The 55,784-nt window shown below is 52.5% G+C and overlaps 5 protein-coding genes across 5 annotated transcripts; 3 read left to right on the top strand and 2 right to left on the bottom strand.

Moving 5' to 3' along the window:
• The first annotated feature begins 9,867 nt into the window (after positions 1-9,867).
• On the top strand, positions 9,868-11,386 carry LOC104033887 (microtubule-associated protein 1 light chain 3 gamma). The gene is made up of 4 exons (XM_009486684.1): positions 9,868-9,919; positions 10,004-10,059; positions 10,231-10,337; positions 11,197-11,386. Exons 1-4 carry the CDS (start codon positions 9,868-9,870, stop codon positions 11,384-11,386), a joined length of 405 nt encoding a protein of 134 aa, XP_009484959.1.
• An 18,942-nt stretch (positions 11,387-30,328) lies between these two features.
• Positions 30,329-43,850, bottom strand: PIN1 (peptidylprolyl cis/trans isomerase, NIMA-interacting 1). The gene is made up of 4 exons (XM_075725206.1): positions 43,778-43,850; positions 41,855-42,055; positions 35,088-35,198; positions 30,329-31,758 (listed from the first exon to the last, which is right to left on the bottom strand). Exons 1-4 carry the CDS (start codon positions 43,833-43,835, stop codon positions 31,649-31,651), a joined length of 480 nt encoding a protein of 159 aa, XP_075581321.1. The 5' UTR covers positions 43,836-43,850; the 3' UTR covers positions 30,329-31,648.
• A 337-nt stretch (positions 43,851-44,187) lies between these two features.
• Positions 44,188-45,112, bottom strand: UBL5 (ubiquitin like 5). The gene is made up of 5 exons (XM_075725200.1): positions 45,055-45,112; positions 44,830-44,890; positions 44,661-44,744; positions 44,507-44,544; positions 44,188-44,401 (listed from the first exon to the last, which is right to left on the bottom strand). Exons 2-5 carry the CDS (start codon positions 44,883-44,885, stop codon positions 44,358-44,360), a joined length of 222 nt encoding a protein of 73 aa, XP_075581315.1. The 5' UTR covers positions 44,886-44,890; positions 45,055-45,112; the 3' UTR covers positions 44,188-44,357.
• Positions 45,113-45,173: 61 nt separating this feature from the next.
• On the top strand, positions 45,174-47,604 carry FBXL12 (F-box and leucine rich repeat protein 12). The gene is made up of 3 exons (XM_075725199.1): positions 45,174-45,274; positions 45,357-45,429; positions 46,104-47,604. The coding sequence occupies exons 1-3, from the start codon at positions 45,174-45,176 to the stop codon at positions 46,875-46,877; spliced, it is 948 nt and encodes a 315-aa protein (XP_075581314.1). The 3' UTR covers positions 46,878-47,604.
• A 2,364-nt stretch (positions 47,605-49,968) lies between these two features.
• LOC104038680 (hepatic lectin-like) lies at positions 49,969-53,171 on the top strand. Its single transcript, XM_009493129.2, has 6 exons — positions 49,969-50,048; positions 50,980-51,087; positions 51,505-51,579; positions 51,995-52,146; positions 52,575-52,687; positions 52,974-53,171. The coding sequence occupies exons 1-6, from the start codon at positions 50,006-50,008 to the stop codon at positions 53,107-53,109; spliced, it is 627 nt and encodes a 208-aa protein (XP_009491404.1). The 5' UTR covers positions 49,969-50,005; the 3' UTR covers positions 53,110-53,171.
• The last annotated feature ends 2,613 nt before the right edge of the window (positions 53,172-55,784 follow it).

The raw sequence follows: 55,784 nt of genomic DNA, 5'->3' as shown, positions 1-55,784 counted from the left end.
TTTTCCCCAGTTTTTTTTTTAAATTATTATTATCAGTCACTTGATGGCTTGGTTTCCCCCCTTTTCCTGCATCCCCTCTGCCAGTGGATGCCAGGAGCTGGCTGTAATCTGCAGCCCTCTCCTCCAGATGTGCGCCGGCAGCCAGCGACGTTGTTTATGGGCATGTTTAATGCATGCGGGTGCGGCGCTGGGGAAATTACAGCAGAGCTGGGCGAGGTAAGGAGGAAGGGAAGGGAAATTACAGTGCAGCTGCAGCAAGCAGTGGGGGAACAGCCCCTGTAAGGGAGGGAGCAGACCCTGCATGGGTGGCTCGTCCCAAAATGAGCACTCAAGGAAGCCGGGGCAGAGAGGTCTTGGCCCTGGGGGAGAGAAGGAACCTGCTGCCCAGAGGTGAGGAAGGCTGGAGGGGACGTGGGGGGAATGTGGAGGGGAGGGAGGAGCTGAGGTGGGGATGGAGGAGAGGAGGGGATGGAGGAGATGTGGAGGAGATGGAGGATCTGTGGAGGGGATGGAGGAGAGGAGGGGATGGAGGAGAGGAGGGGATGGAGGAGATGTGGAGGAGATGGAGGATCTGTGGAGGGGATGGAGGAGAGGAGGGGATGGAGGAGCTGTGGAGGAGATGGAGGAGATGTGGAGAGGATGGGGGAGAGGAGGGGATGGAGGAGATGTGGAGGGGATGGAGGAGATGTGGAGGGGATGAAGGAGATGTGGAGGGGGTGGAGGAGAGGAGGGGATGGAGGAGATGTGGAGGGGGTGGAGGAGAGGAGGGGATGGAGGAGATGTGGAGGGGGTGGAGGAGATGTGGAGGGGATGGTGGAGATGTGGAGGGGGTGGAGGAGATGGAAGGGGTGGAGGAGATGGAAGGGATGGAGGAGATGGAAGGGGTGGAGGAGATGGAGGAGAGGGAAGGGATGGAGGAGCTGTGGAGGAGAGGGAAGAGATGGAGGAGCTGTGGAGGAGATGGAAGGGGTGGAGGAGCTGTGGAGGAGAGGGAAGGGATGGAGGAGCTGTGGAGGAGCTGGAAGGGGTGGAGGAGCTGGAAGGGATGGAGGAGCTGGAAGGGATGGAGGAGCTGTGGAGGAGATGGAAGGGGTGGAGGAGATGGAAGGGATGGAGGAGATGGGGTGGAAGGGGACAAAGGGGTGGAGGGGACACAGAGCTGGAGGAGGCAGAGGGACCAGTGCTGCCTGGGGCTCAGCAGGCAGCCTCGCTGCTTGGGCAAACCTCCTGTGGACATGGTCAGGTGTAATAAAACTTAAAATGGTCATGTAAAACCAAGTTGCAGAGCCATGCTTCCCAGGGCTATGGGTCAGCCCGGATCCTGCGAGATGCTTGCAGGGGTCATGTGTGTCCCCCCACCGCCCAAACCTGGGCAGAGAGTGGTGTGGGGATGCTGGCGGGATGGAGACAAGGATGGGGACAGGGACAGGGTGCTTTATCCCACAGAGGCCACATCAACCCTTCTGATTCACCATTGCAGCCCCTGGACATTTGCAGGCTTTGGGCAGGGGAAAGTGGGGGGGACTGGGCCAGTCCTGGCACGCCATCCCCGCCCCGAGGATGGCATCACGGTGCCAGCGCCTGCGTTGAGAGCATAAAATCGAGGCTGGCAGCACCTTGTCACGTTTATTCTCCTCGAGAAAGAGAGGAGTGGGGAACAAGAGGATAATCCCCGCTAATCCCATCAGCTGCTTGTGTGCAAGAGGAGTGGGTTTGGAGGGCTGCAGTGATGCCGGATCTCGGCATCCCCCATGCACCGCGGTGCCTGTTTTGGGATGCTGGGAAACTCAGCTCACCCCGACCATGCTGATGGGCTCGTTGGGGGCCATCAAGAGGTCCCAGGTGGGGAGAAGACCCTTGTGTCCCCTTTCTGCAGAGCATCATCCAGGCACGCGGGGAAGCACCTCGGCCCCGGTGCCATCTGGGTGATAAAGGCGCGTCGGGGTGCTGCTGGGTTTGGGTGCTGGGCTCCCACCCTGCACAGCCAGTGTCCGCTGAAGCACATCCCTGCTTTTCCAGCTTCATTCCCACATCATGGCCTGGCTGTGAGCACAGGAAAGCGATTAATCCCACGCTGCGAGCCCCGACCGAAGCAGCTCTGCCCCAAACCCCTGCGAGCAGGATGTGAAGGGTGGCTCGGCCAAGCCCCCGCTGGCCACTTTTCACACCGTGGCTTGAGGCTTGCTCATGCAGGGAGTTTAATTTGCTGTCGGAAGCACGCATGGGCCAGCAGCCAAGAGCAGGCACGGCTCCGGCACCTGGCTTGGCGCTGCGAGGATGGGTTATTGAGCAAAATCGGGTGAGGAGGAAGAGGATGGAGGACTTTGAGGGGTGTGCAATGTGCAGCCACACGCCTGCCAGCTCCGGGCAGAGGCTGGCACCCCCCTTGCAGCAGTTATTTAGCAATTAGTGCCGGAGCAAGGCTCCCCAGCTCGGCAGAGCCTGTATCCAAGCGACCTGTGGGCTGATATATTAATCCGGGCTCAGCCCGCAGCACGGCTGCTGCTTGCCTGCAAGGAGCACTTATTCCTCACCCTATGGCTTCCAGCTAAGCGAGGGGTGGGGGTTTCTGGGGGGGTTGGTGGGGTTTTTTTTTTCCCCCCTGACAGTAGGCGACCATGGCAGGAGGCACGCAGGGCCTGGCTGCTGCAGTGCAAAGCGAGCAGGGAACAGCAAGGGGCTTGAGTGGGAGTGCATGCCTGCCTCCTCACTCCATCCCATCCCATCCCAATCCCCTCCTATCCAGTCTCATCCTCATCCCCATCCCATCCCAATCCTCTCCTATACAGTCCCAATCCCATCCCAATCCCTTCCTATCCAGTCCCAACCCCATCCCATCCCAATCCCCTCCTATCCAGTCCCATCCCATCCCATCCCATCCCAATCCCCTCCTATCCAGTCCCAATCCCATCCCATCCCAATCCCCTCCTACCCAGTCCCATCCCCATCCCATCCCAATCCCTTCCTATCCAGTCCCAACCCCATCCCATCCCAATCCTGTCCTATACAGTCCCATCCCATCCCATCCCATCCCATCCCATCCCAATCCCCTCCCCTCCCATCCCAATCCCCTCCCATCCCATCCCCTCCCATCCCAATCTCTTCCCCTCCCATCCCATCCCATCTCAATCCCCTCCTATCCAGTCCCAACCCATCCCCATCCCATCCCAATCCCCTCCCCTCCCATCCCAATCCCTTCCCCTCCCATCCCATCCCAATCCCCTCCTATCCAGTCCCAACCCATCCCATCCCATCCCATCCCATCCCATCCCAACCCATCCCATCCCATCCTACACAAGTGTCCCAGCTGCTGCTTGTCACCCGTGCAGCGAGCCCTGGGCACGGAGCTGCGGCAGGGGCACAGGACTGGGCACCACGGAGCGGGTCTGGACCCCGGCCTCCTCGGCAGCTCCGCGCAGGAGGGCCCCGTGCCACGGTTAGCCGTTCCCGGGGCCGGAGACGCTGCCTCGCTCACCGCAGGGGCAGCCCCACGGCTGACGCGGAGCCGCAGCGGTGGCCATTCGCAGCCAAGCCCCCGCCTTGAACCCTGCCCCACAGCATCTCTCCAAGACTTTGCCCACTCCTCCCCTTCCACTGGTGCTGGTGAGCATCCCCCCCTTCAAACCCAGGCTGGATTTAGCTCCCAAAATGCCACCGCGGCACCAGTGGGCTCGGTAACGAAGATTGATGAGGTTGAGGTAAAGCTTTGGGAAAAGGCTCGCCCGGAGGGGAGCAGCGGGACAAGGACGATGCCACGCAGGGACCTTGGTCACCTTCCCTGCATCCCTCAGCCTCGGGTGTCCTTAGGGGGGGCCCCTGCGTGGGGACAGGGATGCGACCAGAGCCCCGTCCCTGCCGAGGCGATGCAGCGAGCGCTGCAGTGCAGCCGCTCTTTGAGGCACATTCAGTCGGTGCCTACAGCTGGGGGAAAAAAAAAAAATATCCACCAACCCAACGTGCTTTCCCTTTGCGCTGCTATTTATTAGGCTACAAAGGAAAGAGGGGGTGGGAAAAAAATAACCCAGGGCGCTTAATAACCTTACACATGTAGAAAGTCTTCTGGAAAACAAGCCTGCATCCCTGCCCAAAATCACTCATCCTGCAGGCTGGGTTTTTCCAGCTTATTGTAATTCTCACGAAGGCTCAGCCCTACCAGGAGCCGAATTGGTTATTCAGCTCCGATCCCGGCTGGGGACGGAGCCGGACGATGGGGCGGAGGCGGGGGGGTGGTGAAAAACGCAGCGCCCGAGCTGGGGGTGGTGGTGGCTGCGGCTCCTTGGGCTGGTTTTAAAAAAAGGTTTGCAAAATCTTTCGCATTATGCCCAACGCCCAGGGTGCTCAGGTCCCCGGGAAGGCTACGCCGGATGCCGTGTCGCGTCCCCAGCGGCGTGGGCTTGGCGGGACCCCGGCGAGACGCCCGCCCGAGCGTGGGTAGCTGTCGGCTGGCTCGCCCAGCACCAGCCCTCCCGTTAATAACGCTCTTCGTCATTAAGCGTCAGCAAATCCACCCCCGCGCCTGCCCAAGCCGGGGCTCCGGCACTAATCATGTTTACTGCAGAGCCGTGCTGCGTTTGCAGCCGCTGCGCCCGTCACGGCCCGCCGGGGACGTTCCCCCAAACGAAAAAGCCGCGGGAGCTCGATGATTGAGGCGGATTTATGGGAGGGGAGCGGTTAGCAGCGGCAGCCTAGAGCCGTCACCGCCGAAATGGGCCGTGGCCATGACAAAGCCGGGCTTCCAGCCCTCGGCCCCTGCCCCCCGGGACCCTCAGCCGCTCCCCTATAGGGTTATCGTAGCTATAACGTATAGCGATCTTCCCTATAATAGCTACATGGTAGCTATAACGTATAGTGATCTTCCCTATAATAGCTACATGGTAGCTATAACGTATAGAGATCTCCCTATAATATCTACATAGTAGCTATAAGGTATAGAGATCTCCCTATAATATCTACATAGTAGCTATAAGGTATAGAGATCTTCCCTATAATATCTACATAGTAGCTATAACGTATAGAGATCTCCCTATAATATCTACATAGTAGCTATAACATACAGAAATCTTCTCTATAATATCTACATAGTAGCTATAACATATAGAGATCTTCGCTATAATATCTACATAGTAGCTATAAGGTATAGAGATCTTCCCTATAATATCTACATAGTAGCTATAAGGTATAGAGATCTTCACTATAGTATCTACATAGTAGCTATAACATATAGAGATCTCCCTATAATATCTACATAGTAGCTATAAGGTATAGAGATCTCCCTATAATATCTACATAGTAGCTATAACGTATAGAGATCTTCCCTATAGTATCTACATAGTAGCTATAACATACAGAAATCTTCTCTATAATATCTACATAGTAGCTATAAGGTATAGAGATCTCCCTATAATATCTACATAGTAGCTATAATGTATAGAGATCTTCCCTATAGTATCTACATAGTAGCTATAACATATAGAGATCTCCCTATAATATCTACATAGTAGCTATAACCTACAGAGATCTTCTCTATAATACCTACATAGTAGCTATAACATGTAGAAATCAGCTATAATATCTACATATTAGCTATAACACATGGAAATCTTTGCTGTAACATATACATACTAGCTGTAACATACAGAAATCTTAGCTATAACATATATATATTAGCTATAACATAGGGCAATCTTTGCTATAACATATACATATTAGCTATAACATATGGAAATCATCTATAATATCTACCTATTAGCTATAACATACAGAAATCTTAGCTCTAACATACAGAAATCTTAGCTATAGTATATAGTAAACTTCTCTATAATATGTACATATTAGTAGTAACATATAGAAATCTTAGCTATAATATATACATATTAGCTATAACATATATATATTAGCTATAATATATACATATTAGCTAGGACATAGACATATTAGCTATAACATATAGAACTCTTAGCTAGAACATAGACATATTAGCTAGAACATATAGAAATCTATAATATATACATATTAGCTAGGACATAGACATATTAGCTAGAACATATGGAAATCTCTATAATATATACATATTAGCTAGAACATATGGAAATCTTAGCTAGAACATATAGAAATCTATAATATATACATATTAGCTAGGACATAGACATATTAGCTAGAACATATGGAAATCTTTGTATAACCTACAGAACTCAGCTATAACATACACATATTAGCTAGAACATATGGAAATCTTCGCTAGAACATATATATTAGCTAGAACAGACAGAAATCTTTGCTAGAACAGACAGAACTCAGCTAGGACATACACATATTAGCTGTAACCTACGGAATTCTTCACTAGGACATAGACATATTAGCTAGAACAGACAGAAATCTTCGCTAGAACAGACAGAACTCAGCTATAACGTACACATATTAGCTAGAACATATGGAAATCTTCGCTAGAACCTCCAGAACTCAGCTAGGACATACACATATTAGCTAGAAGATATGGAAATCTCAGCTAGAACATATATATTAGCTAGAACAGACAGAAATCTTTGCTATAACCTACAGAACTCAGCTATAACCTACACATATTAGCTAGAACGTATGGAAATCTTCGCTAGAACATATATATTAGCTAGAACATATGGAAATCTTCGCTAGAACCTCCAGAACTCAGCTAGGACACACACGTGCCAGCTCTAACATACAGAACTCTTCGCTGGAGCACAGAGCGACCCGTACCAGAGCGCTACGTGGCGTAGCTTGCAGCCGTACGCACCCAGCGAAGCGCGGAAACCCCCGGGCGGGCTGGGGGGCGCGGGGGGGCGCGGCCGAGCGTCCCCTCCCTCCCGCTGCGCCGCGAAGCTGCGGGCGAGCCCCGAGAGCCCGGGGGGGCACGAGACCCCCAAAACCCCGGCCGTGGGCTGGGGCCCTGGGTCCCGCTTTAATATTTAACGTGAGGTTAAAGAGAAACCTAAGGGGATTTTTTTTTTTTTTTCCCCATTTTATTTTATTCCAGCGTATCACAAAATGAGCTATGAATAAAACTTAACTCGGGCAGAAGAGGATTTATTTATGAGTTTCAGCTGAAATTTGCTCCGCGAGGGCCCGGAGCAGGCAGGCAGGAATACAGATGAGATTCCGCTTCCCGCAGGCCAAGCCAGCAGCTGGGGAAGCTGGAGGTATAAATTTTACCTCCCGTATCCCAGCTCTATGCCTACAGGTTTCTTTTTTTTTTTTAATTTAAAATTTTTTCTTATTTGGATTATTCCGGCGATATTTGCTCTCCAAGGAAATTAATCTCGGGGGCTCCTTACAGATGCTCGCGCTCCATGCGAGGCTCCTGGCTGAGATTTGGCAAATACAAACCCCGCTTCAGCAGAGGAGACGCTGCCGGGGACAAAGCATGGATGTAAAAAAAAAAAAAAAAACCTTGTCCCCACCCCTCCCCAAATCAGGAAAACCAATTTCCCTTCATCTTTAATTAATTAGCTCATGCTAATGAAAGCATCACATTTCCATGATGACCTGGGATTCCCAGCCCCAGTACCGCCGCAATAGTTAGAAATTAAACCAATAAATAATAGATGCTCACCGTTAATGAACTAATTTAAAATGGAGATTTTAATTTTTTTTTTTTTTTTTTAAATTCACAACTTTTTCTGCTCGCAGCAAAGCCATTAGCACTTGCCTGGGAGCAGAATTAAGTCAGTGAACAGTAATCGATTCCTTTTATTACCAAATTGAGAGGCGCTTTAATATTTATCAGTTTATTGTTAAGAAATCACCTGGGAGGAAAATGCCCCTCCTCCCCCATGAAACTCCACTTCAAATCCCACGCAAACTTTCCAGAATTAAATTTATGAGGGGTATAAATTTATAATGGCTTAACTCGCTACACAGATGGAATATATATTGCTAATGTAATTTTCCAAACCAGTGATGAGCGTGTCTAAGGGATTTTTTTTTTTTTTTTCATGGCAAAGTAATACAGACTAATATATCGTGCGACAGCGAAAAAGTAATACAGACTAATATATCGCGCGACGGCAAAATATATTAAATATGTATATGAAACATCTGAAAAAAATAAAAAAGAAGGTGATGATTGGCCGGTGCTCTATTACACCCAGGGGCAGGGGCTGAGATGCTCAAGATGGGGACAAAGCCAGCCAGGATTTCGCCCCGCTCCGAGGATAACGCCGGTGGCCAAAGACCGGGATGCGCCCGGGATGCACGGCGAGGTGCTTCTCCTCCTAAGCCACCTCCTTCCTCCAGCAGCTGCAGCCCAAAAGGACCCCTTATGCCAAAAAGCTTATTTCAACGAGGCTAATTTAAGTCTTTGGCATGTCTAAATGATCTGGGCTGCTTTTGCCTCCTCCCTTTTCAGAGGTGGCGGAGGGGGTGGGAGCCCGTGGAGCACGCATGAGTGGCTCTGGTAGACAAATGAAGCGGGGAGGGGGGGAAAAATATATATATATAAAAAGACAAATGGGGTCTAATTGGCGTAATGGGGTCTAATTTGTTTTCCAAAGCCGCCTCTCTCCTGACCCGGGGAATTGGCATCGTGTGAAAAATACCTGCAGCATGCGAATGAGCCGGCTTCTCGGCAGCTTTATGGATCCCACCTGACACAAGCCCCTCGTTAAATCAAAACAGAGATAGCGCAAGAATTAAACTGTCAGGATAACGCATGCCGATATTTGCCGGGTAGCGGCAGCGCCGGCAGACGGATCCCGTTCCGGGTGGGATTGATGTGCCAGGGCAGGGTGTTATCCCTCACCGCCCGCCCTCCCGGGGCAGAGAGGGACAGGGCTGGGATGGGGCAGGGGTCAAAGACCCCCAGGCTCCCTTCTCCAGCAGTAACTCCATCAGCAGGCGCTTGCTGAGCCGGGAGTTACTGCTGGCTGCGATAACCGCCTCGGACCATCAATTATTATCTAATCCGCAGCGCCGGTTCATCGCTGGAATCGTTCGCCCAGCTTCTGCGCGGGGCCAAGGCCCTTCAGATGAACCAGGGGATAGAAAAGGCTTAAAAAGCAATAACTCCCAGAGCGCTGGCCCAGCCAGCTCACGGAGAAAATAAAAAAAATAAAATAAAGCCTTTGCAGCCTGCCGGGGCACACAGAGGGGACGGCTGGGCTGGCACCAGTCCCACCGTGCTCGCGCCAAGTCCTATCCCAGGGAAGATGAATCCGCTTCATTAAGCACGTCATTAGCCTGGTGGGAAAATTAAGGACCTGTAATCATCGGTCCCTTCTGACGGGACCAGGCTTCAGCATCCCCTCCCTCTGGTGCCAGGCACCCAACGGCACCCACAGGCCTGAGGTTGGGTGCTAGGGCATGGCCAGCTGTTCCCCAAAACATTGGTAAGGAGCAAACCCCAGCTCTGCTCTGCCTCGCTCCGCTCCTGTCTATCTATCCATCCATCCATAGAATCATCGAATCATTGAGGTTGGCAAAGACCTTGAAGATCACCCAGTCCAACCATTAACCTGACACTATGAAGTCCACCACCAAACCAGTTAAGGGCAGAGCCATAATTTCATGTTTCCTGGCTTGGTGGCTGGATTATTTTTTATTGAAAGGAAAAACTAGGAATCATGAAGGTTGGAAAGGATCTCCAAGATCATCAGTCCAACCGCCAACCCACCACCACAATGCCCACTAAACCATGTCCCATCCATCCATCCATCCATCCATCCATCCATCCATCCATCCCAGCAAAGCCCAGCTCAGCATCCCAGCTCCTCCCATCCCCAGCTCAGGTGGGGCAGGATGTGCCTATATTAGGAGCTCTGCCGGCAGCAGCTGCCTGTGGCAGGGCTTGGGGAACAGATCCTGCCTGCACCTCAGGCTGCCTCCTCCTTCCAGAAGATGCAACCAGGTGACAGCAGCTCTCGCCCGTTCAAGCAAAGGAAAAGCCTCGGTAGATGACTGGGGACAAGGGGAGCAGCAGAGCAGGGACACCAGGATGGCCTTCACTTATCGCTCCTTCTTTCCCCTTCCACAGCTACCAGGATGCACGAAGTGACAGAGATCCGGATAAAATATCCCAACAAGATCCCGGTAAGGGCTGCGCCCCGCTCTCTTCGTGGCCAGCTGAAAGGCAAGCTGTGAGAGTCTTTGCTAAAGACTTTATGGCTTGACTCTGAAGACCGCAGCTCTGCTTCTCTGGGTATCCCGAAGCCTCCCATCCCAGTCTCTGCCTCCCCTTCCAGAATCTTCTCCCTGCTGCAGGTGGTTGTGGAGCGCTACCAGAAGGAGAAGACCTTGCCTCCCTTGAACAGGACCAAGTTTCTGGTGTCCCAGGACCTGCCCCTGTCCCAGTTTGCCATCACCCTGCGGTAAGCGGTTCATGATGCAGAGGGGCCAAGGCTTGCCTGGGGCAAGGCAGGGGCTCCTCAGCCCTGGACCAGTGCAGAAGCCCAGTCCAGATGCAGCTGGTCCTGTGAAGCAGCTTGGAAGCCACTTTGGCTGCTTTAGATGCTGGCTACACTGGGCAAGCGGTTAGACTTAGCCTAATGCAATTAGATTTTGCAATTAGACTTTGCAATTAGCCAAGAGCCTTTCCTTGCCAGTGCATGGGGGTGCCTTCTAGCAGCATTCCTCCACCCTTGCTGGGCTAAAAGGTGGCAATTAGCTCTTTTCATGGAGACCTGCAGCACAAGTGAATCGCTAATTGGGGGTAGGTGATGAGCAGCCCTGCAAACGAGCAGCACTGTTGCAGCTGACTCGAAACCTTTGTGCTCTGGGCTCTGCTTGAAATCCCTCCCAAGGACCAACATCTCCTGGTAGCACATAGAATCTTGGAATCATTGAGGTTGGAAAAGACCTTGAAGATCATCCAGTCCAACCATTAACCTGACACTGCCAAGTCCACCACCAAACCAATTAAGGGGACAGTCATAATTTCATGTTTCACAGTTTGGGACAGATGGAGGTGAGGGCCTCTAGCCGGGGGTTGGCCCTTACAGATGTTTTGGGGAGCAGCTGACCACACGCGAGCACCCACCCTTGTGCCTGTGGGTGCTGGTGGGAGCCTGGCACCGGAGGGAGGTGATGCTGAAGCCCGGTCCCTTTGGGAGGGACCCCAAGCACCGTGTCCCCATGGACGTGTCCTCCCTAGGGAGCCTCCCCGGCTGTCACGCTGCCTGGTGCTGGGCAATACTCACCCGCACGCTGTCTTCGCCTTCCTCGCGGCAGGACGCGGCTCTGCCTGGCCTCCTCCCAGACCTTCTACCTGCTGGTGAACAACAAAGGGCTGCCGAACATGGCCGTCACCATGCAGGAGCTGTACCGTGACAACAAGGATGAGGATGGCTTTCTCTACCTGACCTACGCCTCCCAGGAGATGTTTGGCAGCTTTTCCTCCAGCGAGCCAGCGGCCGCTTGACCACAAAACCACCTGCCACCACCGTGTCCTCGTGGCTGCTCGTCTCAGGACTCCGATGCTGGTGAGGTTGGGGATGTACCTCTCCAAATGGGGCTTAAAATCTGTGGGGAGCCCCGAACGGTGGCTGGACCAAACCTCACCTTCTCTCTGGCTGCAGTTTGACAGGCTCAGCTTTGTAATGGTCTTAAAAACTCGGCTCAATGCCTCCTTAATCTTGTGGCTTTAGTCACAAATTACTCTCTGAGCACAGCAGAAGATGGTGCTGGTTTACTCTGATCCACAGGAAGGCTGTTCTTCTGACAGGGGCTTCTAAAGGGCTTTACAGCCTGTCATCCCTGCCCAGAAAACTTAGGCTCCTTCCAAACGCTTCTCCTAATAGGATCCGGTATGGGGAGTTTCATGCTTTGTGCAGGTTTCTGTTAAGCTGTGTGTCCATTCTAGCTGTTGCTAGAGTGTCCGCGCTCTTGAAACATGGAATAAAGAAAATTTAGCTGCTGCCTCCGGTCAGCTAAAAGCAGCTCATCCCTTGGATGTGAAGGCAGCCTTAACCTTGGGGTTTTGTCCCTGGCTTTGCTGGGCTTGCCAGCAGCTGAGCTGGGGGGCCGGGGGAGCAAGAGCACCGAGAGAAGAAAGGACTTTGCTCCCCCCATGGCAAAAGCAGCCTTGGAGAGACCCTCCTGCAGAAAAGCAGCTCCCCCTCTCACTCCCTTTTGTTGAATGGGGGGGTGAACCCCACCACCACCTCCCACCAGCACCCCAAGGACGGGGTACGGAGCTAAAAGCCGCAGCAAAGATTAGCCGAGCTCAAATTGTAGCGTTGTGCTCTGAGTCAGACATAAACGCTTCCTGCACTGATACTGCAGAATGCCTCTTAAATATTTAAGGCTTGCCTTGCCGTAAAATGTATTGTCACACTGGGTGAGTATTTCATGCACGTTTCCTGTTAAAATGTTAATAAATAAGCTCTAAAATTAGCTGCCACAACAGCACGAGCTGGGTCCCTGATGCGCTGGGGTGGGGGGAGTTGAGACAAGTCCCCCTCCTGCACAGGGAAAGAGCTTGGGAGCTGGGGTCTGGACTGTACCCCCTGGCTGGATGCAGCCCCCAAATTGGGCAGCAGCAGGTTTCCTCCTGAGGCTTCGGGCTGGCTCAAGGCTGAGCTGGGGCATTTCTGAGGGATTTTCCCGGGGGATGACAGCTCCGTGCCAGTCGGGTGCTGGCAATAAGGGGTGAGCCCTCGTGACGGAGGAGCCTGGTTTGGCATCTCAGGGCGCAGCTGATGCTCCACTCCTGGTGACCGACGTGGCTCCTGGGCTGCTGGCAGGGGAAAAACGGGCAGAGCTGCTCCTGCCCGGGCCAGGCAGGAGCACAGGGAGCAGCTGGGAGCGCTCACAGCTGCCTGCTACAAACCCTTGCACCAGAGCTGCAACCCTTAAAGCAAAGAGCAGAGCAGGGATGGAGCAGAGTGTAAAGGATCCCCAGACCTGATTTCCCTGAGGAAAGGAGCTCAAAAAAAAAAAAATATTTATGGCATTGCTGAGCTCTGGGCCCTGGCAGCTTGGTGCTGCCAGGGATGTCTCTGCCGCCTGCCCCATCCCCTTCACCAGGGCTCCATCACCCCCAGCCTTTTTCCCGTCTGTTATCCCAACCACAGTGTTTATCTCTGCAACTGCTGGAGCTTCCCAGGCAGATGTTCGGAGGCAGCACTCGCTCCCTGCACAGACACCTTCCTGCTTGGGTAATTTTTTTTTTTTTTTTTTCCCCACAAACATGTATTTAACTTGTCAGCCTGCAGCTGATCTGCTTATACCTAAACCCGTCTCTCTCCCTGTTGAATAGGGAAGGGGCTGGCATGCCTCATGGTGTTTGCACACACACACACACACACACACACACATGCAGCCTCCACGCTCGTTATTACCTCTAGGCATCCTGTAATTAAAACTGGGAGCTCTTCAGGGCAAGGACTCTCTGATTTATCTGTGTGTATTATTTATTAGGGTCCCCTGCAGTCCATAGGGCTGGTTTTGAGCAGCCTGGACGTTCAGTCCCCTTCCACGCTGAATTATCTTTATGCACGTGTGTGTGTGCATACATTATTTTTCCACGAGCATCCCTTGGATACCTGGAAGCCCCCAGACTACCGGCAAAACAGAGAAGCACCACACATTGTAGGGAGGGGGGCAGGGGACACCTCCCTCAATCCATCCTCTCCTGTCCCAAGCTCGCGTCAGAGCAGGATAGATGGGGCTGGTGTTTGTTAGCTGAAAGCGTATTTTTTCAGTAGCACCAGAGAATTGCTTCCCAGAAAGCTTTTGCATTCAAAAGGAGAGGTTGAAAGCAAGGAAAGCCCGGTGAGGCTTGCGGCCATGCTCCCCGCAAAAGCTTTCACTGCTCAGAGCATCACCTCCACGCCAGACGTGCTACCTGGAGAAAGATGGGGTGGCTTGCCCTGCCAGTAAAACAAAAGAAGTCTCAATTACAGGTTGAATTAATGCCGAAGGCTCCCAGAGCTGTGAGTTGTGGCACCTTATGGGTTCAGCGCAAGTTCAACTCCTTAATTAACTCGCCGTGAGGAATAACTTAGGAAACAAAGGGGTCTGGAGCAGAGGGGGGTCAAAGAAGGGGGAGTGCAGCCCTGGAAAGCCCTGATCTCCGGTGGGAAAGAGCTTTTCTCACATATCCGAGCCACTTCCCTGCCCTTTTCCCATTTCCCCTCATCACAGGGAGGGAGGGGAAGCCCGAAAAGCTGTTTCCTTGCCGATGTCAGAGCTTACTCCATGAAGGTGAAGCCTACGGGGAAGGCTGCACTCAAGCACGAAGCTGAAGAGTCATCACCCAGCCCAGCCTAGCGCGACAGAGGACCCCTGCAGGCATTGGCAAAGCCCGGCGAAAGCCCCGGGACGCTCTGGAAGGGCTTTGCTGAAGCCTTCAAGGGACCCTGCTGCCTTCCAGAATCATCGCTGAACCAGTTCTGAAGCCTTACGGTCTTCGGCAAAGCTGGCCAAAAGCAAAAATGCGCAAGAGTCCCGGGAGGGCTGAAGCGAGCTTAGGGAATGCAAGACTTGACTTTTTCCCACCCCGAATCCCCTCGCAGAGGCAGCTTGGGGGGGAGATGCCCTCAGAGCCCTTCTCCCCTGGGCAGTTTTTCCCAGGAAAAAGGTACTTTTAGGGACAGTGGGAGACAGCATCCAGGCTGCCCCATGGGTTGGGGGGTGTGGGGGTGCTGGCAGGAGCCTTTGCTGCTGCATCCTGCAGCCAGGCAGGGCATGGCAGTGCGGATTGCTGGAGAACTTCAGTCCAGCTCCCTCAGGATCCCACTTTTGCAATGAGAGGACAACAGAACCACGCACACCCTGGGCTTGGCAGAGCATCTCTCCCTCATCCAGATGCGGGGCTGCTGAAGGATGGTCTTCACGTGTTTCATTTCTTCCGGTAAATCAGTTTAAAAAAAAAAAAAATGCCAAACAGCATTTTGCGGCATGCCGATGGACTTTTTGCTGGTCCATTTATTTTGCTAAATGCCATTTGTAATCGCAAGCTGCCCGTACTAGTACAAATATAATTACATATTTATTGCCAATATAATTCTGAGTTAATTATACAGCAACTAATCTTCTCAGCAGGGGGCTGTGATATTTGGGTGTAAAGGAGCTGGCTGTAATTCTGAGCACTTTTCTCCCCCATTTCTTCAAAGCACCGTGCAATGTTGCTCCGTTACTCTCTAGAGGCACCAAAGGGGACCGGCCAACGTGCGGCAGATGCAGAAATCTTCCTTCCAGATGCTGCCGAGCACTGAGATTTCCTGACATGCACTGCTGGACAGGATTTCACCTCCTCGCTCCTCATTAAGATTCCCTCCACAGCCGTTTTGTGTGTTCATTAGCGGGTAAATATCTATTGTTGGACTCTCTATCAGTTGGAAGAATTGCCATGCCTTTGTTTTGTAAATTGTTCTTTCATCTCTGAAGATGCTGTTTGTGTGGGAAACGCAGCTCAACACACTGGCTCCTGATTATACTCAGTTCCTTTTGTCTAGCCCTCAAATAGATGTTTTCCATGCGAGCCATAATACGAAGCCATCTCCAGATTGAGGTGATTAAGCCCTCGCTTCCTCTGGCTGCTTTTTGTCCCCATCCAAAATTTTGTGGCTTGTCACGTGGAGTGTCCGGCTTTTATTTTATTCCTTTTTTTGCTCCTCCTGCAGCTGGAGGCTTCACGACTGTCACTTGGCTCCTATGTGATGAAGAAGGTACCTGAACGGTTTCAACTGTTTGCTTCCTGGCTTCAGGTCCTTCATGAGATGCTCTTACACTATCCGTCTCCCTCAAAACCTTCCCCTACCATTGCAATGGTTTTTCTGCACCTTGTTGCTATCGTTGGAGTCTGGGAGGTCCTGGTTGGTGCATCAAAATAGCCCAAAGTGGAAAACAAGACGTTGGCTTGCTCAAGGTGCTTCTTGAGCTTGCAAGTCCAGGAGCTCTTGGAAGTCGATGGAGCCCGAGCCCAGTGGATGCGGGCAGCAGGACCTCACCCACAGCATCCCCAGGCAGGAACCAGCCCGCGCTCTGCCTTCACTGAGTCCGGTCGGACGCTACGGGCATCAACCCGCTGGCCAACGACGCAGAGGAAGGCACGCGGGTCAAGCCCACGTGCCACCTCGCAGCAGGACACAGCTAATAAAGGCATATTTTTAATCTGTTTAGGGGCAGGCACTCAGCTCCTGCCCTTCAAAGGGTCCAACTATTTACGTAAAAGGCAGCCAGGCCAGCAGAGCACCTTTGCCTTGCTCCATGAGTCCAGCCTTGACGTTATCTCCTCTTCAGAGCCATTTGTTCACCTTTATTTATCCTGGGATCCCCCAAGGTTGTTTAATTTCAGCGCTAAATCCAGGTTGATCCAGCAGCAGTGATATTTCCTGCCTGCATTCCTCCTCTTCTCATTACTTTATATTAAAAGTGATTTCATTTGCAATCATCTCTCACGCTATTTATAACCCACAAGAGGCAATGGTTTATAGCAGAGCAGGTACTCAGAGGCTCTGACTCCAGCCAGTCCGCTCTGCCTCGAGCCTGCACCAGGACCGGGCAGGTCTGGGGGTACCGTGCCCCAGAGCATCCCCCCCGGGAGAGCCCAGCCAGCTGGGCGTCATCGCTGGAACCCCACGCAACGCTCCAGGCTTGGGGAAGAGTGGCTGGGAAGCTGCCTGGCTGAAAAGGACCTGGGGGTGTTGGTCGACAGCGGCTGAACATGAGCCAGCAGTGTGCCCAGGTGGCCAAGAAGGCCAACAGCATCCTGGCTTGTGTCAGGAATGGTGTGGCCAGCAGGAGCAGGGCAGGGATCGGCCCCCTGTGCTCGGCGCTGGGGAGGCCGCACCTGGAATGCTGTGCCCGGTTTTGGGCCCCTCAGCACAAGGACATTGGGGTGCTGGAGCGTGTCCAGAGAAGGGCAGCGGAGCTGGGGAAGGGTCTGGGGCACAGGGCTGGTGGGGAGCGGCTGAGGGAGCTGGGGGTGTTCAGCCTGGAGAAGAGGAGGCTGAGGGGAGACCTGATCGCTCTCTACAACTCCCTGACAGGAGGGGGTAGTGAGGTGGGTGTTGGTCTCTTCTCCCACGGAGTTAGCGATAGGACGAGAGGAAATGGGCTCAAGCTGCACCAGGGGAGGTTTAGGTTGGATATTGGGAGAAATTTCTTCACGGAAAGGGTGGTCAAGAATTGGAACAGGCTGCCCAGAGAGGTGGTGGAGTCCCCATCCCTGGAAGCGTTCAAAAAACGGGCAGAGGTGGCACTTGGGGACATGGTTCAGTCGTCTACCCTTGACTGGTTTAGTGTGGGCTTGGTAGTGTAGGTTAATGGTTGGACTGGGTGATCTTCAAGGTCTTTTCCAACCTCAACGATTCGATGATTCTATGGAAAGGGACTCACACCGTGAGGCTCTTGGAGCAAAGCGCACCCACTTGTGTGCACCCACGGATCCCCAGGACCCACACAGGCTTGCCCTCTCTGCGACCGCATGCCGGCAGCATTGAAAAGGCAGGATTTTGTTTGGGCTGGTGCTGGTTCCCTGGTCGAATGAGTAAGGAACAGCTTGGGAATGACTCACCTTCCCTCTCAGGCAATTAGCACCACATCTGCAGCTAATGAGCTGTCCTGTCTCTCACCTGGCAGAGGTAAGATACATATTTAAAGAGATCAGGGAAATAAAAAACATTGACACACACACATACACACACTGCCACTTCGCACGATATTTTTAAAACGCAGCTTAATTATCTGGACAGACGCTGCGGGGATGAACGGAGCTGGGTGCCCAGGGACCAGCAAGACCCATGCACGTTCCCAGCACCCAGGGAGCAGCAGGGCTAACGGTGGCCAGAGCAGACGGGAGACCCAGCTGAAGATATCGGCTCCTCCGAAAGAATCTGGGTGCTCACACCCAGTCCCACCGATCGGCAGAACGATGGTGTCCAAGAGCTGTCGGTGCCACCTGTTCAGCTGAGTTCAGCTGATGAACTTTTCTAATCGACGCTTGTTATGAATAGAAACCTTCTAGGAATCCAGCATCGTCTCCAGCTGGTTTATTAATGATTAATGGCAGGCTGCCTTTCAAAACAAAGGCTTTGGATGTGATTTGGGGGGGGGGGGCAGGATGCACCCTCTCAACCCACTGGGTTATTTTGCTGCTGAAAGTGAGAAATGAGAGAGAGGTGAGGAAAAAAGCCACAGCACAGGAGGGCATAGCAGAGGGGGACCAGCTCCAAATTGCTCCGTTAACGCTGCTTGCTAATTGCGTTCTTGCTGTTTGGCACAACAGCAGCCAAAAAAAAAAAAAAAAAATTAAAAATTGCTATTTCAATCTGCAATCCCAGGCAGCGAACCGCAGCCGATTAAGGAGGATTCAGAGAGTGCCAGAACCGAAGCCATCGCAATATCATCAACCCCGGGGTGGGGGCACAGAGCAAACCTCGCAGAAGAGTGGAAAGGAGCAGCGGGAAGCGGGTTGGAAGCAAGGACCATTGAGAACGATGACTGTGGAGAAGGGTAGACGGGGGCAGCAAGGGAAGGAGGCAGGGAGAAGGAATGAGAAGAGGCTGGGCTTGCGTTGAGCTGCCCCGAGATCCGGCTCTGTCCATCCATCCGCCCGCTCCGTGCCCACCCGTAGCAGCGGGGAGCAGGACACAGAGGACAGCTCAAGCTCTCCTGCCGCCCGGCCAGGCAATACGAGGAAGAGAAAGCTGGGAGCGCAGGGGAAGGACATTCCTCTGGCTGCAAACCTGCGTTGGGTTTATCCCTCGCTCTGCCTGAACCTCTCAGCCCTGCAGAACCCATCGGTCTCACCCTCAGTGTCCTCCACAGCCACCTGATCCGTTCAGTGGGGACCGCAGGGGCTCCCCTCGCCGCATGCCCAAACCCTGGCCGTCTGGATTAAAAGTTTGAAGCGAGCACCGCTCAAGATCTCTGCAGAGGCTGAATAGGATCGTTGATGGCGAGGACCGTAAATCATTTGGTAGCTTCTACATCGAGCCCTGTTACACCAGAATGCATGACGCAGCCCCTGCTCTAGATGTAGCTGATCCGAAAGGAGACCACAGCCTTATTTAAGGGAGTAAGGTCCCAGGTCCTCTTGCGGACACTCACATAAGCCCGGGGGATCGCCTAGAAGCACCGGATTCTCTCCACTGATGCACAAGAGGTTGGGACAGCCAGCTCCAACGCAGCACAGAGAGACAAATCCCGGCTTGAAGGGTGTCTCCTGTCTGTCTGCTCCTCGGGTGGTCTCCGGTGTCCCTGGGTAACACTCATCCGGAATGCAGCCCCGGCTCTCACGCCCCGAACAACCAGCATGCAAAGCCGGGACCCGATCGACGGCAGATGCTTCTGCTTGGCCTGAAAGCAGTCTCCTTTGCCGCAGGCTCCTGGCAAACGGGAGCAGAAGCTTCTGTGAAGATAAAACGGAGCAAGAGCAGGCAGACACGGTCCCAGGAAAGACCTCCCAGCACTAAGGATGCTCCAGAAGAGATGAAGGTGGAGAGGAAGAGGAGGGAAGTAGTACACCCCAAGGAGCACGACGCTAGCACTGCCTGACCTCCCTCTGCGCCGCGTGTTCAGTTTTTAGCCTTGTGTGTCGCAGAAGATGGAAAACCCACCTGGCCCTGAAGCTTTCAAGTAATTCCCACGTTTCCCTGTCCATCCCCAGAAATCATCAGAGCTGCTTTGTTCAAATTAAGATTTCCCCAAGGGCCAGAACCTGGCTCCTGTTTTGCAAATTTACAACTGCTGGAGAAGGATTAAAAAAAAAAAAGGCGTTTTTACCGGCAAGTGTTCCCAGTGGGAAGCCTTGATGTCTGGGTAATTTTGTTATCTGTGCACGAGGGGCCCCTTCCTTCTGCTCTGGCTGTTTCAGCACTTTGCATAATAAATAAGCACGAAAAAAGCAAAGGATTTTTACCCCTTTCATTCAGTCGAAAACTACCAAGGCTCGGATGCCTCCACTGAACTGCACAAAGCCAGAAGGGAAGGGGAGTCCCTGCCAGATAACCCACTAGAGATGCTGAGTAGGGAGGAATGGACCGTTACTCCCGAAACAGCCTGGGGATCGCAAAACCTCCCACCTCCTCCTCCAAAAGCAACACGGCTCTCCGCCCCTGCCTCCAACACCAGCATCTACAAGCAAACCACCAAGAGCAACCTGATCTAGTTGAAGATGTCCCTGCTCCTTGCAGTTGTTGGACTGGATGACCTTTAAAGGTTCCTTCCAACCCAAACTATTCTACGATTTTATGATTCTAAGATAAAACACCCCCTCGCGCAACAGCTCGCCCTCCCAAGAGGAGAAGCGAGGAAGCAGAAGCCTCATAAGCGACTTTATTCCTGCCCAAAGCCAGCAAACGGGGAGACCCATCTACCAACTCAACTGAGGCAGCCACTGGATTAATGGAGAAGGAAGATCATGACTTTTTTTACCCCATCTATGCGTTGGTGGTTGTCAATATAATCATCAGATCATGAGCCAGACCAACGGCCCGAGTTGAAAACGTGCCTCTGGGATTGCTGAAAAGTCATTAAACTCACACGACAGCAGGGGACAGGCAAAGACACCTGCCCAAATTCAAAGCCACGCTGCTTTTGCCCACCCAGGGCCTCATCCTGACGGAGCAAGCATGCTCATTCTGCATTAACAGCACATTCCCTGGAAGTAATAAAAGCCCCTCAGGTCATTAATATGGAAATGTATTCCCGTTCCACAGCAGCGAGATGTTTGTGCAGATTGGAAGCAGCTTGCTGAGATTTGCTTCTGAATGCGTGGACATTAAAGCCTCCCATTACAATGTTGATGATTTCTTCCCTTTTGATGAATAGCCTGCCATAAATAGACTCTGATTAATTGCGGCTGCACTTGGAGGGCTGGAAATGCATCATTTGCTGCTATGGATTGGGATAATGGTCATCATCTGCCTTTGAGTGCCATTCAGCAGGAGAGGGGCTCGGCTCTGCCTGCGAAGCCAGGTGGCTGGTTTCAAGTTTTTGCGCCAGACAGAGTCTTATTCACACACGCAGCTCCGAATAAAGGGCTTGGGTACCTCGCTGCAGGCTCGCCGCGAGCTAATTGCCAGCTCTTTCTTATTTATCATCTCCAACGAGGGACAGAAGAGCCGGTAGGAATCAGAGATGGGCCAAGCGTCCTAACGGGACCGGTGGGTTTAGAGCTCTGAGTTGCAGCGAGGAATGAGACAAAATCACCCCACGCACGGTTTGCCGGAGCCACGCACGTGTCCTCGCACGCTTGAATACGCACAAGTACCTGGACCAACTCAGGCAAAAGGCACGGCACCCCGCCACGTCGAAGCCCTGGTCCCTGGAGCCTCCGGCTGCAGACCTTTGGATAGCCTTGAGCATTGCATCCTCGTGATGCCCAAGCACTGCAACCAAAATCCCGCCCTGTCCGCCTTCCTAGAGGCCTTTCCTGAGTTGCACCGAATATATAAATAATATATAAAAATATATATTAAAGAATATATAAATGTATATAAAAATATATAAAGATCTATAGCTAAATATATCAAAATATATCAGAATATATTGAAATATATCAAAATATACCTAAATAAAAAAATATATGAAAACAACGGCCAAACATTTGGGTAGGTTGACAAGCTGCTGAGCCCTCCCTGAGCGCAGGCAGGGCAGGCAGAGGAGGCAACGCTGCGCAGGGCCCCACAGCTCTCCGCAGCAGCAGCGGCAGCAGCAGCGGCAGCAGCAGCGTGGATGCTCAGGGAGTTGCCATGGAAACCTCAGAGCCTTGGGATGCAGCTGAGCATCAGCGAGGGTACCGGGGCGGGACAGTGCAGGCAGGTGTAGGCAGCTCCCTGCCAGGCTGTGCCGGGTGGTAGCGGGGCTCGGAGGGCTCTGTCCCCTCTGCTCAGGTGGGAGCCTGGCTGGGAAAGCCATTCCCCTCCTCGCTTGTTAAGGGGGCTGAAACGCTCCGCGCTAATTTTGCGGGATTCGCTTATTAATAACATCTCCGCAGCCCTGGGAAGCTGCACCAGGACACCACAAAAATGTTGATGGTACCAGACCAGATTATGAGCCCCAGGAAGGCACCCGTAGGGCAGAAACCCAGAACGGGGCACGGAGGGGGGACGGGGACACACGCACACGGAAGGGAGTAATAGGATTTTCAAGCTTTACTGGCTCAGCGGAGGCAAACGAGGTTTCAGTGACTAAAGCACGTAAGTAAATTATGGCAAGACGGCTCTGCTGTCAGGACAGAAGGGAAGGACCTGAAAGCAGCGGGAGGGCAGGGCTGAACATCCACAGAGACGTGGGGCGGTGTGGGGCTGGGACCGGGGACCGCAAACACGACCCAAAGATCCTGAGCATCTCCCACGCGTCAGATACACCCGGCGTCTCCCTTGTCCTGCCCAACCCAATGCCATTGATGCAACTCTGAGCTGCCTAAAGCATCGCTTGCAGTTCATTTGGGGGAGGAAAATGGAGGAGAAATGGATTTCCAACCAGAGAAGCAGCGGGGGATGCAAACAACCCCGGATGATGCCTGCATTGGAGAGCCACAAAGCACATCTAGGCAGAAAGCCCTGCTCCAACAGCCCCATCCGTCATCCAGGCACTATTAATCCAAGGAAGGAAAAAAACCAGCCCACCACACCGGGTTTTCTGGAGCAAAAGCAGCTGAGGGCAAGTTCCCTCTGCTCGTCTCTACAGGACGAGAAGCAGAGGGTTTAAGCGGCTCCTTGCAGAGCGGCTCCTCATTTATCTCCCTGAGGGTCAGCAGGGTGCAAGCCTCCGGGCGGTTTCATGGACTTCAAAGCCAGCGGATGCCATCACATCTCCCTGCTCCAGCACAGCACAATTACCCAGCCAGTCTCATCAACAGCCACTGGCTGAGCTAGGACGGATATTTGAGAAGGAAACACGCAGCTGCTAAGGCATGGAAGACCCTCCTTGCCTTTTGGCCAGCTGTTTCTATGGTTCATGACTCTCACGATTTAAAAAAAAAAAAAAAAAAAAAAAAAATCCACCCTTTACTTCTGGTCTCAGTTTGTCTAACACCAGACTGGGGCACATCCAGTGAGCCTCACCCCAATGCCAAACCATTTCCATGTTGTATTTCTCTTGCTTAAAGCTTCCAGTCCTTGCATCTCACCCTGGCTTTTCTCTACCGGACTCAGAAATGCAGAGCCCCTCACAGAAGGATTTCACACTAGGCAGACAGGCAGGAGAATTCTCCAACCCCCCAAAAAAAAGAGAAAGATCCTTCCCGGTATGTTTTTCCAGTGCTGTAGATTTTGAAATATTTGTTTGAAGGTAGCAGGTTTAATGGGCCAACTGAAAACCATAAAACCAGGCACTAATTGGCTCAGTGAAAAGTGAAACGGGCTGAGCTCCGACTCTGGATGTTCTGCAGCTCCCATCACTCTTGTCAACCCACTGGGGCTGATGAGGAAGTGTAATGTGCAGAGCAAGTGGTGATTAATCATTACAGTTGGTGCTTTAAGAGTAAGGAAAAAATAAACAAACAACCCACCAGGAAAAACCTGCTGGAAGCTGGTAAAATTTATAACTTATCCGGAATGAAGAGGACCGTATCGTTCCGTGCTGCAGAGGGGAAGAGCAGCAGGCAGCTCCTTGCCTGGACACCTCCAAGCTGGTCCCGCATCCGAGGGCTGTTCTCCCGCTGACGCTTCGCCTGCCACGGCTGGCTCGCTTCCAGGAGGGAACTCGGAGCAGCTCCCATCGGGGACAGGACACAGGGACAGGGACCAGCGGAGCCCAGCTGGTGCCTGTGCCCGAGCCGTATGGAAGCCAAACCTTCAGGACAGCACCCACCTTTTGAAAGAAGACGGTTTAGTTCGGGTATCTGAGCCCTCCCTTCACTCCGGCACAAGCGGCCTGGCGTGCTGGGTCTGCTCCGCAGGAACCGAGCACGGGAGCCAGGCAGCACTTGCCCTTCTACACCGAACCAACGTGGGCAGCTTTCCTGGCCTTCCCTCCATCCCAGCGCCTCCCCTCCATCCCAGCGCCTTCCCCCTCCATCCCAGCGCCTTCCCTGCATCCCAGTGCCTCCGCACCATCCCAGTGCCTTCCCCCTCCATCCCAGCGCCTTCCCACTCCATCCCAGCGCCTCCCCTCCATCCCAGCGCCTTCCCCCTCCATCCCAGTGCCTCCCCTCCATCCCAGCGCCTTCCCTGCATCCCAGTGCCTCCCCCCAATCCCAGTGCCTTCCCACTCCATCCCAGCGCCTTCCCACTCCATCCCAGCACCTCCCCTCCATCCCAGCGCCTTCCCCCTCCATCCCAGTGCCTCCCCTGCATCCCAGCGCCTCCCCTCCATCCCAGTGCCTTCCCCCTCCATCCCAGTGCCTTCCCCCTCCATCCCAGCGCCTTCCCACTCCGTCCCAGCGCCTCCCCACTCCGTCCCAGCGCCTCCCCACTCCGTCCCAGTGCCTTCCCCCTCCGTCCCAGCGCCTTCCCCCTCCGTCCCAGCACAAGCAGCGGCTCCTGCCGTACCTGGGAGCCTAGTTTCCAACACCAGGAAAGGAAACCTGCTCAGACAGGCAGCCAGAGCTGCTGGTGATTTACCATCACCAGAGCCGGACAGACCTATCCCAGCACCTCGCCCCTTCGGTAGCAGCCTCCACCGGCGTGGAGTTGGGGCTTGATGGCAGGAGAAGGGCTGGAGATGGAAGCCATCCCCATCAGGCGAGATTCAAGCCTGGCTGGGAGCAGCACAGAGCCTGTGGAAGGCGTACGCCCGCTGCTTTTCCTTTTTCCACCATTAAAGCAACCGGGGGTGGAGGTAAGAGGCTGGATCAGAAGAATTAGGGTAACGATCACCCATCAGTATTTCCCCACTCATGTCCTGTTGGAAGTAGAACTACATACGGGAAGGGAGCTGTGACGCATTCAGGACTGAAAAGCAGCTGCTTTAAAACAATAATAATAACAGTAATAATAATAACAACAACAACAACAAAACTGATAATGATGATAATAATAAATTTAAAAGCAAAGTTGGCAAGTTTTGTGACCTAGCAAGAACAAAAGGTACTTTATAATCACCCGTGGGGGCCACTGTCAGGCCAAGGACTGCCGACCCACGAGCCGGACATGCCCGAGTTTCCAGATGAAGAGGGAAAGGCAGGAGCAGTGACAGGGGGACAAGGAGACCTCGCTCAGCTGAAGCGAAGGCCATCACAGTCTTTGTCACATTTAAATGTTCTTTGAGACCTTTCATGGAAATAACGACCTAAATACTAGCCGGTGCTGGTGAACATGAATAAATCATGCTCCCCCATCTATTATAGAGCAGCCAGGAGGCACGCAGCACCCCAGGCTCTCTGCTCAGGTGCCATCCCCGCTGCTCACGTGGGCAAAGATCAGAGGTGGCAGATGCCTGGAGGAATTCGGCCTCAGCTGTATCGCCAAGCCAAAATTTCTCTTCCCTGCTTTAGTCTCCAAGCACATGGGCGAGCCTACAACTGGCTTGCTCTCTAATAATTCACCGTTGCAGAAGAGCGGAAAGCACGCACCGCAGCCCGGCCTCACTGCGGATGTTTTGGTACGGGGGTAAAGCTGCAGCATCGAGACAAACATCCCCGAGACACAGGGCAGCTCACGAAGTTATCCCGCTGAAAGCAGCGGAGAACTGGCGCAAAAAAAAGAGATGCAAAGCCACGAGGCCAGCTGGAAAGGGACCCTCCATGTCCTGGGACCCTGACCACGAGGTCAATCTGCATTTCAGAGCCATCTCAGGAAAGTAAACTGGTCCGATTCCTCCTGAGCTCGCCCCGTGGATGGAAAACCTCCCGGGGCTGCCACGCTGCTGGGTACTGCAGCGGAGGAGAGCTGTAAGGTGCTGCTGGGCTCGTGCCCTCGTGGGTGCAGCGCCCTCAAAGAGCCTGGGCGGGTTCAAGGCAAACGCAGCAGCTCGCAAACGTCGGGCTCCAGCACCCCAATACCTCTCACCATGCGCGGGGCTTCGCAGCAGCACCGCCGCCTTGCAGGCACGGCTCCTGACCTTGCAGCAGGAGTTTGCAAAGATGCTAGCAGCCTCCCAGCCCATCCAGGCTCAGAAAAAGCACTTTGTGCTAAAATAGGGGGGGCAGGGGGGGAAATCCATCCTTGTTCTCTCCCTCCCATCTCCGAGGAAGAACCTCGCGCAAACCATCACCTCCCTCCTCAAAGCCTCCAGGCTGCAAGCTCGGTCCTGCACCGCAGAGCCGCAGCAGCCCAGCCCCTTCCAGCCAGGCCACAGCAGGGAACGACGGCTCTTATTTAAGCTGGGAGTGCCTAAAAATAATTAGCAGGAAAGTTCATTACGGCAGAGCTAAATGCTCCAGCCTCGTCCTTGGAAGCTGCCAGCAGCTCTCCCGCAGCTGGCGGTGGCGTGCACGCCGCTCGCTTGCCCAGACCCGTAATGAAACATGGGGCGGGGAGGGGGGAATGCTCGGCAAATTAGATCCAGTTGATGATCCAATTAAGGTTATGTTTGCAGAACTATTGGACGCAAAAGACAGTCCCTGGGCAGATGCCACGCTGAGAGGCAGCTCGCACAAAATGGCCCTGCAGGGAGCGCGGGGAGGGGGGGCTGGGGAGATGCGTCTAGTTTCATCTTTGTACAACAGCTCAAGAGCTACATCTAGAGGTCCAGGCACCCTCCGAGCTGACAACTGCAAACGTCTTAAGGAGGGATATCGCACCTTCCTGGAATATTTGCAATCTGAGCAACGTCCTTCTTCATCCGTGACAGCTACAGCTCACGTAAAAGCGTAGATATGCCTTTTTACGCAGGCGTCTGTCCCACCAGCAATCGTCTCAGCCCAAGTAGGAGCAGGTCGCGGAGACGCAGGCTCCAGGCTCAGCTGGGCTCTCCGAGCCAACCTTCGCCTCCCCCAAAAGTCCTTCTGCGCCATTGCCTCTGTCAGGGTAAGCGATAAAAGCGTTTGACGCCAAGAGAGAGTAAGCAGCAATCTTAAAATAAGGGATTAGTTAGGAAACTTAGCAGGAATGTTAATTGAATGCAAAGTGACATCGGGGTGGCGTGACGGAGGGGCGGAGCGGGCTTCCGCGGATGCAAAGATAGGGCTGCGCAAATGGGATTTTGCTGCACTTGTGACTTCCCTGGGGAGAAGGATCTGAAGGATCAAGAAATTCAGTAACAGGGATTAGATGAAGCCCAAAAAAATAATTGCATTCCCCAGCAGAGCCACCGAGTGCTCCCTTGCTTTTTGACAGGTAGAAATGGCAGCGTTAAATAAACGCACTCCAGTGGGTCCATGTGCCCTCCTGGATCCCAGTTCCTAATGCCTGGAGAACTGTCACACATCCCGTGGAAGGCGGAGAGGCTGCCAAGCAAACGCCAGCGTAGCCCGGCCGTGGAAGGACAAACTCAGGGATGCTCCCAGGATGGTGCTGGCTGGCTGCTGTTCGGCACAGAGACACCAAAGCAATCCCCAGAGCACATCCATGGGCAAGGGATTGGCTGTGATTCATCTGTACCAAAGGAAAAGAGACCACCACAAAGCTCCCCGGGCACGGATGGGACCCAGGGGTCCTGACGTGGGTGCTGCCACTTTGGTCCACGGAGACCCCGCTCTTTCCAGGAGCAGGGACAGACCCTCCGCCACGCAACAGCTGCTTCTCCATCTGCCCCTGCTCTGGGTCTCATAAAGATACTTCCTTGAGCAGACTGTGGATAATTTCTATTGTATTTTCCAGAAAACACAATGTCTGCAAAGCCTGTGTAAAAACTAACATGTCGGAATTGAACCGCACAGTAGCACACCCAACAAACGCCACTTCAACCTCCCCTCCCTTCACACGACCACCACCAGAACCTCGTCCCAGCTTGACCGTTCAATTCAATCACATCGAGACTTGGGTCCACTAACCAGAATGTCGCTCACCACTCCACAGTGCACACAGGAAGCTTTTTTTTTCCCCTCCAAAAAAAATCTTATTTCTTCTGGGGCAGAAATGCCAACTGTGAGCATCCTCTGCGTCCTTCTGAGCACAAGAACCGCTCATCTTTCCACGTGGGGCCCCAGCAGCTTCACTGCAGCCCCTAAAGAGCAGGCTGCGCGTACGAGCTTCCCTATCTCTATATCCACACGCACCAACATATACCTCTCCATAGGTGACAGAGGTGCATTTTTAATGGCACTGACATGGCTCCAGTTCCCTCCCCAAGCCCCTTTCCAGGGCTGGAAGCAGGGAGCTGCTGCATCACCAGCCTGAGGACAGGAGTCCGGAGTCTCGCAGCTCCGTTTTAATAACAGCGCTTGACAGAGATGGATGCAATCTCCTGCAGCGTGGCGATAGCCAGCCAGCACAGGCTGCCCTCTCCGCGGGCGTGCATAATGCACCGCGGATTTGGCAGGCGGAAAATAAGTCTCGAGCCTGGTCTTGAGGTAGGAGCATGGGCAGGGGAGCTACCCCTTTCCTGCCTGCCTGTCTCTTGCCTTCAGCCTCCTCGATATTGCTCAACTCCGGGCTGAGCGAGCTGGAGAAAAGCATCCTTCTCCTGCGACAGCCCCAGACCTGCCTCCAACCTGGCTCCTGATCTCCTGGGATGTGACAGCCTCTTCCTCAGGCCCTGGAGAGAAACCAGAAGAAATCCCTTAAATGATCCTTCTGGAGAAGCGAAGGCTTCAAACACAATACAGTCAGAAGCGGTTACTGTTAGTGTCACCGCTCCAGTGATGGAGTCCAAGGGTTGACACGCGTGTGGAGTACCGAGCCAGGCTCCCCCGCAGGAACGGGGCTAGCCGGAGCCATGCCGCTCCGTATCTCACCCAGGAACAGTACCGGGAAGAGACCTGAATCCAGGCCGTGACGGCACGCCAAATCAGGTTCCTGTATCACAGATGCTCGCTGAGTGCAGCAGCGAGCGCGTGTTCCCTGGGGAAAGAGCAGGAGACCGAAGCAGCTCATAGTTTACGACCTCTGCAAAGAGATAAACAGGATGCAGGACGGCGCGCTGGTTTCTGAGCAGAGTTGAACCCAAATCCTGGGATAACCGACGCCAAAGCTGCGAGCAGAGCCTCGGGAGAAGCTCCCATCCTCCCCGCGCACGCGCTTGCTCTGCCAAGTGTTTTAGCGAGGTCTCGCTGCCGGGAAATGGAAGGGCCAAGCCAAGACAGCATCGCTGGACGAAGCGCCAGCTATCGATACGCCGCTGCCCAGCACCACGCAACAGCTCTCCTCGGCACAGCGCAGGGCTGGATGCGGCCAATTCACAGCTACGCTGAGAACAGAGAGCTGCTAAACCTACTCACCATGCACTTCGCACCTTGAGCAACACCGGCAGGATATCCCAGGGGCATTTATTCTTCCCTGGGTGGCCACTTGGACCCCAACGTACAGCAGAGCCCCAGAAGCTTTATGCTTTCAGGGCACTTTCAGTGGTAGTAAATATCCTAAACGACCACCCCAACCATCAACAAGCGCTTTTTAGAAGCCAGCACCTCCTCACGCAGCCCCGCAGCTTGCTGCTGCCAGGTCTTCACCCATTACAAACTCGCTGCCTACGACAGTAAGAGAAAACCCCTGGTAGCATCTTAAACCACACCCCAAAATTCTTCTTTCTCTCACAGCCATCTCATCAACCTTTTACTTGCAGGCAGAGATGATTCCCCACCCTGCTTCCCAGCTTCTGATGCAGATCCGAACCTGATACGGGGATGGTCCTGCTGCAGCAGGAAGGAGAGCGCGAAAGCAAAACCACTGCAGCCACAAAGACGCTTGGCTGCCGCTGCTTTTGCTGTCTTACCACATTTCCAGACAGAGACGACATCTCCGCTTGCCTTTATTTACCTTTGATCCTGCTTTCATGATACCACACAGTTATGCGAGGTAATTTTTCTTTCTGAAGTTCTCACCTGCTTGTCACCCTGAGCGGGACTTTTTTTTTTTTTTTTTAAATCGATGTGTAGCTATGGAAACCAACTTTTATCCGATGTGCAAGAGCCTTCCATCTCCCCACTATAACCAGCAAAAAGCAGAACTGCAAGCGATATTCACGTTTGGTTTTGGTGATCGCAGTAATTGGAGAGAGCATGCAGGAAAGATTGCCTTTCCCCAGCTCTAAGATGGGAGTTTTTAGGAGGAAAAAAAAAAAAAAACAAACCACACAACACTCCGAGGCGCCACTCTCCGTAATGGTTGATTTCGTACCACAAATGGAACACCTAAATTTGCAGAACTGAGGAGAGGTAGGAAGTAGTTATTACATTGCACTAGAAGCACTGCTTTTACCTTATCTGAAGTAACACCTTATACCAGGATTTAAACAGTTCTTAGGAAATACGGCATCGACTCAACACAAAGCAGGAGAACCCAATAACAACAGAGAATAAAGAATATTAGCTTATAGTTTATGGCAAATTTGGAGTAGTTTTTCTTAATACCATGCAAGCCACATTTCCATTTTAGGATTTAAAAAAAAAAAAACCAACCCAAAAAACAGCAAGAGCCAACTTGGCACATATTGCAGAGGTTTTTTGCTTGTTCTAATAGAAGCAACAAGATCTCTACAGGCAAAGGAGGAGAAATAATCAATACCAGAGCTCTTGAAATGTTTAATTGGAGAGGGCTTTATTGTCTGCTTAAGAGAACTGGAACTATACAGCTGGTTTGCACTGGACCAAAGCTGGGATTTTTTTTTTTCCCCCCTTGTTTTTATTTCACTAAACATAAGCAATGCAGTGTAACTGGGAAAACAATGACTTACAGTGTCTAAACCACAAGTGGATCAAGAGGAGCTTGAGGAAAAAAAAAAACCAAACAGCTTTCTAGCTAAAACTGAAAATCCACAATACAGTCTGCCCTACAGAATGGCACTGTCATGTCTAAATAATGGAGTGACTCCAGGCTGGAATGGGAAGCACACAGCATCCTACGTACCGCTAACACAGCTCAGGCTGGCTACTGATCTTCCTGCAGTGGGAACTACTGGCCGTTAGCCCCTCTCGTTTGTATTCAGAACCAAAAGGCATCTTCAAGTTTTAGAGTCAAAGCCAACGGCAGGAGCGGAGAGAGCTCCCGGGACCGCTGCGTGACGGGACAGAGGGACGATCCTTGCTGAGACAGCTGCGTTAAGGGAAGCTACGGACGGACACCGAGGGACGGGTGCCCCATGCTAAAAGCTGGCTCATCATTTGATATCTGACGGTCAATTTATGAATGGCTTTAAGTAAATCAGTTCTACAAACCAACAGACTGGACTGCAGAGCAAATACCGTTCATTCGGGTTAAAATGCGCTTAAACAAACATGCAGAGGGTTGGGGAGTTCATTCCGTCATAGCACCAGAGTTCACAAGTCAGCTTCGCCATCGTCAGTGCTGCGCTGCAATAAATACTCTGCGTCTCTAACAGGGTGGATGTGGGAAGCACTGAAGTGTGACCTTTAGCATTGACAATTCCTCGGCTTAGGAGACATGTCAATATAACTCAAGCAGCTGTGGCATGCCAGAAATGTTGTTTTTAACATTCTCTCTGCTCATGAAAGATGCTACTGTCTTATTTTGATTGTGTTCTCACCCTTGGCTAACCATGCATCTCTGCAGGTGAAAAACATTGTGTCAGGTGCCACAGAAGATATTGAGATATGAAATGAGCTTTTTTTTTTTTTTTTTTAAACTGGATATGAAGTTCATTTGGGAGAGTGCAGGGTTGGAGTAGGTTTTGTTTTATTTTCCTTTCTTCCCCTCGCCCTTTCCTTTCTACATGTCACCAAGGCACTTCACTCTGTGCGTAGGATGATGTGGATCCCTGATTCTGTGAAAACTGGTCCGCTCATCTCACCAGCCCTCAGCGCAAATGAGGCATCTTCAAAAGGTTTCTGCATCTGACCTGCAGAGAGCAGACACCAGAAAGTTCAATTAAGCTCAGCAACGACTGGAAGATCTTTCTGAGCAAGCAAGCCTCAAACGACGACAGCTTCCAGGCAAACAACAAAGTCACCAATTAATAACTTGCAGGGGGTGTTTGTTTTCATCTGCTCCCAGCAGATGATTCAAAACAACTCATTCACACATGCACGTACACAGACTTTTTCTTTTTTTAAAACAGGGGGGTTTTGTTCAGATCCTACAGACATCACTGCAGTAAGGAAAGATACTCAAGAGAGGTGTGGGCCCAAAAGGCAGAGGAAATCTGTTCTGCAGAGTCACTGGCACAAGTGGACGTTCGTCTTCCAGTCTCGTGTGCCCTCCAGGTACACAGGGGGAATGGATGCGGTGTGCATTACAAGCTGCGCTAAATAATTCACAAGGCACACGTGGATAATGTCATGACCTAGATAAGAACTGCTTTTAAGGCTCCAGTCTCCAAGTCACCGAGTTTCGGGAGGTTTAGTAATCCAGGCTCAGGAAAACCAGAGGTGCTCAGAGGAAGGACCCCGCACGGGGATTCACGAGCAGAAGTGCCGCAGCTCTGCAGGGGAGCAGAAGGAAGAAGCAGCACAAGTGCTCGGCCAGAATAATTCAAGGCAAGAGCAGAGACACCAGCCTGCTACAGGAGGGTTCAAGGGGGATGGTATTTTTGCCCAGTTTCCTGTGACAGAAGTTAGAGCAGAGAAACTGCCTGCCCCAGCCGAAATAATGAGGTTTTACTGGTGCCAATGGGTCAAACTCTCACCAGGGACCCTCAGCAAAAGCTTCAGCAGAAGGACAAGATGCCTGCGAGGGAAGGCCAGGAGGTGACAGTCCCCCAGGCACAGAAGGAACCCTTTCTCTCTGCTCTTCACGCTTGTGAAGCTTGCCTCGAGATGCCTGAGGAGATGTACAGACCAGCGCCTTGCCAAAAACGCAACATAAATCTCCTGTAAGTTTATGACCCTTGTCTCCAAGCTTCGAGGCGGTGCCGTAGCTTTGGACTCCGCAGCACCATTAGGAGGGGGCTGCAGAAAGCTTCTAGGCAGCCTGACAGCTGGATCATCAGCAGACAGCGCAGCAATATACTAACCTCTTTGCAAACTAAACCTTCCTGACCCCTTCGAGGACCACACATCCCAGCTGCATCGCATCTAGCCCAGCAGCATCTCCAGAATTTATGTTTTCTTTCAGGACCCCCATCCATCCATCCCCCTTTCTCTAGCAAGGCAGTTAGATGCCACCAAAGATGCTCAAATTCCTCCCTTTCAGGATCAGTAATAGCTTCAGCTTGCTATTTTCCCCTTCCAAAAAAGCGTTTTATTACTGAAGTGACCTGATGCATATGGCTTTCCAGAGTTTTGCTTCTCTCATTTCAGCATTTAGATTAATTGCTAAGGAAAGGCAAGCAGCTTGCCTGGCTCACAAGCGCCAGTTACAAACCCAGTGTCATTCATTGCCAGGCAGACCTGCCTCGTCACCTGAATTTTTTGGTTATTTTCCACTAGGACCTGAAATCTTTACTTCAGATGAGGTAACAGCCTCCCTGCTACACCACAGTTGTCTTCCTCAAGCAGAAACATGACTTATTTGAAAGGTTTCAGGAAGACAAATTGAAATGTTTTAATAACTTTACCTCCGAAGTAACCAGTGCTCCAAGTTCTAACAAATTACATTTTCAGCCCAGTAAAAAAAAAAAGGAAAAAAAAAAAGGAAAAAAAAAAAAAGAGGCAGAGAGGGGGATGGAGTGACAGCTCAGGGGTTTGGCCACCACGTATGGTTCCAATGCCATCTAGTGGAAACTGGCTCTTGCAACATTTCTTTGCATTTTGGTGCAGCCCAGGAAAAAAAAAAAAAAAAAATAAAATCTCTGTCCGTAGATCTCTAAAGAGCACAACGAGCTGAGTTTCCACTGAACCCAAAATAGCCGACACCGCACCCTAGCATTAATGTTTCATTATAAACAGTATCGCTGTTTGTTTAGCCCTGCCTGAAAGGATCTATTTGAGGAAGGAACTGTTGCTGAACTGTAGCAATGCTGCACCCTAAAAAGGAACAGTGATTAAAACCAGTATTTTGGTGGGGGGAAAAAACCAGCAAAACAAAACCAAACTACATTCCTGAATACAGTTTCACCTGCCAAAGCTGGGTGGGCTTCAGCTAGCAGGGGCTGAAAGAACAACTCTAGAGCCCCTTCCGCGGTTACACCTGCAGCAGCAGCGAGCCCACTACTGTTTCAAATACTCCCAGGACATCCTAAGTGGGGTAACAGCCTGGTGTGATGAGGCAGCTGTGCAAAATCTCCTGCAAAATCTGTATACTTGCTGCGGGGTATGAGCCCGAGACAAGCTTCTGAATGCTTCAGTCCATGAACCCCGAGCACGAGCTTAGGAAAAAGACTTCCACTAAAATGACATGTCGGACTGCTGCTCACCGTTGAATGGGTAGCTCTTAGTACAGATCTTCCTCTGGGATCACTGCAAGTCCCTATGACTTTGGGACACAGATTATAACAATAAATATAGCCTTCTCTCTCCCTGGTGGGAACCTTTCTTGACCCTCTTCAAATAAAATATGCATGGACACTCTCGCCATAAAGAGATTTTGGGTTGTTCTTTTAATATTGTAGCCGTACTCATGACATCATTACTTTCTATTTTCCTCCTAGTGGAAATTACTGCAAAAAACATTCGTAAGACAAAGCAAAAGAGGTTTCAATATTACACTTTCCCATCCCAAAGATTCTTCCTCCCACACCAGCAAATCTCATTAATGAGGAAGCATCCCCGAGCTTTTTGTTGTCGCTCCCTCACTGCACCGATCAATAATCCTGTAACAAAATCTCTCACCAGCACCATTATTCCGGTGGGCTGTGAATTGTTCTTATTTCCACAATTTGTTAACGGCTTTCTCATTGAAGATTAGAATGCCAAATCATTTATCTGGCATGCCGTTAGCAAGACTTATCCACTTCTTCCTTATTCATGGCTCATTACGCTGTGCAACTGGATTTCCATTCAGTGAAGCTGGAAAATCCTTTTCCAGAGGGAAAAGCCAATTTCATGAAGGGCATTCGCACAACATCGCCTCTGCCTAGAATAATATTATGGTTGCATTCCTAATTGGTTTATCTGCTAGGCATCAAACTACATTTCCTGCACAGCAGGCCGCCTAGCATATAAATCCATTTCCATGTTCATTCCCCCAGCAGCGGGGTGCATTATTAAAGCCCACCCCCTGCCAAGAAGATCAGCATCAACCCTGTAATCTTGATCTGGCGTTCCCGCTGCCAGGCTGAGCTCGACTTACCTCTTCCAAACGCACCCAGATCGCCTCCTGCTTTTGCCGAGCTGCAGTCGCTAAACTGGGAAGCGAGAGATTCAAAATCCTCTTCTCCCGATTTTATCTTCTGGATGTAGCCTGTAAATACAGGGAATAATTCCGTCAGGAGAAGGAAAAACGGAGAAAGAAAGCAACCCACCCAAACACCCCACTTTAAGCTTTACATCCCACAGCAAGAAGGGCACAACCTGCCACGTACGCACACCACGTAAGCGAAGCGAGGTTTTCAAACCTCTGGAATGAAGACAGAGCCAGAACTAAACTTTCACAACACCCCAAAAGCACTTGTCTCAGGTTTGGGTTTTTCTTTTTTCCCCAAGCATGTTTCCATCTTTGCACCGTGGCCCATTTCTATTGAAGTTTCTATTAAATTAAAAAAAAAAAAAAAAAAAAGGTGATTTTTGCCTACTACTACCCCTGAAGCATGGGAATTTATTATTTGGCTTCAAAATAGGCGAGCTTTTGATTTCAGAAGGGCTCACCTCGGTAGAAGAACGAGCATGAAGAATCCCCACGGAGTGACTTATTTGTCAAGACAGCTTTTTAAAAGGTCAGTTAAGAATATTCGTAGTCTTAACCGAGAGCTCTGCCTCACTGTTCCAAATCTTTCTGGACCAGCAGAAATCCCCCACCCCGCTAGCTCCTAACAAGAAAACCTAGGAGATAAATCATATTTTCCATTCAACAGCTTGATAACACGATTGGGGAGCCACTAATTACAGAGACTGACTGCTCTCGGAGAGGAGCAAAGCACAAGTGCCACTGGCACATCCCTTAACACCGCGAGAGGCAGATTTTCATGGATTCTTGAGACGAGAAAATCCTGCGTAGTTTCATGCAACTCGACCAGCTTCAGCTCCTTCATTAAAAGGAGCATAACCACTAATCAAAATCCCAAAACCATCACTGGTCCGACCTGCACCACCAAAACGCAATTTAGTACCGGTTGCAGGAAATGTTCCTGCACGAGGACAGCCGTTCAAGCTGGACTCGAAGCCTGCAAACAGCAGCTGTATCTGCTCTAGGTCCAGCTGCATTAACCCTCCACCTTCCCAAAGCAGCCTGCTCCTGCCAGAGGGGCTTGCCTTCTGCACTTTGGACCACAAGTGATAAATTAAGACTAAATTACATTGCAAAAAAATCGTTCATCCGTGTATTTTAAGCAAGGGAGCGTCTCCCAGAGGAATCCATCCACACATGTCCTGAAGCACAGAGGAGCAGCCCCAAATCAGTGCTCCAGCTTCCAACCCAAAGCAACTCTCCAGACCAGGTGAAATCCAACTAAACTTATTTCTCACTAGAGATTTAATTTTTAAATCCCTCTTTACAGAAACCTCCCGTCCGTTTTTGAAAGACTCAGCAAAGCCTGACTGTCTTCCATTTTAGACCTAAGCAGTCCTCACCTTCAAAAAGAAATACTGAGAAGCAGCTAACTTTCTTTAACAGAGAAATGAAGAGAAAAGAAATGTCGTTCTACCCCCTCGAAGCTATTAAGTCTCCTGGTTTCAATAACCAAACTTTCTATTTCAGGTCACTCCCACGTAAGCCCTGTAGCCTGCATGTATAAAGAGTCTGCACTTTGCTAGATAAACCTCTAAAAAAAAAAAAAACCACCAAAAAAATTGGGCTGGGCATCGTTTATTCCAACCACAAGCAGTGGAAGATCCCTACCTGAAAAAGGATGATGCACATAATTCAAGAGCTAGGCTTTATTATTTGGAGGGATGCTCTCACAAAACAAAGAGGGCGGTTTCTGATGCAAAAGCATGAGGAACTAAGTATTTTCGAGCTCATTTTAGTGCTACGTACTTGTATACACCTGTGAGATACCTGTGAGGGCTGGGGGCAGGTAAGAAAATATTCCTTAATGAGGGAATGAGGGAATGGAGGTTGCCTCTTAGGAGTTGTGGTATCCAGCAGCAACTGAAAAAGCAGGCTCTCAATTTTTGAATGAACCCCTTTATTGCAGTTTAATGCTTGCAAGACCAAAAGGAAGGGATTTTAAGCCTTCAGATTAGTCTTCGAGCCTACAGCCCATTTTTCCTCCCCAATTCAGTTATCTCTAAATCAGCTGCCACTAGCCTAAACCTCTGGAATTCAGCAAGGTGTTCAGGACAGCTAGGTCTGCTTTTCCAGCCAGACAGGCTGGGAGGAAGAGCTACCAAAAAAAAGGGAATAGGAGATTGATTATCTCTTGCTGTAGAATCTTTTTTTTTTTTTTTTTTAAAATAGGTGTCCTGAATATAATTCAAAAGCCTTAGAAAATTATCTTAATTCCTAAAGCACATAACCTGCTTTAACAGAAAACACCGGCACCGGTATTGTCACCTAAGTGAGATTACACACATTTATCCTGCCTGCTGCTTAAAGTGCACACGTACAGGGAGAAAGCCTAACGCGAAAGTCTGAAACTCTACAAAACTTAAGACAACAGCTATTTGTCCTGCATTAAAAAGAGGAAAAAGGATTATTCATCAGGGTGGAAGACAGTTCACAGCATTCAGACGTTTTGGGAAAGAAACCGATACTGGTTCATCCTATTAAGCTAAGCTGCTTGACCATAAACAGACTACTTGCTGACAAAACCGAATTTATCCTGAAAATATATATTTGCACCACCATAAATACGTATCTAACTGCATACAGCCACCAGCCCCCAGCAAGTGCCTGTCGCACATCGCACCCAGAAGTATCAGGAATTGCGGCTTTAAGATATATACTGAAGTTAAAGTAATAAAGCATCCAAATTAAGGATCAGAGTGTTTACATTTATATCCAAAACTGCCTGCCCCGGTCACATCAGCAGGTTCCGAGGGATAAAGAGGGTTTCACAAGCTTGCGGGAAAAAACAGTCAACTACATATTGAAATAGAATTTAGTTATTAAAACCTCCTAATTTTATGCTGGTGACCAGCAGCCTGAGAGCAAAATCTGCCTGTCAAGTAGATGAGGGTTTTCCTGGATAAAACCTAAGGCTGAGGTAGTTGTTCTCACCTCTACCAGAACAAAACACGTGCACCTCGTGTCTAAACTTTGGCTCTGCGAAGTGGGATTAATGAGCCCTTTCCCCAGATGATCTCAGCCATTTAGAACAAATTATGCAGATGAGGTACTGTCCAGGTTTTAACAAACTATCCCTAAAAATATCTCCAGGCGTAAGTGAAATTGAATAATGGGAGATTAGTGCAAAAAGAACAAGATGAAAAACGGCAATGGATTGTGCTGAAATGGGGAGTATTGGGGAAGAGAAGCTTGCAGGGACTGAGTTTTGGGATGAATCCTAGCTGATTCTGCAACGAGAAACAGGGGTAAGCTAACGAAACATGCAAATAACGAGCTGGAGCGGGGGGAAGCACTGCCAGCAGAAAGAAGGATCAGAATATTAAACATGACCTGAATGACCAAGCAAGATCCAACGACATCAAGCAAACTCACTCACGTATTATACAAACGCAACCAAAAAAAAAAATCTGCTGCATGCAGAGAGCTCGATCAGAAAGAGGAGGACCTAAGTGCGGAATTACAAATAACTCCAAAACAGGCAGTATGACTTTAAAAGCGAGAAACGCAGCACTGAAGTCATGGTATCCTCAGCAGAGAGAAGGGCAGTAGTAAATGCCACAGTAGAAGGCACTGCCAAGAGCTAATCTGGAATATTGCATACCACGATGAACCCACGCTCAAGAAAGATTAATCGAAACTGAAGTGCAAAGGAGGGCTAAGAGTAGAAACAGCAGAAGGGATGACCTACATTACCAGAAACTAAAAGCCTGGTTGGCTCAGCCTGCAAAAACAGGCTGGTAAAGAGCAGGGCTCTCTAAATCCACTGAGAGGTGAACACCAGGAAGAAATTAAATTTAATTAAGTAATTAAACAACACTAATGCAAGAAACACTGGACAGAAACTGATCATAAGCAGTATTTAGCTGGAAACCAGGTTTCTACACATCCGAGCAAAGATGGTCCAGAACAACCTTCACAGCAAATTCAGCCAGAACCCTAACTGCCTCTTAAACAGTGCTTGATAAAGCTTGCAGAGGGGACTAAGAGGTTTCGCTACCTTTCATATCAGGGTCAGGCTCAAATCTGAAATTTCTTTCTAGTCCCACATTCCCTGCGATGTTATCGCCTACCAGAAAAGCACCTGGTGAGCCAAGTCCCCCACCTCCTGCTGTTATAACACAAGGGGAGAGCTAACCTACATTTAATTCTCCACTGCAACTTCCTTAATGGACTGAAAATTATTCAGGGATGACGCACCCCTCCAGCTCTCTCGACTCTCCTCCCTTACTAGTGGGGAAAAGCCATCAAATGGAGCATTCGACATCAGTCAAGTTCACCTACTGAAAACATTTATCTTTAGTATTGTCCCCTCTCCTGTGGGAACAAAGAGCTCCCTGATCAAATTTCTTTCTCAGATTTTTATTGCATAAAGCTTTAAGACCAGAGCTAGATTCGGAGGGAGGTCTCAGACATAGCCCATCTCCAAACAAAACATGAAAACGCGTGGAACTGCGCCTGTCAAACAAATTCCTCCCCTGCGACCTACTTAGACAATTCTACGCTATAATTACATTCAGCAGGTATGGTACATCTGTTTGGAGAAGTTCATTGATGCCCAACTGTCGGGAGCCGTAGCGGAGCTAAGCCGTGCATCCTCCCAGTAAGTTTCAGCTCTTCTAGAAACTTAACTTACAGTCATTTTTAAGAAGCCACCACAAAATAATTAATCATAAGCTAATATTCCCTATGGCCTTCCCAGGAATAGTGTTTGTCGGGGACAAATGTGGACAGAAAGGTAGTTAAGGGTTTGGTTTGGGGTTGGGTTTTTTTTTTTTTGACAATGGTATTCCCATTAAAGGAATTAATTCCCTAATGGCCTTTACCAAGACGACAAGCAAGGGCATTTACATGAGGTAAGTTTTAATCATGACTCTTTCCTTTTCAGACACCACAGAGAGATTACGAAACGTAAGAGTTATCTAATAGCGAGAAGGCTCTGAAGCTGTCAAGCTTAATCTCATTCTTTCAAGCTAAGGAAAGTTTAAGCTGTTTCCTTCCATCACCTCACCAGGTAGCAAAGAACTGCGGCATCTCAAAGAAAAGCACCCAAACAAAGAATGATGACAACTGTTGGGCCCAAATAACGTTAATCAGGCTTCTAAAGATACCCAGTTTACAGAACATCTACGTATCAAAAAGCCTACCTGGTCACAAGCTCCTGAAGTACCTCTTTAGAGAGAGAAAGACAACTTTCCCTTCTAAAAATATAAATAATTCCCTCTTACAAAGATCTGAGTTCACAGTGCCTGCTTAAAACACACCAGCATCGAGCATCATTTAACCTCTGAACTGTAGAAAGCTCTGCGCTGGCCTTTTGATGAACATCACTCCAAGAGATGGGTCTATAACAGTTCTGTTCTTTTAAAAAAAAAAAAAAAAGAAAGAAAGAGAAGAGAGAGACAGAGAATTTGCAGCTCAGCTGAAATATTTTGGTCTATTTATCTTTGCAACAGTCTCAACTCCCTTGGCACAGATCTCCACACTAGGCGTGCGTCCCGCTTTATCACCTCCAGTCACACTTTCTCAGCCACCCTAGCCCGAAGGAGACAATTCCCGAAGAAAACTCCCATCCGTGCCAGTTAATTCAACCTCCCTTTTCCAAAAGGCAGTGAGCAGATACCACCTGCTGGTCACTACCTGGGTGCTTCAAGTTATTCAGCAAAGCAATTTCCCCTCTGAGGGCTTTCAAACAAGGAAGTCCTTAAATTCATTGTTGGTTAGGACCAAAACACCCTCCCTATCTTCCCTGCCTCACTGCTGACGCCATAAAAGATAAGACGGGCCCGGTACCGCGGTACATATCTGCACGCTCACAACTTGCAGCGCGTCAGCTAGCCTTTGCAACCCTCGCAGCCAGAAACGACAAAGCTGCCCGCTAAAGAACATGGTCTCAGTTTCATCAATTAATCAGTGGGACTGATTTAAACCTCACCCCAAGCCCCCAGATTCCTTATCCCAAGAGCTAAAAAGCCAGTAGTAACCGCCAGACTTTGAACTTGCTTCCGTTAAGATCAAAACCTCAACGTTGAAGAAACACGACATCAATTCAATTCTACTGCCCGAGTTGCATGGAAAAATCTAGGCTGCAAAGATTACCACCACCTATTAGCAGAAGGCATGCAGCGCCCTCGCTCCTAGACCAGATCACAAGCCAGAACACTTTGGGAAAAGCCCAAGCCGATCAGGTCATCCGTACAGCCTCATGCAAGCTTGATTGCCTCCTACAAGCAACTTGATTTCAAGCAGAGGTTAATCAGAACTTACTCTAAGTTGCTACTAGGGCAAGGAGTCAAGTGACATTAAACAAAAAGAAATGTTTAAAGAACATTTGTTTTAGCTTTAAATAATTTTATTTTTAATATAAAAGTATACATTTACAAAGAAAATACAAACAAACCTCTGAAGTAACATTACAAAAAAACCACAAAGGGGAAGACACACGGGCTGGGACCTATCTTTACGTCATTTAATCATACAGCAAAATTGTTTCTCCAAGTGGCTGGGCCACGCAAAAGTCCACGTTCAAACCACTCGGCTTAAAAAAACCTTCGCTTTAGCAAGTTTATGACACAGTGAACCACTCATCTCGGGGTCCAATTCTAGCCTTAAAATGACTTTTCCCCTTCAACAGTATCATATTCTCTCCCTCTCTCTCTCCTGCATTTACTTGCCATTTATAAGCTCCAGTGCCTCATCTTTGGTCCGCGTGATCTTTTCCTGCCTCCACGACGAGGGTCTTCTGGACTGGTTGTGTTTCACCAAGAGATGTGAACATCGCACTTTGCTAGGCTCCCCTTGGCCGTTCTTCCCGCTGCCGCTGGGCCGTTCCCACTGGCTGGCATTTGTGATGTGGTTGAAGTAATAAACACGGCCTGCAGGCAGAGAGAGTGGGCTCGGGTTAAAAATAAAAAACCAACCTCCCAGCAGACCCCAAGAATCGGCTTCCTGACCCCAAGAATCAGCTTCTTGATCCCAAAAGCACAGAAGACGAGATTTCTGAGCGCTCAGCCACATCCACGCGATCAGCTCAAACACACGAGGTAGGAAACAAGACTTTACAACTCCACATAATTTCTTACGCAAGCGTTTCCGTCAGGAAGCTCCTTTAGTCAAAGCAACAGCCCCGCGCAGAAGCAGGCTCCGGCTGCCTTTCCAATTCGCGACGCTCGTGCAGATCAGCGACAAAACACCCACTGACACAGTCAGAAACCACGAACACCCCCAGGCAACACCCTGCCACTGCCAAGAAGGCGGACGGTGACGGGTTTCTGGCCTGAGGATAAGATTACGTTTCACTCTAGCCCTGTTTATAAGGGTGAAACAGCGTAAAGCCTCTCTGTTATGCACACCCCGCAGCAAACGTGGCGAGTTACTGTTAGCAAAGGTCACATCTTTGCACGGCATAGATCTTCCCTTCTGAAAATCACCTTTTTTCTACCAGAAAATGAGACCTTCCTGCAGAAGATATCCACGGTTTCCCCAAGTAGCAGAAAATGAAGCTCCTGTGAAGTCATCTCTCGACACATTCAGCATTAAAACCAGGTAATTCTGCTGCTCAAAGGCCTTCCAGCGCTCAATGCCATGCGTGCGTTTACCTGTGATAACTCACAGCATCAATCGAGACGATTTCTGCTTTCTTCTAGCGAATCATTCATCCCAAAGCTCTCCACTAAAGCTAGAAGCACACTAGGCTCAGAAAAAAAGGCCAAGCAAACCAAGGCGAGGGATTGCAACAGCAGAGCTGTGCGGCAGGAAGCTACGACCTAATAGCAAAGGGCCCAAGTTCCTGGTTGAAATCCCAACCAACAGCCTAGACCTGCTAACCCCAGGCAGCCGGGGAGCTCCCTCCCTCCAGGACACTTCAACCATGGTAGTTCTGGCAAAGAAAGGTTCACAAGGGCCCTTTTTCTCTCTCAGCCTCCCTGGACCCACCAACCCCACCTCAGACGAGTGAGCAGAGCAGCCAAGCCGATGAACGCGACCTCCTAGGAATCGCTTTTGAGCTGCTGAGCGCAGAAAGCTCTTGCCACAAAGGACAAAACCCCGCTGAAAGCTCCGTCCTGACCAACAGCTTCGCCCCCCGAGCCACCGCAGCCCCAGCGAGGGCAAAGCGTCCCGCCCCGCTCTATCCCGGCCTTTTACAAAGAGCCTTCCCTCGGCTCTGCCACCCTGCCCCGCTTCCCTCCCCCAGTTACCCCAGACGGAGCAACCCCCCCCGGCCCCACACATCCGCACGACCCAGGCATCGCTCCCCTGGCAGACGATGGTCCCAGCAGCCGCTTCGCCCCGGCCGCCAAGGCCAAGCCGCCCACCTCAGGGGCGCGACGCCCCTCGGGCACGGCAGCCCCGGAGCCAGGCACCCCGCAGAGCCTCACCCGGGCTCTCAGGCCCGCCCCGAGCCCGGCTCTCCACACCCCGCCGCCCCCAGGCCCCGCTCGCAGCCCCTCAGACCCCGCCGAGGCCCAGGCCGGGCCCACCGGGCCGCACCTCCGCCGTGGCCCACGCCAGACCCCCGATGCCCCGAGGGGCCCGGCCCGCCGCCCCGGGAGCGGGCACCCCCCCGGCCCCTCGGCTCCCGTCACCGCCGCCCGTACCGGAGCTGCGGCTCATGCGCTTCTCCCAGCCCGCGGGCAGCTTCTCCTCCTCCGCCATCTTCCCTCGGCTGCGCCTCCCGCACCCGGCCCGGCCCCATTGGCGCGGGAGAGGCGGGGTGATCCCGCCCCCCTCCTTCTCCCATTGGCCCGAGGGAAAACAGCCCCCACCCTCCCCGCTCTACCATTGGTTAAAGCGCCCGCCCTTCTGAGTCTCATTGGCTGCGGGCGGGAGGCTGCATTGAGGCAGGAAGCGGTCCTGGGCACGTGACGCAGGACCGGACGGCGGCTGCGGGGGGGACAAAAGACTGCGGAGCGCGTAGGGAACGCGCAGCGCGTCCCGCTCCGTCCTGGTTCGGTGGCTCCCGGTGCCCCGTCCCCGCCGCCCCCGGAGCCAGACAACAACCAGAGACTCGAGAGACACGTTTATTATAAACCACGTAAACACTACAGCAGGTTTAGGGCCTCAGCATGGCTCCAGCTCGGCCATTACGGGGGTGGAAGGGGGGGAAAAAAACGGGGATCGGGGCGGGGTCCCACGGAGAAAAGAGCCCCGGGGGGAACCGGGAGGGGACGGCCAGCGCTACTGGTAGTAGAGCTCCAGGTTCATGCCGTCGTGGATCTCATCTGGAGGATGGAGTTAAGGGCAGACATTGATGGGGCTGAGGGGGAGCTGCGGAGCAAACCCTCCCCCCCGTTAACACCGTAAAACACCCGCCCAGAGAAGGATACAGTCGCCCAGCGTGACGTGATCCTTGAAGATGGTGTACCTGCGGGGACGGAAAACACAGCTAGCAGGCGGCCGGTACCGGCCCCGCCGCCCCGGGCCCCCCCATGCCGGGGCGAGGGCTGCTTCCACCACCCCCACCCCCCCAACCCCACTCACCATTTCTTGAGCACGATTTTGTCCCAGCGGGTCCCGGTCTGCGCCGCGATCAACTTCTTTAGGTCGCGGATGGAATCCTCCGTGCTGGCGAGCCCGTTAAGGAAAAGGGGGAAACCGGGAAAAGCCTCCCTCCCTCCCCCCCGCCCCGAGTCCCGGTTCCCCGGGATACTTGCATTTCACCCGCACCTTCTTGCCCAGACGGTCATTGCAGACGACTTCGATCATCGTTGCTGAGGGATGAGAGGGGGATGTCACGGGACGAGACACCGGGGGTTAACGGGGAGGAGCGAAGGGGCACCGGGAGGGGGAAGGAGGCAGCGGGGGGGGGGGGGTGTCGGTAAGGAAGGGGGTAAACAGGGAGGTCCCGGCCCCACCAAGCCCCCCCGGTACTCACCGAGCTCTGCGTCACTCCGCCACAGCCGCTACGGGGCCGGAATCGGAAGTTACCGGGAGCTGAGCCGGAACCGGAAGTGACGCCTACAACGGCCGCCTCCTTGTGGTGAAGCGGCCAAGATGGCGGAAGCGGCGGGAAGGGAGCTGCCGGCGCTGCCCGACTCGGTGCTGCTGCAGGTCCTGGCGCTGCTGCCGCTGCGGGACCGGCTGCGGGCGGCCAGGTGGGACCCCCCCGACCGGCCCCGGCCCCCTCCTGCCTCCCCGCTGGGGCCCCGGCGCTGATCGCCTCCCGCCTCCCCGCAGGGTCTGCCGGCGGTGGCAGCGGCTGGCGCTGGACCAGACGCTCTGGAGACACGTGGATCTGAGCCCGCACCGGGTACGGGCCGCCCGACCGCCTTCCCGCACCGGGCAGGGGGCTGAGATAGGGGGGAGGGGGGGGGATCACCCCACTGCGGGCAGGGACTGAGATGGGGCGGGGGGGGTCACCCCACTGCGGGCAGGGACTGAGATGGGGCGGGGGGGGTCACTCCACTGCGGGCGGGGGCTGAGATGGGGCGGGGGGGGGTCACCCCACTGCGGGCGGGGGCTGAGATGGGGCGGGGGGGGGGTCACCCCACGGCGGGGGGGGGTCACCCCACTGCGGGGGGGGGCTGAGATGGGGCGGGGGGGGTCACCCCACTGCGGGCGGGGGGCTGAGATGGGGCGGGGGGGGTCACCCCACTGCGGGCGGGGGCTGAGATGTGGCTGGGGGGGGCACCCCACTTTGGGCACGGGCTGAGATGGGGCTGGGGGGGGGGATCACCCCACTGTCAGCATGGGCTGAGATGGGCAGGGGGCTGAGAAGTGGCTGGGGGGTCACCCCCCTGCAGGTGGGGAGCTGAGATGGGGAGGAAGATCACCCCACTGTGGGCAGGGGGCTGAGATGGCAGGGGGTGGTCACCCCACTGCGGGTGGGGTCTGAGATGGGGGGTGTGGGGGTCACCCCACTGCAGCCAGGGGGCCCCCCTTGCCCACCCCCTGGGAATGGGCCCTTTTCTTTCTCACCGCCAGATCACCTCCCGGACCCTGTGGCACCTGGTGCGGCGGCACCTCCGCGACAGCCTGCGGACGCTGCGGGTGCGGGGTGCGCTCTGCTCCGGTGGCAAGCAGCGGCTCCTCTCCCCTGCGCTGCTGGCCGCCCTCGGGAAGCGGTGCCCCCGGCTCCACCGGCTCTGCCTGGCCGAGACGGACCTCCGCCCCGTCCCCTACGAGAGCGTCCCCCCTTCCCTCACGGCGCTGGAGCTGAGTCGCTGTGAAATCCCTGCCGCCTGGTTCAGCAGCTCCGCTGCAAGGGCCCTGCCCCAGCTGCAGCACCTCGTTGTCCGCAACGTCCCTGCGTTTTCCGATCACCATCTGCTGAACGTCTCCTCTCAGAGCCGCCTGAAGACGCTGAGCCTTTCCGGCACCTACCGCGTAACAGATACGGGGATTCAGAGAGCGGCTCCGCACCTGGAGGAGCTGGAGCGCCTGGTGCTGTGCCACTGCGTCGTCAGCGACTCCGCTGTGGACTTCGTCGGGCGCCACATGAAACATCTCCGATTCCTGGAGATCAGCAACGCTCGCTTCCTGACGAACACGGGTCTGGCTTGTTTAGCAACCCTGCAGCGCCTGGAGTCGCTGTGCCTTGATCTCTGCGATAAGATTTCCCCTGGTGCCGTTATTACTTTGTGCCAAGCGCTGCCCCAGCTGAGGAACCTCAAATTAGGCGGGGCTCGCTTGGAAGACAAAGCAATCGATAAAATTCAGGCGAGTTTGCCCCACTGTAGTTTTTCTTGTACTCCTTGACGCACGGCCTGAAGCCGCCGGGCTTTTGTCATTCATGACTACGCCTCAAGTGGTAACTTTTTGGGTAAAGTCTCTTTTTCTGGGAGCTGCTGTACGTAGTTTTGGGACAGAATTTTTGTTGGGGCTAAAACAGCAAGCGTGTCATGTCAAATGGTTTGTGGGGAACTTGCTTTTAGTAGGATTCCCCCCCCTTTTCCCTGAATCAGGGGAATAGGAAAGCTGGGGAGCACCCAGCCTTTGGGAACCCCACTGATGAACTGACCAAAGACTGGCCAAGGTTACAAATTTAACCTCTGCCTCCTCCTCTTCTCCCACCGCTAAACATTGGGCAGCAGCTTAACGAGCGCAGAATTCAAGGAGCGAAGTGAGGCGCCCTCCTGCCACTGAAAAAAAGGCTCTGGCGGCCCAAACACCAGACTTCCAGTTAATATCTAACTCTGATTGCTTAACTGCCCTGCACGTACGCTGTAAACTCTGCTGGGGAAGAAATACCTCAGTGACATGTGCCAGAGCTACTGTTTTCTTGGAAGAGCTCAGGCAATGTGCCCCGACAGCAAGCATTTTCAGCCCAGGATGTCATCTTGCTTCTACTTTCCTTCAAATTCAGTTCGTCGAGTTACTCTTTCAGAAAGGTTTTGGTCACGGGGCTTCCTGAACACCCGGTCCTAAGAGCCGTGCGTCCTGTTTGCACAGCAAACAGGCTGGTGCAGGCCCTCGGGCAGCGCACGGAGCTGCCATTGCCTCTGGCTTTTGCTGGGCCATGCAGCGGGAGCAGCCGCCTTTCCTTGACGCTTTTTATTGTCCGCATTCTCCCTGCAATGTCGTAACACCAGATAACTGACACCAAGCGTCGTGACATATTCTTGGGTGTGGATGTTTTTAAATCAAATATTGTGTTTATTAAATAAAAATGCTTTTGATTTATGCTTTCTCACACTGCAGTGTTTTTAACTGAACTAATGTCTTTGTTAAAATAAAGAAGTCAGGCAGCTTTTGACACCGAGCAGTGCCCTCAGGTGTTAACGGCTGAAGAGCTGCTGTCCTGGGATGAAGGTACAAGCGGGGACGTGGAGTCAGCGCATTAGCCAGGCTGCAGCGATCCGGAGCTTGGCACAGGAGTCCATCAGGGAGACCCATCGATTTGTCTCCCGATTTAGTCAACCCGTCAGTGCTAGCAGAGCTTTTCCCTTACGGCAGGGAAACACGTGAAGAGCCCAAACAAACAGCCAAGTTCTGGATCCTCTTAACACCCTGATCCCATCCCCGAGAGATTCTCCTACATTGTTCATGTCCTCCTCGATTCAGAATGAGAGATGTGAACTGACATTTCAGCTGCTCATTTTTCCCCGCTCCTTGGGAGCTAGGAGGGACACGAGCGTTCTCCTAGGAAGCACGGCGGAAGGATTAATGCCTCAGCTGAGCCTTTTTGGGGCTCTGCCTCGAAATACGGCTGTTTTCCCCCCGCATGCCCCCTGCCCTCCATTCAGCTTATGCAATAAGCCATTCGGTTTTAGTCAGACCTGGATGGCAGTGACCCCCCGCAGCGTGATGAAATCCTCGTTGCTGTGCATCTCAACAGCCGGGCTTCGTGCCCTGGCCTCCTTTCTGTTCCTATACACAATCTCAACGTAGCTTTTGGGGCAAATAAACAACGGCAAAATGCCCCAGCTCTGCTTTGGAAAGCATCCCAAGGCTGCTGGCTTAATAACTACTGCTACGCGTTCATCACAGGCCCAGAGATTTATGCTGGAGTAATTAGCGTTATTAAAACTTCAAGCACTATCTGTCCCAGCACTCCCCAAGCTTGGAGAGCGAAGGTAAAACGGCAAAAGGGAAAATTAAAACCAGTAAAAAAAAAAAAAAAAAAAAAATCTGTCAGTCAGTCAAGGCGCAGCTTGATGCAGCAAAAACCTAAATGTTCTTTCAATGTTTGCAGTGGGATGTTCGCGAGCCTGGCGGCACAGCACGCCAAACAACGTAATTTAATATCCGACAGTCCCAACTTGCCAGTTTTCCATCATCTCCACAGAGCGCATAATTGCTAAACGCGGAATAGCACGGAACAGCAATTACCAGTTTATGTGGCACAAAGTGGGCTTTTCAGGGTTGGAAGCAGGAGGGGAGCTGTAAATAGGGAATGACCACGGGTAAATGATAGGAATAAAGGACTGAAAGGGTCGTCTTGAATCATCAGTTCTGTTTCTGCCCCGGTAGAACAGCAGCTCACCCTGCTCACACAGCTACTGAAGCCTTTGGAGGGCTGTTCTAGACCCTTTTTGCTTCTAATTTCCAAACTCAGGGGGTTTCTACTCTATTTATCTCCATTTCATCTTTTGCCAACCTTCAACTTGAACACTTCTCCCCCCAACCCCACCTTACAGCTGTCTAAACACATATCATGACATCAAAGCCCAACTTTTTCTTTTTTTAAATACAGAATAAAAGACTTACAGAGAGCCAGCTAAACCCTCAGCGAAGCCAGGGCATGAAGCAGCTCTCGGAGTCCTATCGGGGCTGAGAGGAGCAGAAGTCCACAGCCACCAAATAAAAAGAAAACTCAGAGATGCCCTAAACTTTCTGGGTTATCAATCACCGCAGGGAGCGACCCTGAATCAGCAAAATGCTCCTACGCCTCCATCACACACAGGCTTATATGGCACATTCGTACAGGTGCTTTATCAGCCCCAAATCCATTTTATTTCCTTGGGCAAGCGCATCTGTCAGGGCACTGCTCGTGCCTTCAGCTTTGGTTTCCAAACCAAAGACCGTTTCCTATTTTCCAGAGCCGCTCATTTCCACACTTGGGGGAAAAACCTTCAGAAACTTGAGAATTTTCCCTTTTTTAATCCAAAGGGATGGGGAAGAGCTACAAACAAGAAGGACACCCAGCTTGGCTGGAGGAAAAACTTCCCGGCAGATGAATTATTGGAAGTGGACACAATCCAAGCTGCTATTTTGAGCAGACAAACCAATAGGACACAGCCTGAAAAACCTGCTGGTTAAATTATAACCTTTGGACCGAACATCCCTAGAGATACTGCAAGTTCTCTATTCCAGAGATCCTGGCGAAAAAGCTTCTGCTGACTTAGTCCCAAGCTGCATCCCCCTCCCAGCCAGAGCTTACCAGGATGGACGAGGAACATCTTCACGATGATCTGCATGTTTTTGAAGGTAAACTTCAGCCACGCCAGCCCTTCAACCCACCTCGAGGAGACGGGCAGGAGCAAAGAGGGTAACGAGACTGTGTCTTGGAGCGTGGTCTTTCTCCACCGACATGCTTTGCTTCTGAGGGAGAAGAAAGTCCGCGCCCTCCTTCCTCCTCTGCTTAGGCAACTTGGCTAATCAGCTCTACCGGGGTTAATTGGTTGGGATGGGGAACCCTGACGAGCTTGTCCCCCAGGGATGAGGCTCAGGTGGAAGATGACGGACAGGGACACGGCTGCAGCTGCGGGCTGCCGGTCGGTGGCGTGAAGCTGGTGGTGCCCAACCAGCAACACCTGAGAGGGTTCAGCCTTGGAAGTGTCCTGGACCAGGGTAAAATAAGGCCCTTCCTGGAGCCTTCCCAAGTCGAGCTCCCCAAAGTGAGCGGCCTGGTGCCCTTGCAAACCTCCCAAGGTTGAACCTTGGAACCCATGGGTATTGCCAAGGTTCAGCCCCTCCGAGAAGGGCACCTGATGCCAGCAAAGAGCCCTCCAGACCGCAGACTGTCCCTTGCGGAGCCATTTCCCTTTTGAAAAGGGTTACCAGCCAGCCGGGAGGGTTTAAAAACATGTTACAGCTCAAAACACATGGCGTAAGCTTAAAATTTCTTTTTATTTTGCTTATGTGGTACCTCAGATCACCTGCCCTGACCTTTAGCAAGGCCACTCCAGTGCTAACAGATTGCACTGTGTGACAGCCATCTGTTTCGGGGGGCTTTCAGCCTTCCAGGTTGGTCTGAACGGGAATTATCATCAAAATTTGGGCTTCTGTAGCAAATAGTTAACTATTCCGGGTTATTTATTAACCCTTCTATAAATGGAACCAGCAGAGCTATGAAAAACTCCCAGTGATCCGAGGGGAATATTTTCACCTCTCTCCCTTTTTTCTTTTTCTTTTAAAGGCAGAAACTTCTTCCAGCAGAGGCTGAGATCCTTTTTCACGGTATACTTGATACTGGCCTTCTACCTCTTGCTGCTCATCATCCTGTTCACTGTGTCGTTCTCCAGAGGTACTGGGACATCTTTGAAGGGATTAATTAGGCAGGCAGGACCAAGAGATACGTGAGGTCTAAGTGCACGCTCATGCTCTTAGAGGACTCTATTGGTCCTAAATCCACAGGACAGGGTGACCAGAGGAGCTCCCACACTGTCCCATGTAGTCACTGCTGACGTCCACGCCACCATCTCTCTATAAAATATATATAAAAATACATAAAATACAGGCTAATCCAAGATATAAGCCAGTATTTCAAGTTTCCTGGGATTTCTTTGCCCCATAGGTTGCTGGAAAAGTGCATCCCCAGCAGATTCAACAAGCCAGAACAAAAGACGTCTTTAGCCTTGCCGGGGCGAGGTGCTTGCGGGCAACCCTCGGCGCACGGGTGGCAACACAAGCGATAACCCAGCATCTCGCCTTCTCTTAACAGTTTCAGCCGTTTCTTCGAAACTCAACGAGGTGCACCCGGAGAGGAAACAGAACTTTTCTGGCAGAGATTTTCTCTGTAAGTCCTGGCTGCTGCCCAAACCCACAAGCTTTTCTTCCCCTCTGAAGTTTCCTTAAGTTGTCCCCAAAGTGTTCCTGCTCTGGATTGCTTCGCTAAGGTGGTGCAGGGCATCCGTCCCCTTCTGGGTTTGCTGTTCTGCCAGCAGCAAATGCTTTTATACTTTAGAAAAAAAAAAAAAAAAACCAACATCTTTTCCCTGTGAGAGGAAAGCCTCACAGAGGCTTTTTCGGGTGCCTGTTGCCACTTTCCCGGCAATCCGATACACAGCAATCTTCAGGGCTGTGCCGTTGTGTCCGTACCAGTTTGGCACCGGAGCGCTGCTGGGAAAACCCTCTTGCTGGGCTAAGCCCGGTGAGGACCAGCTCGACTGCCCGCAATCCCCCCGACTCCCCCCCTGCCCTTCTTTTCCCAGTGTTTCCCTGCGGACCCAGATCCAGGGAATGGGAATACTTCGATGGAAAATGTTACTACTTCTCCCTAACCAGAACGAGCTGGCACAAGGCGAAGGCTCAGTGCGAAGAGATGCACTCGCAGTTGGCTGTCATTAACAGCTACGCCAAGCAGGTAAAGACCCCAGCTCCAGGCAGGAAAGCCCAGGCTTGCCCGAATCCTGCCCCAAACTTCCGCAGAAACACCCCCCCCCCCCCCCGTACCTCCCTGGCTCCCCGCTGCCATCCCGCACGCCCCAAGCTCGCCGGGCAGCCCAGAGCTGGTGCTTGTTATCCTTTGCATCAGCCAGCAGAGAGCAGGCAGAACCTGCTCTGCCTGCCCGCTGCCTGCATCCAGGGCTCCTCCTGTATGTGTGCGGGATGCTCGGACACAGCACCAGCACCTATCCTGCTCCTCCGCGTTGTAAATAAATAGCCAAGCGCAGAATCATACCTCTCCGGTTCCTCCATGGTGCAAATGTGGAGCTGAGATCACCCTGAGCCTGCCGGCTCGAGGAGCCGTTTCCTGGCGCTTTTCCCTCCTGATCCCTCTCCCCGCTGCAGAATTTTATCATGTTCAGGACAAGGAATGAGCGTTTCTGGATCGGGCTCACGGACGAGAACTCGGAAGGGGAATGGGAATGGATTGACAAGACCGACTATAAAACCACCTTCACGTGAGTACTGGCCTGCCCTGCCGTTTTGTGCCCAGCACCCCAAAACCAGCAGGCAGCTGCCCTGCCCGCACCCCATTTTCGGCCAGCAGACCGGGTTTCTTCACCCTGCCCCGGGACGGGCACTCCCACGAGCTCTAACAGCAGCAGAGGCAAGAATTAGCATCGAAAACCGACTAAAATCAGACAGGTTTAGCTAGTCCCTGCCCTTCTCCCAGCCCCAGGGAAAGCTGCTCCGCTCGGCTGCCTGCCCCCGCTGCCTCTCTCAGTTTGATCCTTCTCTGCCCAGATTTTGGAAGGCGGGAGAGCCCAACAACAGTGGCAGCAACGAAGATTGTGCCCACGTCTGGATCGCCGGGGAGTGGAACGACGTCTACTGCACCTACGAGTGCTACTACGTCTGCGAAAAGCCTCTGCCCAACTGAGCAAAGCCACGGGCAGAGGCAACGACGCATACTCTGGCACTGCAAATGTTCCTTTTTCTTTTTAATTTATACGATCTGAACGCCCACTCCCCGCTCTTCCTCTCCGCCGCGCTGCCCTGAGGAAGAGCAGGGGTGGATTTGGACAGTCCTAAGCAATATACGCAGGAATCCGGGTTCTCCGTGGGGAGCTCAGCCTAATAAAGGACGATTATTGCTCTGGTTAACGAAGCTTCTCTGTTTCTAAGCGTGCATGTGAAGGGGTGGGGGGGAGCTGGGGCTGCGGACGGAGGTCGTGCAGGTCAGCAGCAACGCCGCGAGGAAGCTGGGGACAAACGGGACGGCATGTGGGATTTACTGCCCAACGCGGCATCCCGGGAGTGGGACGGGGGCATCTCCCGCGGTAGCATCAGGGCAGGGAGGCCTGGATGGGCTACAGCGGAGCCGAGCCGCGGCCAAGAGGATTTGGTGCCTCCGCCGTGAGCCTTCCTGCTCCTAAAGGGCTTTGGTGCTAAGGGCAGGGCCACGTCTCAGAGAGCGGCCCCGCTGCCTGCTGGCACCTGCCTACCGTCGCGGCTGCCTGTACCCACTGCCTGCAGTCGGGGCTGCCTGTACCCACTGCCTGCAGTCGCCGCTGCCTGTACCCACTGCCTGCAGTCGTGGCTGCCTGTACCCACTGCCTGCAGTCGGGGCTGCCTGTACCCACTGCCTGCAGTAACAGCTGCCTGCCATCACGGCTGCCTGTACCCACTGCCTGCAGTCGGGGCTGCCTGTACCCACCGCCTGCAGTCGCCGCTGCCTGTACCCACTGCCTGCAGTTGCGGCTGCCTGTACACACTGCCTGCAGTCAGGGCTGCCTGTACCCACTGCCTGCAGTCACAGCTGCCTGTACCCACTGCCTGCAGTTGGGGCTGCCTGTACCCACTGCCTGCAGTAACAGCTGCCTTCCATCACGGCTGCCTGTACCCACTGCCTGCAGTCGGGGCTGCCTGTACCCACTGCCTGCAGTAACAGCTGCCTGTACCCACTGCCTGCAGTCAGGGCTGCCTGTACCCACTGCCTGCAGTTGTGGCTGCCTGTACCCACTGCCTGCAGTCACAGCTGCCTGTACCCACTGCCTGCCATCGTGGCTGCCTGTACCCACTGCCTGCAGTCACAGCTGCCTGCCATCACGGCTGCCTGTACCCACTGCCTGCAGTCGCGGCTGCCTGTACCCACCGCCTGCAGTAACAGCTGCCTGTACCCACTGCCTGCCATCACGGCTGCCTGTACCCACTGCCTGCAGTAACAGCTGCCTGTACCCACTGCCTGCAGTCGCGGCTGCCTGTACCCACTGCCTGCCATCGCGGCTGCCTGTACCCACTGCCTGCCATCGCAGCTGCCTGCACCCACTGCCTGCAGTAACAGCTGCCTGTACCCACTGCCTGCAGTCGCCGCTGCCTGTACCCGCTGCCTGCAGTCACAGCTGCCTGTACCCACTGCCTGCAGTTGCCGCTGCCTGTACCCACTGCCTGCAGTCACGGCTGCCTGTACCCACTGCCTGCCATCGTGGCTGCCTGTACCCACTGCCTGCTATCGCAGCTGCCTGCACCCACTGCCTGCAGTAACAGCTGCCTGTACCCACTGCCTGCAGTCGCCGCTGCCTGTACCCGCTGCCTGCAGTCACAGCTGCCTGTACCCACCGCCTGCAGTCGCCGCTGCCTGTACCCACTGCCTGCAGTCGCGGCTGCCTGTACCCACTGCCTGCAGTCGCGGCTGCCTGTACCCACTGCCTGCAGTAACAGCAGCCTGTACCCACTGCCTGCAGTAACAGCTGCCTGTACACACTGCCTGCAGTAACAGCTGCCTGTACCCACCGCCTGCCGTCGCGGCTGCCTGTACCCACTGCCTGCAGTCAGGGCTGCCTGTACCCACTGCCTGCAGTCACAGCTGCCTGTACCCACTGCCTGCAGTCAGGGCTGCCTGTACCCATTGCCTGCAGTCCCGGCTGCCTGTACCCACTGCCTGCCATCGCGGCTGCCTGCACCCACTGCCTGCAGTAACAGCTGCCTGTACCCACTGCCTGCAGTAACAGCAGCCTGTACCCACTGCCTGCCATCGCAGCTGCCTGTACCCACTGCCTGCCATCGCAGCTGCCTGTACCCATTGCCTGCAGTCCCGGCTGCCTGTACCCACTGCCTGCAGTCTCGGCTGCCTGTACCCACTGGTCCCGGCCCAAGTCCCCATCACCGAGCCGAGGATCAGAGCCAAGCAGCCGTGGGACACCAGTAAGCACGGTTTCAGAAGTGGAAACGAAGGTTTGGATTTCCCACCAAGGGAAACCCGCATCATTTTCCTAACTTTTCCTTTTTTGTTGTTGTTGTTTCAATTTGGATTCCCCATGACAAAATTGCCTGGTACTTGTTTGTTACAACACGAAACTCAATCATGGTTCAGCTCTGTGTCACTGGTCACCTACGGGGTCCTTGGGCAGTGGTGGAGGCTCCAGGACCCCGCAGGGATCGGGCTCGCTCCCACATTTTCCACAGAATTTCCACAAAAAAAGAAAAAAAGCTCATTTGGGGCCAGACTGGGAAACCCTCGAGCTCCCACACTGGGTTCAGGCAGGACCCGGCTCACCCCGCTCATCCCCCGCTCCGAGCCGCTGATGACACCCTGGTCGTGCACGGTGTCAGCGG

This window comes from Pelecanus crispus, chromosome 27 (assembly GCF_030463565.1).
Source record: "Pelecanus crispus isolate bPelCri1 chromosome 27, bPelCri1.pri, whole genome shotgun sequence".
Classification (NCBI taxonomy): domain Eukaryota; kingdom Metazoa; phylum Chordata; class Aves; order Pelecaniformes; family Pelecanidae; genus Pelecanus; species Pelecanus crispus.
This window is presented reverse-complemented; position numbering and strand designations above follow the sequence as displayed.

Coding starts and splice junctions, on each gene's coding strand:
- LOC104033887 (XM_009486684.1), top strand. CDS start 9,868: ATGCAACCAGGTGACAGCAGCTCTCGCCCGTTCAAGCAAAGGAAAAGC. Junction 9,920..10,003: donor CAAGCAAAGGAAAAGCCTCG/GTAGATGACTGG, acceptor CCCCTTCCACAG/CTACCAGGATGCACGAAGTG. Junction 10,060..10,230: donor AATATCCCAACAAGATCCCG/GTAAGGGCTGCG, acceptor TCCCTGCTGCAG/GTGGTTGTGGAGCGCTACCA.
- PIN1 (XM_075725206.1), bottom strand. CDS start 43,835: ATGGCGGAGGAGGAGAAGCTGCCCGCGGGCTGGGAGAAGCGCATGAGC. Junction 42,056..43,777: donor GCGCATGAGCCGCAGCTCCG/GTACGGGCGGCG, acceptor CTCTGCCTGCAG/GCCGTGTTTATTACTTCAAC. Junction 35,199..41,854: donor GGCACTGGAGCTTATAAATG/GCAAGTAAATGC, acceptor CTGTATTTACAG/GCTACATCCAGAAGATAAAA.
- UBL5 (XM_075725200.1), bottom strand. CDS start 44,885: ATGATCGAAGTCGTCTGCAATGACCGTCTGGGCAAGAAGGTGCGGGTG. Junction 44,545..44,660: donor AAAATCGTGCTCAAGAAATG/GTGAGTGGGGTT, acceptor CCGTCCCCGCAG/GTACACCATCTTCAAGGATC. Junction 44,402..44,506: donor TCACGTCACGCTGGGCGACT/GTATCCTTCTCT, acceptor TCCATCCTCCAG/ATGAGATCCACGACGGCATG.
- FBXL12 (XM_075725199.1), top strand. CDS start 45,174: ATGGCGGAAGCGGCGGGAAGGGAGCTGCCGGCGCTGCCCGACTCGGTG. Junction 45,275..45,356: donor GACCGGCTGCGGGCGGCCAG/GTGGGACCCCCC, acceptor GCCTCCCCGCAG/GGTCTGCCGGCGGTGGCAGC. Junction 45,430..46,103: donor TGGATCTGAGCCCGCACCGG/GTACGGGCCGCC, acceptor TCTCACCGCCAG/ATCACCTCCCGGACCCTGTG.
- LOC104038680 (XM_009493129.2), top strand. CDS start 50,006: ATGGACGAGGAACATCTTCACGATGATCTGCATGTTTTTGAAG. Junction 51,088..51,504: donor CACTGTGTCGTTCTCCAGAG/GTACTGGGACAT, acceptor TTCTCTTAACAG/TTTCAGCCGTTTCTTCGAAA. Junction 51,580..51,994: donor TTCTGGCAGAGATTTTCTCT/GTAAGTCCTGGC, acceptor TTCTTTTCCCAG/TGTTTCCCTGCGGACCCAGA.